Genomic DNA, 72,089 nt, shown 5'->3' with positions numbered 1-72,089 from the left:
TACACAATAAAGAAATAAGCCGTTAAATTTCAGCTATTTTGAATCTCAAACTAATTTGAATTAGTGTATAAAGATCTTCACATCGATGCACTTCTTAAAAAAGCTTCTTTCTCTATTTTTTACCTTCCTTTATCTTCAACTTCATATTTTCACTAGTAAAACTTTCTTAATCTTCTTTTGTCATAAATCTCCATTTTATAGGCTATTTTTTATGTATTAAAATCATATATATTTGGCATCATTTTGCCTTTTAAAAAATCATGGGTAGGTTTAACAACGAGACTAAGTTAACATGCAAGGAAAAGGTATAACATACCATGAATATGTTCAACATGCAATGGATAGGCCAAATATATCATTAATAAGTTCATCATACAGTGAAGAGTTGTCCTACTATGAAGAGTTGTCTCGTGGTTACTAATAGAGAGGACAAACTAATACAAAGCGGAGTCTCACGTGCTTGTAGTTGCGCGTGATTGTGACAACAACTGACCTGAGCGCTATCAATAGAAACACACTTCAAAAATGAGATTGAAGAAAAAGAAACTGAAAAATGATAGGAGACACTAACACAAGCTTTCAAGAATTACAGACTGATAATACTGATGGCTGAATACTGATAATTTGAGTTGCGTCGGGCGCAACGTCTCGACAGGCTGCAAAATTTGTGCTCTCTCCGTTGCTTTTTTAAAATTTGAAATAATTCTGAAAAGCAATGGGTAACAAGTCAAAAAAGAGGAAAAAGCAATCTTCTGAAACTAATAAAGAAGGGCAGATAGACGAACTGGACAGTCAGACTTCTGAAGAAGAAACAAGTAGAGTAATTAAATCCAATCAGCTACTGTACATCTTGTCCAGAATCAAATCTCTTCACAAGAAAATAGATCATGCCGAATGGACTAAATCTACCTACGACATTCTGGGTAAGCCTGAAAACCCACAGATAGTAATAAATTGTACTGCTGCCGGTTATGAGGTTTTCAAACGTAGTTTCGTGGTTCACCTTTCATCTAACTATAGAGTGGAATCGATCAAGGAGAATGTAGACCATTCTGGTCTAGTAGTGTACTCGAGTGTTTCAGCCTTGTATACTGTAAATTTTTACAACACTACGAGTAGAATACTTGTGAACAAGCTTACAAATCTTGACATCTTCTTTTCCCACTATGAACAGATATTAACCAGCTTCACAGAAGATCAAGAGAAAGCTCTTAATGTGCAAATAAAAACCAAGTGCGTTGATGAGCTTTCAGCGCTGTCTTCATCTAATTCTCCATCATATATTCAATCAGTACCTTTGTGTCTGTCTACAATCAATCATGAAGCCTCAACAAGTGCTTCATAAACTACTTCCGAAAAAGCTACAGTAACATGTAAAAACTGCTCAAAATTGAGTACTACAGTAGAATTCTTAATCACCAGAGTTGCAGATTTGGAAACAAAAATTGACAAGTTACTATCAACATCTATTTCTACAGAAAATCTTAAGGATGAATTCATCAGTTATTCATCATGGTCATCAAATCAGTTTGATAACAAACTTTTAGCTATGCAAAAATCATTATTTGATGAGCTCAAGGAACAACAAAGTTCTTATGCTGAGACAACAAAGCAAAATCTTTATTTTCAAGATCAACCACTAAGGAAACATTCAGCTAATGCAACAGTGTGTACAAACCCAGAAAGTAAATCGTGCAACAAACAAAATACGCCGTCAACTTCTAATCTTACCCTAATGGATGTTGATCAGCGTATTCCAGCAACAGCTGTCAAGCAACCAGCTCCATCTAAACAACAGAAGACTGCTTTTGTTGGAAACAACAACATTGTGGTTTCAATTTGACCAAACTCTTCTCTCCATAAATCATTTAATCAAGACACGGTACGGAAAGCTATAAACAGTCAGTACGGGCCAACCATCATTGAACTCGTTACTCGCTACAACTTCAAATCAAACAATCCTAGAATTATGATTCAATTCCGATCCCGGGACATCGCTAAAGGAGTTACAGATTGCTGGAAATCTGATATGTTTGATGGATCATCTTGCAGACTGTCCATTGATCCAGATTCTCTTAAAGAGAATATAGTTATTGTTAAAGGTGTCCCACTCGATGCAGATGACAATAAAATACATCAAGATATCAAAGATACTGACCCTGATGCCTTCATAGAAAGATTGTTCAAAGATGGTAAAAGATTGAGGTCCTTGAAGATTAAATTCTCCTCTTCCCTATTCTACCAAAATGCCATCTCACATGGAATAAGTATACCATCAACTCATTGTTTATGTCATGCTGAACCTCTTAAATGATGGATCTCTCTAAAGGATTTTCCATTGCTCATTTAAATATAAGAGGTTTATTTTCCAAAATGGATGAAGTTAAGTATTTGATTTTTAAGTATAAATTTAAAGTTATTTGTTTTTCTGAGACATTTCTTGGAGCTAGACATGGTGATGATTACTTTAAAATTTCTGGTTATAATATGATAAGAAATGATAGGAACTATAACCAGGGCGGTGGCTTATTATGCTATATTCACAACTCCATTAATTTCAAGTGTTTGGAATTTGCTATTAACGAAATTGCTGCTGATAGTCTTTCCATTAAAATCATTCCAGTTATTTCGAGACCTTACATAGTGTCTTTTGTTTACAGACCTCCAAATTCTACAGTAGATTGGATAACAAAATTTTCAGACTTCGTGAAAGAGTGTTACAGCAACACTGAAGAAATTTTGATACTAGGTGATTTCAATATCAATTTGTTGAGCACAAAAGAAAGTTCCAATTGGAAAAGGAAAATATGTAATCTGCTGTCTTTAAAACAGCTGATTGGCGAACCCACAAGAGTAACTGTAAACTCCTCGACATTAATTGATCATGTGTATACAAATTTCTCTCATCACGCCAAGTTTTCTGGAGTACTTAAATTGTCTATGAGTGATCATAATTTAGTATTTATTGTGAGAAAAATTGGTGTTGCACATAAATCTTTTCCTCGAAAAATCACTTATAGAGATTACTCCAGATTTGTTCCTAATAATATTTTAAATAAGTTTTCCTTCATCAGTTGGAATGATATTTTGATTAAAAAAGAACACTAATGACATGATTAACTTATTTAATCAAAAGTTTTCTACGGCTGTCAATGAGTTGGCACCTCTTAAAACTAGAAAAGTCAAGTCAGAATCTTTACCTATCTGGCTTGACAAAGAGGTACAGCAAAATATAAAGTTGAGAGAAAAACTGAAAAACTCCAAAGATTGGACTGCTTACAAAAAGCAGCGCAATTTTGTCACAAATCTCATTAAAAGAAAAAAAACAAAATGTATCGACGAACTTGTTAAACAGTCAAAGCTTGGTGATACGCGTAAGCTTTGGCAAGCTTTGAATGTGAAAAATAAAAAACCTCAAAGCTGTGACACTTGTTTGTCAGCTTCAGAACTTAACTCAAATTTTGTGTCTATTGCAAGTAAACTTTCAAATTCAATTTTACCGTCATCCAATCCTTATTTGTCTTGTCAAAACACCGAGTTGAAGACCACATTTAATGAGTTTCCCAAATTTACTCCTCATGATATTGTAAAATACATCAGTAACATTCCTAATTCCAAAGCCTCAGGCATAGACAATATTTCTGTAAAAATGATAAAAGCAACTCTTCCATTCATTGTACCTATTATCACTGATATGTTTAACAGAATTTTGATTAATGGCTATTTTCCTTCAGCATGGAAACATGCACGAGTTACTCCATTGTTTAAAGGAGGAGATAATAGCAACCCATCAAATTTCCGCCCTATTTCAGTACTCCCTATTTTATCTAAAGTTTTTGAAAAGCACTTAAATATTCACATCTACTCTCATTTGTCCAAAAATAATATTTTACATCCTTATCAGTGTGGTTTCAGAAAAAGTCATTCATGCACTGATGCTGTTCATAAACTAATCTCAGATTGTTTGGATTTGAAAACCAGAGGTGAGAAGATTTGCTTGATGTTTTTGGATTTCAGCAAAGCTTTTGACTGTGTCAATCACAAAATATTATATCATAAACTAGAACTTGCTGGTTTTAAAAATAAATCGTTGCAAATACTTCAATCCTATTTTCACAAAAGGTGCCAAAAGGTCGTCATAAATGACAAGGAATCATTGACACTAGATATAAATGTTGGTGTTCCACAGGGGTCACTTATTGCGCCAGTATTATTTTTAATATATATAAATGATCTTCTTAGACTTATTCCAAAAGGCTTTGCCTACGCCGATGATACTGTTTTTGTTAGTTATCACAAAGATGTGCAACTTCTTGAGACGAACTGCAATCTCATCATGAAAATTATCAGCAACTGGTGTACAGCAAATCATATGACAATCAATCTCCAAAAATCACACTTTCTTCTTTATAATACTGATGAAAACCTTCGAAACAGCTTTACTCTTAAGTTTAACAGTCAGTCCATCACTTGTAGACATGAAACAAAATTGTTAGGATTTGTTTTGACAGATCGACTCTCTTGGAATAATCATGTCGACACTGTTTGTAGTAAGGTCACGAAGTCATTGACTTTGCTCCAGTTTTGCAGGCCATACATGAACTCAAAATCTGCTATTGCATTTTATTATCAGTTTATATTTTGCCTTATTATTTATGGTATCCACATTTATTATAATCTAGCTCCAAGATATGTCACTAAGGATTTATTTTTGTTGCAAAAAAGAGCATTTCGACTTATTGCAAATTTACATCATATGCCTGCATATATTATTCCAACAAATGATCTTTCCAAATCTCTGCGTCTTCTTACTCTGCCTATGCTAAATATTTATTTTACTTCAATTCAATGTTTCAAGATTTTTCATGGTTTGTGTCCTCGTTTTTTACATGACAATTACAGGTTCTTAACTCATTTCAACTTACGTGATATGAACAAATTGCATACAATCACTAACAATCATTTTGAAAATGTCATTGCCAGCTGCTTTAACAATCTTCCACCAAATATCCGTTCTCTTAGCAGAGAAAGGCATTTTAAACACTATTTGTCAGACTATTTATTCAATTTTAATGGCTAACTGTTGCTTTTTTCCCTTTTTTTTGTTTTACTATTGTTGTATGGCCTAATTTGAAAAACATTTCTATTTGTGAAATGAAATTATTGCCAATAAAGTACTATATATATATATATATGGCTAACTACAATAATAATATATTACAATGATAATAACTACTACTACAGATATTGCTAGGGATGACTAACTTGTCAGGTTCATACCTTTACAGCACACTACATGGTGTCACGGGTAAAAACTACAAACGAACATAGTGAGAGGTAGGATTGTTTGACTCAAACAGTGTGATGACCTAAAAAATCACTTGAGTGAGTCTTGCAAATGTAAAAAAAAAGGTAGAAGTTACTGCAAAAGCAAAATCAGCGTACTCAAAATAGAAAGCCACAACTATTGGTAGAGAGCTAAAAAATTTTAAAACAAGGTTTGAAGTAGCAGCATTGAAAGGTGACAGAAAAGTAGAGATAAGCAAAAGAAAAGCGGTGAAATTAGTGAGCAATTTAAAAGAGGTTGGTTTGGCAATCTTTGAGAGGTTTAAAATGAAGGCAGATGACGTGAAATATAAAAGAGCACTTGATATATTTAAAGCAAAGGAGAACAAGACCATTTAGCAGCAGGTTCTTGAACTTGAAACAGGGATCAGAAGAAGATTCAGCACTTTCACTCAGACAATAGCATCATTGGTGACATTGTGTAGGCTAGAGAATTTGGAGGATAATTGGATCATACATGTCATAATCAATAGGCTCTGAGAGGAGAGTTTGCAGAGCGCGATTCCTTAAATGAATAAAACCAATTTAACCAGAGTTTGTGCAACATACACGCAATCTAAGACAGCTGCACAAACTATGACTGCTCAACAGAAGAAAGAGATTGAAGATAAGGGCTAAAAGGGGTTAAAAGAGCATCTCAGAGAAGAGGCCCGATGTGTCAACACTGCTGCAATGGATCTGCGGCATGGGTCTGAAAAGGCATGGAGGCTATCATCAATCCAGAAAAGAGAATATGAGTCCTGCTCTATGACCGCGATAAGCCGGCAATAATCAATGCAGAATTGCCATTTTCTATCCTTTTTTAGACCTTCTCAGCACAGGAAAACGCCAGGCTTCTTCAGCAGGTTGAATGAGACTCTTGATGAAAAGATCTTGCACCTGGCAGTCAGCACCATCCTTCTTTTACAACATTTTTACAATTATTGTCTTAAAATACTGTGCTCCGCTTGAGGAGGAAATGGGCATCTGAAATGAGACTGAGAAATTGAAAAAGCAAAAAGATAGATAAATTGCATTTTATGATCTTACATTATGGTTGTGGGAAAAAAGAACATCTGTCAGGCAATTGTCCACAGAGGCCAATTCCATCAGAGAAAAGCAAACTAGATAAATCAGTCATAGAGAACAGAACAGTGAAAGACTGGGAGGGAGGACCAGTGCAGTAAAAAAAAGATGGTAAAAAGCAGAAAAGAGAAGTGATTTGGCTGATTATATGACGGGCTTGTTAGAAAGTAACGGTGAATCTTTATGACTATATAAATTGGGCAACTTCAACAGGAGTAGTAGCTTCAATGTGTTGTTCAGGGCAAATGGCAAGATGATTTGGCTTAGAATCAACTCAAGGGCTGACGTTACAATCTTAACCATAGCCAAAATGCCGCAACTAAATAGGAAACCAATACACAAGACCAGAAACGCCTGACAGACACTGCAAGGTGGTCCATAGAGCAACTTAATGTAGTGAGGGTGAGAATACAATAGGAGAAAAAAAAAGTTAAAGCTGAGTTTCGAGTGATTGTGGATGCCTCATGGAACTTGCTGGGCAAGTCGGAACTCTATAGACTTAGATTCTCAAAGGTACAAATAAGTTGAGTGAAGTTGGATAAATGAAAAGAGATGTTAGAGTTGTTCAGAGGCCTAGGCCAGTTGATGGCTAAGTTTCAAATCAATTTGCAAAAGGAAGTACAACCATTTGCACTAATTGTACCAAGTTGATCACCCTTTGGGCTCAGGGAAACAGCACAAAGAGGGCTGAAATGAATGGAGAGTCTGGGTGGAATTAAAAAAATCAAGGGAGCAGCCGACTGGTGTGCTGAACTGTTAGTTGCTCCTTAAGATCCCCGGGGTCAGCCATTCTTCAACTGACCTTGTTTTCTCAACGTGCCACAATCAAATAATATAATTATAATAAAAGTTCTGCACAATTGAGTAGCCACTCTTTTGCTTACCGCATGGCTCAGGAAGTGCACTTGAGACTGGAAAAATTTGAACTTGGCAGGTTTGAGCTTGAGTTTGACTTCCTTCAGCTGCTGGAACACTGGTCAAAATCTGGTGCAATGACTACAACATCATTCAGGTAAAGTAGTAAATCTCGCCAATGAAGGCTGTGCAGCACCCACTTCATCAGCTCTTGGAAAGTGGCTGGTGCAGAAGTGAATTCAAACAGCAGTCCTTTTCAGTTTTATAAACTTTAGAGAGTTGCAAATGCTGATTTTCCTGTGTGTCGACATCTGAATGCACTTGCCAGTAGCCAGAAACTAGATCTAACTAAAGAACTTGTTGCTGGAGAAGGCATGGAAACTATCATCAATCCAGAAAAGAGAATATGAGTCCTGCTCTATGACCGCGATAAGCCGGCAATAATCAATGCAGAATTGCCATTTTCTATCCTTTTTTAGACCTTCTCAGCACAGGAAAACGCCAGGCACCTTCAGCAGGTTGAATGAGACTCTTGATGAGAAGATCTTGCACCTGGCATTCAGCACCATCCTTCTTCTTTGGTCAGAGCAGGTAAGGAGGTTGACTTATAGATTGAGTACTCTCTTCCATAGATGGAGTGTTCCACCTTGGAGGTCTGACCAAGAACTCGCTCTCCTGTGCTAAACATGGCTTGACAGTATGTTAGCGGTCTGGTTAATCATTCAGCTTGTTTCGACTTCTTGCAGTTTTTTGCTGCTGGAAACAGGTCTTTCAGGTGGATTAGCACCCTTACCTTTTGTGCTTTGGCATCTCAGGCCATGAAGCCCGAGTTCCTCATCCACTTGATGGTACTTTGCCTCCGTATACGTGCCAATCATAGCTTGAAGCCATCAGAAGCTAGTCAATGAGGTTCAGGCACTGCATGACTATGCTTCGATTCACCCAGGCTCATTCAAACAAGCGCAAATATCGCTTGTTTAAGCTGCCCTCTATCAATCCCAAAAGCCATTAGTTCCGAGTGGTGACTTGACATGGAATGGCTATCTCAGTCTAGGTCATTCCCACCATGTTTTTCATCACCTGAACTTTGCTAAATATCAGCCACACATGTTTATTTTTGTAGGAAACCCCGGGCTGCTGAAACTCCATAGCAAATTGGCGGACCACAAAAAATGGCATTTTTAAGATGGCATCCTTGCTAATATCATTCATCACAAAAACCTTGGTTTTCATATCCCAGAGTCGTATTGGAGCTGTTGTGTAGTGAGTCGTTTGCTCAAGCTAGAAGGAATGGTAGCCTTAGTGCACCCAGTAGTCGGCACTTCTGTTGTGGTCTTTGGCCATTTCTCCAATTCGGCTTGCAGTTCTTTATAGGAAAGTCTCTTCAGATATGCCCTTGCTCTCACAGCTCCAATGCTAAGAGTTTGGCCAGCAGGACCTCTTTAAAGTTGTTTCATCCTTTCTGCAACTGCTGGACCTGTTTTTCTGCTACTGCACTAAATGTTCAAGTTGACTAATGGTCTGGTCCTGCATTTCTGCTACCTGATCAACAGGCTTCTTCATTATGGACTGAACAGTGGTTTGCTTGCTTTCCCAGTCCATATCGGAAGGAACTTAGTGCCAGTCCATGTCACCTGGGTCAGTGTAAGGATCGGTACAGCCAGTAAATGCTATTGCAGGCCGCGGTTGTTCAGTGTGATGCAAAACATATCCTGGTAGAGATTCAGCAAGTCGCCATATTCCACTCAAACCAGCTACTTTACGGGCATGCTTCTGGAGGGTGGTTTGCGCAGCTCTCCTGCTCCTCTTTGTCTAGGAGAGACCAAACTAAGCCCTGAGTGTGTAAAAGATGGCTTCTACTTCAATTGGCCTGTTCACAGTTCTCGTCATTGTTTGGCTTCTCCTTTAAAGTCTCTTAAAGATGCAGCAGCCTGGCTGTCTCAGTTTAGCCATTAACCTTGGCTACCTTCTGGAAGAGGCTTATGAAGTACTCTATGCCATCTGAGCTGATGTGTTAACGCAGTTTGAACTGGTGAGCTAGAGCTGGGGCCCAAAGCACCATTATCAGTTTCTTTAACATGCCAGCCAGATAATCCTTTTACGTGTTTGTCTTTCTGGCACCTCTGGTAGCCATACTAATGCCTCCTTTTACGAGAGACCTTTTGGGAGGTTCGGAGGTGAGCTGCCACATTTAAGGCTGCTTGCCTCTTTTAGTTCACATGGTATCTTATCTGGAGATACTTTTGCTTCCTGGGTCTCCTTCCTTACTTTTACTAAACTAACTCCGAGAAGCTTATGTATGGATTATGTATGGATTTGCTGCTATTGTGAAGTCAGGGATCTAAGAGATCGCCACCACTCGTGTAAAGATTCCGCTGTGACCCTTTACTACTTCACAGAAACCCCAACCAATGGTAATGAGCACCAAATCACCAAACGGTCTGAAACTCTCTTGACTTGGTGGAGTCGAGTCGTCCTTTGAACCTCAACACAACAGGCCTGCTGTAATACCCCTCATTTACCTTGAGCTTAGTTATTCTTTTCTTTTACAATGCAATTTGTTTTTTTGGCATCAATGTCAAACAGTTATTGACAGAATAGAGAGTAGAGCAAAATATCAGCAGCCCGCACTATCCAGAAAGCAAAGAACTTGCTTAGAAATATGTTCATACACATTTCTACTTGTGAAGGTTTCAAAATCAATACCAGAAAAGTATGTGGTTCAAGATTGGCAGCTGAGAAATAGACAGAAACGTCATGCAGATTGACAAGAGAGATCCCAAGAGCTACCCAGGCCACAAGCTGGAGATGCCATTTTGTGCAAGCTGTCAAGCTAGGTCCCAGGCCTTCGAGGTGTGGTGAAAATTGCATGTGACCTCTCCGACTCATACTAATTACAAATGAAAAATGAGCTAGCGTGGAAGCGAAACTATGTATGAAAGCTGGAAACACCAGAGATGAACACAGAAAGTGAAAGCAAAGTTAAGGAGATGGAGACCGAAGCGACAGCTGAGAAAACAGAAAGTGACAGCAAGAAAGAGACACTGGACATCCAAATAATGGAGCCACAGAGGTCAACTAGGCCCCATACAGTGCACCATCTTTGCCCTGACTATGAATAACTAAGAAAGAGGAAGAAGCGGAAAGGAGGAGAGAGTGAGAGGAGAAAGTTGAACGCAAAAAAAAGATGTGAAGAATTGACTTGTGGTTATTAGTAGAGAGGGCATGTTAATACAATGTGTGGGTGCGCTTGTAGTAGCTTGCTGTTGTGATATTATTCGGTTTCAGAACTATAGAGTAGGTGCACATGTAGAGGATGAGATATAAGAAGAGACTGACAAATAATAGTACACACGACACAAACCGTGGAACCATTATAGGCCGATGCGATTGATAGCTAATATTACTACTACAAAACATATTGCTACATAAAACTAACTAGCTAAGTTCATATCTTTACGGCACATACAATAGAGCATTGCGTATAAATATGTAGGTATTGTGAATAACATGAATAAGCTCTGCATATCAATGATAGGTTTAACATATCATAGATAGGCGTGACATATCCATGATGCATTACATCGCTAATATCTTCCTTTCAGTAAATGATATTTTCTGAAAGGATAGAAGAGAACAGAGATGTGTTTAATGATAAGACTTCATATCCTTTATCCTTATATCTTATATAGCCCAGCGTTACCCGAGATATCTTTCATTTTTAATCAGATAGTCTACAGCATGGGTGTAGATTTTCAACATAAATTGCGACACTACTTTCACTTTCAATCGATTAACAAATTCATTGAGTGCGATTTTTCTTAGTACGTGCAAAGGCACATTTTTGAGCTTCTAACCCATGTTTAAGAGGCTGATTTTCAAGAACCAGATGAAGTTTTGAAACAAAATATTTTAACGACCAGGCTGAAAAGTTGACTCGTAACAAAATTCACATTACAGTTATTTGGTATCAAAAGATTCACCATGTCTTACTCTGCTGTATTGTAGGTGCAAAATATGTGGAAATGTGATTACGCGCTCTTAAAAGCTAAAAAGCGAACAGTTAATCCCAACCATCACAAAACTGCCGTAGATCTGTAATGTGAATTTTGTTAACCTATAAGACAGGGAGCGACATGTGTGTGATTTGAATAAAATCGAGCAAGAAATGTAGAAGCACTTAGCGTTTACTCAAACTAACAAAAGTACTACACACAGGCACACTACACACTCACACACGCAGGCACACTACACACTCACACACGCAGGCACATTACACACTCACCCACGCAGGCACACTACACACACACGCAGGCACACTACACACTCAAACGCAGGCACACTACACACGCAGGCACACTACACACTCACATGCAGGCACACTACACACTCACACACAGGCACACTACACACTCACACACAGGCACACTACACACTCACACACAGGCACACTACGCACTCACACACACAGGCACACTACACCCTCACCCATGCAGGCACACTACACACACACGCAGGCACACTACACACTCACACGCAGGCACACTACACATGCAGGCACACTACACACTCACACACAGGCACACTACACACTCACACATGCAGGCACACTACACACTCACACACGCAGGCACACTACGCACTCACACATGCAGGCATACTACACACTCACACATGCAGGCACACTACACACTCACACATGCAGGCACACTACACACTCACACACGCGGGCACACTACACACTCACACGAAGGCACACTACACACTCACACACAGGCATACTACACACTCACACATGCAGGCATACTACACACTCACACATGCAGGCACACTACACACTCACACGCGCAGGCACACTACACACTCACACATGCAGGCATACTACACACTCACACATGCAGGCACACTACACACTCACACATGCAGGCACACTACACACACATGCAGGCACACTACACACACACATGCAGGCATACTACACACTCACACATGCAGGCATACTACACACTCACACATGCAGGCACACTACACACTCACACGCGCAGGCACACTACACACTCACACGCGCAGGCACACTACACACTCACCCACACAGGCACACTACACACTCACACACATGCAGGCACACTACACACTCACACACAGGCACACTACACACTCACACGCAGGCACACTACACACTCACACACGCAGGCACACTACGCACTCACACATGCAGGCATACTACACACTCACACATGCAGGCACACTACACACTCACACATGCAGGCACACTACGCACTCACACATGCAGGCATACTACACACTCACATGCAGGCACACTACACACTCACACACGCAGGCACACTACGCACTCACACATGCAGGCATACTACACACTCACCCACACAGGCACACTACACACTCACATGCAGGCACACTACACACTCACACACGCAGGCACACTACACACTCACACACGCAGGCACACTACGCACTCACACATGCAGGCATACTACACACTCACACATGCAGGCACACTACACACTCACACACGCGGGCACACTACACACTCACACGAAGGCACACTACACACTCACACACAGGCATACTACACACTCACACATGCAGGCATACTACACACTCACACATGCAGGCACACTACACACTCACACACGCAGGCACACTACACACTCACACACGCAGGCACACTACGCACTCACACATGCAGGCATACTACACACTCACACATGCAGGCACACTACACACTACACACACGCAGGCACACTACACACAGGCACACTACACACTCACCCACACAGGCACACTACACACACACGCAGGCACACTACACACACACACGAAGGCACACTACACACTCACACGCGCAGGCACACTACACACTCACCCACACAGGCACACTACACACTCACACACATGCAGGCACACTACACACTCACACATGCAGGCATACTACACACTCACATGCAGGCATACTACACACTCACACACGCAGGCACACTACACACTCACACATGCAGGCACACTACACACTCACACACGCAGGCACACTACACACTCACACACGCAGGCACACTACGCACTCACACATGCAGGCATACTACACACTCACACATGCAGGCACACTACACACTACACACACGCAGGCACACTACACACAGGCACACTACACACTCACCCACACAGGCACACTACACACACACGCAGGCACACTACACACACACACGAAGGCACACTACACACTCACACGCGCAGGCACACTACACACTCACCCACACAGGCACACTACACACTCACACACATGCAGGCACACTACACACTCACACATGCAGGCATACTACACACTCACATGCAGGCATACTACACACTCACACACGCAGGCACACTACACACTCACCCACACAGGCACACTACACACTCACACATGCAGGCACACTACACACTCACCCACACAGGCACACTACACACTCACCCACACAGGCACACTACACACTCACACACATGCAGGCACACTACACACTCACACACAGGCACACTACACACTCACACGCAGGCATACTACACACTCACACATGCAGGCACACTACACACTCACACGCAGGCACACTACACACTCACACACGCACACACACTACACACTACACAGACGCTCGCAAACGCACAATGATAAAGTGGGATATAATAATATAAATGTAAGTGTGTATATACTACTTAGATCCTAGTTTTATTTCAGTACTTCCAAACTCCACTACGATGTCATTATCCCATTATTCTATCACATAGTGCAAATTGTGTTTTTCTTTGCTGCAGGCCCCAATGTGTTTAAAACAAGCTTTTTATAGTCTTAGCATTAGCAGTTTGGTGTTTGTGAACATTGCTTTGACTCTTGCTAGTTATGTGAGTAATGAGTTCACCTTTTGCATTTTGAAACAGGCACCAGAAATGAAAAGTTCATTGATGTAACAACACTTTCCACAAAAATAAGAAACGGACAATTGGAAATGACATAGTAAAACAATATATTAACAACAAGCTTTATGAAGTAAAAGTGTTTATGCCACTCAGTCTATGCAGCTGTTAACATGTTGGTATGATGTCCCAGCTTAAAGTATTGGATCCTGTAGCCAGTACTTAATATTTTACTCTAGCCATATGATTAGGAAAACTTACCTTACAATGTATGTGTACAGCACTGAGAAGACTTCACTTAACTAGTTATGCCTGTAGTCTATTCAAGGTTAGATGCCATTAGCTGTGATTGCCTCTCTTTGAAACTACATAACAATAGATTTATTATAACAGAGTCTTTAATCAATGATGAAAGCTGAACAATGTTCATCAGAGATAAATGCATTTACTAAAGCTCCTGCAATGATGTTTTTTTTATAAGCGCTTGAACGATTTAAAGGCATGCGCCAAAATAGCAGGAAGTAGTTAACAGGTCAAATATTATTTACATAGCCACTAGACATAAAGATGTTTTATAAGCGTCGATAAAACTCCACAATGCAATTGAAGTAGTCTAGGTGAAAAGGTAATTGCAATATACAATGTTTGGAAACAATGTTTGGAGTTGCAAGCTAAAATGGACCTTTGAAAATGGCAAACTGCACAATGATATAGGATATTGCATGAAATTATGCCTGTAGGAAATATTTATACCCCCCAAAGACTTATCAAGCATACTTCACTTGAGTTTCACTCCAGTCTACTACATAACCTGAGAATACTGTCAACAGAAAGGTTGCTAGCAGAATCTTTGTGAGGTGGAATTGTTGCCCACTCACCATGCTGACATTCTGGCCAGTACATGTATATTTTGTTCGAACACGAACATTGAATAATTTGACAGCAAGAGTGACATATTTTTATGACTTTTTTGACTTTAACTGACCAATACTGTAGCTTTATTACTATGGGCATAGCCAAGTATAGAATATCCTGTCATGAATTGATAATCTCTGCTATCACCTAAACAATACAAAATAGCATTTTTTTATTTGGTGAAGGTAGTTTCACTAAAATTATTATAGCTTTACTACTATTATATATGAGTTATTATATAACTAATCATATTATTATTATGTTATAATATAATTAATAACTCATCTTATTATTATTATGTTATAATATAATTAATAACTCATCTTATTATTATGTTATAATATAATTAATAACTCATCTTATTATTATTATGTTATAATATAATTAATATCTCGTCATATTATTATTATGACATTATTTTTATTAACTGATAACACTTGTTATCATCTCTGTTTTATTTTGGTTTGACTAGTTCACCTGCAGTTCCATGCAAGTTGGTAGTTATGTTGGTGTCATGACTATGTAATTTACACTGAGCACAATTATTATTAATAGATGCAGAAAGTTGGCTGATTAATGTGACTTAAACTGAACAAGGCCGCATGACTAGCATGCATTGAGTATCTTAGGGATTGAACCACTGACCTCTCGTTTAACAGTCCTGCATTTTATTCAATACACTACAATTGCTCTCTGGTCAAAGTGGTAGTCGATTAACTAAATATTGTAGACTAGCACCATGGTATGATTATATATTTATTAGGCCAGTCAATACACAGCAAACGCCTCGTGTGTAATAGCTATGTGCACAATTATTGTGGAATCTAAAAAGATGGCTGAGTGGTGAAGATGGTAGCGTCGCTGGGAAACTAAAGAACTGGGTCTCAACTTAATGCTCTTAAACTTAATTGATAATCTCTGTTTTCACAAGTTTTAAGTAGTACAAAATAGTACTTTATTATTGGTTATGAAAGCAGTTAATCTCATATGTTGATAGTGCAGTTAGTTTTACCATGCCAATCCTGTTTATCATCTTTTTCTACTTTAGCTAAGACACTGGCACTTCCATGCACAGCAAATGCTTCCTATTTCTATGTGCACAATTATAATGAAATCTAAAAACGTGGCTGAGTGGTGCGGATGGTAGCGTAGCTGGGAAACTAAAGAACTGGGTTTGATTCCCGTACACTGCAATCCTTTTGCTTAATGCTCTTAGTTTGGCTCTTTAGAGGCGGACAGCCTCTTATTATAGTAAAGTTGTTATGATGGTGTTTTCAGCTAGTCATCTTGTACTTCCATATAATTTATAATTTTCAACATTGTTACTTGCAATAAATCGGCTTTAAATGGTTCTCGGGAATCAAACAGAGTTTTAAAACCAAATATTTTGGCAACCTGGTGGAAGGCACGGAACATATGCCAGTGAAGTTTAGATGAAATCTGCTTAAAACTGTAAAAATGCCTCGTGTTCACCCAGATTAAAAGACACACACAATGACAAGCGAGGCAGGTTCTCAGGGCCAGATGGAGTTTTGAAACCAGCTATTTTCGATGACCTGGCAGAAGGAGCAGTTTGATTAAAGTTAGCCAACAACAATGTAAGCGGATAGTATTTACAGATTAACAGACACACACAATGACTACCCATGTAGGATTTATTAATAGAAGTTATTGTTTAGTATAATATAACCATTTAATAGAGGTTATTGTTTAATATAGTATTACCATTTAATAGAAGTTATTGTTTAGTATAATATAACCATTTAATAGAGGTTATTGTTTAATATAGTATTACCATTTAATAGAAGTTATTGTTTAGTATAATATAACCATTTAATAGAGGTTATTGTTTAATATAGTATTACCATTTAATAGAGGTTATTGTTTAATATAATATTATCATTTAATAGAGGTTATTGTTTAATATAATATTATAATTAAATAAACGCTAATGTAAGTGCTAAATCTAATGGCTGGTTATAGCAGTGATGTGTTCAGCAGTCAAACTTGAGTCTATTATATCAAAAATTTATTTAGGAATCAATTTGGAAACAAATATCTGACAGGAAATGAGAAATAAAGGAAGATAGATAACTTCCTTTTACGTCAGCCAATGAGCATGTATATAAACAGTTTACACATTGCAGAGGGCATCAGCCCTTGACAAAATGGAAACAACTAAAATTTTATTTTATCTTAAAAACTAAATTACCTTGCAGTTGTTTACCACTTCATTAATTAAAAAATAATTGGAGAACATACCACGTCACGGGTAGACTCGAAGTATTCCTGTGCGTGATGCAACAGTGCAATATTAGCTGGATACAAGTGAACTCATTGGTGAGGAAACCTCAGCTATTGGAGAAAATACACCCCATTGCCCAGTTTCATCAAACAGTTGGAGGTAGATGCTCTTTCTGTCATCACCAATAACACTTTTTGGGATATGAGCTCCCACTATCGGCTCACAGGTCTTGCCACTATAAGCCATGGTGCCTGATACAATGTAAGTATCGAAGGAGAGCATCTGCAGTAAGTTTCAATACTATAAATAAAATAAAATAATGTGCTTCATAAACTACAGAGATTACCGAAACATAAGAAAGATAAAAAAGAAGGATAGAAAGATAAATGATGTACTTGTGAACAAATGATTATTGACTGATTGAGACAGCATAGCTTTAGGTCGTCTTTTCTAGCAAACAACTTATAGCTGAAATAATTCTACAAGCTCCAATCTTTTTGAGCTTTTCTGGGTTTTTGTTTCCAATTTAGTTTTACGATAGTAGTTTTACCGACATACGATGTTCGTTTAAGCAAGAAAAATTTAGAGTTTATGACTAAATTTATGACTTTTCAAGTTTTACAAACTGCATCACACAGCATATATTACAGAGGTCTCTGATTTTACATGTTTAAAAATTAAAGGCACCAAATTATCTAAATGTCACACTTAAGTGTCTTATGTGTCACATAAGTGTCACACACGTTATTTTTTCTGATCGTCCGAGATGGTGTTGTTCAGCTCTGCGTTCCAACATAAAGGAGCATGTCATGTCAGCTGACAGACCGCATAGCTTATCGAACAGGATAAGTTTTCTTTCGGTGCAAACATATAAACATCCAAATATCTTGTTTTCCGTGATTACTTTGTTCATGTGAATGTCCTATCTACTGTCCTAATGACTAATCGAGTTGTACAGCCTGTCTAGTTTAAGTTGTACAGCTTCAAGTAGGATAAATGTCTGTCAGCAGAACTGGAGGTGGTGAGTTCAAATTCAGGTCACATCAGATTTCGCATTATTAAAACTTTATTACTATAAAGTTTTGTTGGAAACTTTTAACTTTATTTAACTCATAGAATTATAAGTAAAGTGATTTCACTGGTTATTATGCAGGTCCCAATCTTTATTGAGTACAGTGAAACCTAAAAGAACATGTCTACTATTTTCATACCAACTTGTTGAGCCCAATAATTATGAATGCAATAAAATATAAAAATTACATGTGAATTAAATGTGACCAGAAACAATATAACATGGTATAATAAAATAGTATAGACAACTGACCTGTAATCTCTAGTAAATAATCTCATAGTTAAGTAATTGGCAATAATAAATTGACAATTTGACAACTTAATAATTGGCAGGAGTAATTCAAATCTGGCTGCTTTCTAAAAAGCTAGTGAAATGTAACGCTATGAGTTAATCACAACTTTAGCTAATGACTCAACACTGCCGGCAACTATCATTGGCCAGCACGGATTAGGCCATCCTGACTCGGCATGAACTCCAGAACAATAAACCACAACCACACTGACTAATAAACTTCTTCTCCAATCACTATAACTAGACAGGCAGACAGACAGACTGACGAAAAACTTTGAGAAATATACTTGTATATATTAATAGATTTGTGCACCTCAAACGCTGCCATCCGAGTGAATCATGAAATGAGCAATTAACCATCTATTCTTTCACGTACTTATAGAACCAGTCTATAAATCTAAGATATCTGCTTGGTTTAAATCAGATGCTGCCACTGATTTTACAGAAATCATCATACATAAAAATGATCATGTACCAGTATCAAAGTTTAACGAATCAGAAAATAGTGTGTCGTGTTTCTGTCATGATTGAAATATTTGGATGGTTTCAGATATTTGAAGCAAACTGCCAAAACTAATTAAGCTGCCTTGGGTAGTTCTAGCACTGACCAATGATGTTTCTCATCCCGATGTCTCTTGAGTCAGAGAAAAGGCATTACAAATGTGCCTGAGGGGAATTCAAGTACAGCATATCGAAGTTGTCCTCTCGTTACTTATTCGTCACCTATGCTCTTCGCAAACCAATGACATCGCTGAGGAAACGAGGACATGTCAATAAACATCGCAGCTGTCAAAATCTTTTGATATTTCACCAATTACGATTGGCTGATGATTTTCCTTCATGGGTGCTGGGGGACTAACACTACATCGTTAATTAGTATTAATAATACTGTATACTGAGAACAGTGTTATCACAGATTAATCTGTCAATGTGAACATGCAGGTGTGTTTGTTAAAGTGTTAACAATGCTGTCACAAACGATCACCGATGTGTTGCGGAGTTGACACCAACATGCTGCAATATAGTTGTGTCGGCTTGTATAGGGCTCAAACTCCATGTTATAATGAGTCACAGGAGCAATTTAAGGTCAAATGCTATTCTTGACATCCTGTAACAGGGCTTGAACCTCTGACACACTGCCCGGCGGTACTGATTGCTTACCACCAATTGTAGACTGGCGAGCCAAAACCTAACAAATGCATATAGCCAAACTGTAGATCTCCACAACAGACTATCAAACTTCCTAGTTTAGACCTCAATATTTTACTAAAAAGGATTTTGTATAGTAATCGTTAGTTTTAGTAAGATATAAACGTTGTACCTGGTATATTAAGTATTGTTGCTTGTCATAGGTCATCGGTAACATAAACCTAGAGTGCTGGCCAGCCATAAAAAATACTAGAGTAAGTTCGTGAGCAATATGAGTCATCTAGTTCCTTTATTTATGTCCATGTGGGTACTATCTAGCAGTACTGTTGTTTAGGTACATTTCGTCTAAGATTCTGATTGGTGGATTACATCTATTTTTGTTGTAAGGAGATAGCGCCGTTACTTAGTGTTCACACGATATCCGGTTGTTGAATAATAATGTAACAGTAATAGTTGTAACGATACCTCAAAGCTCAAAGATAAATTTCAAAATGATACTTTTATTATCCTACTGCGAGCTTTAAAGTGTTAAGCAAGAATGTTAAAAAGAAAGAAAAAAGACTTGCGTATGAAAATATGATTAATGGATCCGGTGAAGATGTCAGAGACCTTTTATCACAGAAATAGCGTAGTGCTGCACGCAGCGTAATTGTTCAAAGAGGACAGTCCCATGCAATAATTTTATCAGCCATAGAAAGTATGATCTCTGAACTGAAAGCAGGTCATTGCTTTACCCCATAAGACAGGCCTCTCACTTATATTGTAAGCACGAAAATGGAGGGTAGGCCTATAGAATAATTGACCTTTGCCCTCGCAATAAAATTAGCTGTTGATAACAACTCAACACTGGTTACTATAGGTAAACAAATATACCATAAATAATATACTATAAATACTATAAGATACTATAAATACTGCAGATATTATCTCTGGCATTACTTTTCATGAGTAAACTTTGGAGTTTTCTTCCCATTTATTTTGAAATATTAGTCCACGAGATTCATTTTTTGCTGCAATATTCTCTGTAGCAAAGCATTAAGCAATTGATCATTCTTACAAAAATGTGAGTTCCTGATGAGCCAGACGTACTGCAAGTTTTTCAGGGGTATCTGGATATCTAAAAATCCAGATATACCTGAAAGATTGAAAAAAATACTTTCAGTGCATCTGGCTCATCAAACTAAAGATAATAGCACAAATAGTTGTAATAGAAACAGAGGTAAGTGAAGTAGCGATGATTGTAGCAGGACTAGTAATAGTAGGAGTAATGATAGCAGGAGTAATAGTAGCGTAACAGAGGTTGATGTAGTAGTGGTCTCAATGGTAGCATTGGAACCACAACTACATCAGCATTACATCAGTCCTACAGTAGCATTGATAGTAATGACTGTAGTAGTAATAGTAGTAGTAATCGAACTAGTAGAACTAACAGTAGGAGTAATGATAGAGGCAGTAATAGTAACGGTGGTAAAACAGTGTTAGGACGAGTAGTAGATATAGTAGTGGTCTCAGTACTAGCTGTAACAGTAGCATCGGTAGTGCTGATAATAGTAGCAGTAATAGTAGCTGTAGTAGTGGCAGCAGTAATAGTAGCAATATTGCACGGAATAACTGTCCACACATCAAATCCATTACCAAATGCAAATAAAACTACTACGAGAGACGGCTACATATTGATTATCTGATTGGATCACGAACAGCTTGAGATACAGTTTATTGACTGTTCTCTTCACTGGCTATTGTGATATCTCAAAGCATATTTAGTTACTAGTTTGTTTGGCTCAATGACCACATTCCAAACATAGTACTTTACAACAAACTGAGATAATCTATTTTCTGAGTCCCATAGTCTATTGAATGCTCATGGCCCCCCATAACTCCTTACTATTTTTTTGCACAATAGCTAATAGTCTTCATTACAATATCATATATTAGATTGGTTAAATTTGCCATATGATAAACTTGAGATGCCGAGCAATATTTTAATGGCCATATTGCTCATTCTCAATGCACTGATAGGGATGAGAAGAATTGAAGGTATTCCATCCCGTAACCAAATCTTATGTACATGTAGGTGCATATTTAATGGCTCATTGAGATGATTGTATCCTTTATTACAAATAATATATTACAAAGAAGATGAAGATAGAAAAATATACTTGAATGACTTCCAAGCCCATTAAATGGTAATATGCTTATATCAAATAAATATTGAAAAAAGGGATACCAATAGTAAGCTTTGTATGACAGCAGTTATTACGGATATACAGAAAAAAAATACTAGATTGCAGTCAATAAGAAATGCTTGTACCCTACCTATATATAGTTTTACTACTGAAAGGGCAGCTACAGATACAACTTTCATGTACTCAAACAAGACGGCACCCTTCAGTATTCAGTACAGACTTTGTAGCTATACTGGTCAGACTATATGCTATAAGAGAACACATTTTGGAGTTCTTTTTTGTTCTTTTCCGGGACAAACCACTGCTTTTATGGCCTCTTCAAACACCTGCAATGTGATAGACAATCATAAGTGAGACATACCAAAGCACTGACCAGATGTTTCAGACATCAATGTTTGGCAATCAGCATCATATGGTTAGTGAGGGCACAGACTGGACTTGTACAATAATCTCTCATTTGTCTGTCACAGGGACCAGCGCCCCGCCCCCCCCCCCCCAATAAGTGAAAATCCATGAAATAGAAACTAATGTTTATAGGCCAAGTAAACGTATGAGCTAAAATTTTATCATTCTAGGCTTTCTGAACAAATTGTTTTTATTTCCTGTATAATAAGTACGTGTAAGCAATTTGAAGTTATCTTGACTGTCTTTTAGTTTATATTTCAACTTGAGTCCCATTATTTTAAGTCAGCGAGCGCACTGACAGTAGTACCGGTGCAGTTTGTGCTTCATCTGGTCTGAGTATTCATACTTGTGATCAACTGGGTTCGTTGTAAGAAGTCACTGTTTTTAATTAATGAGATTCATGTATTTTTAATGAATTTTTTTTAAATTTTATTTTTCTAAATGTAAAATATTGAAACTGCAGAAGGCGAGCGACTGAGCGACTAAGTCGGGAGGGATTACTGCTACACTCCATCAAAGTCTGGCAGCTTATATAAACGCGCCAGGTTTGGACAATGAAGTCAACCACTCAGCCTATGCCCAACGGGGCTTTTCACTTGTATAAAAAATAATTATCCTGTTAATGGGTTTGTTTCCGAAAAATTGCCGACACACCAGACCTTGTAACCAGCAATTTAAGTGATGACTGTTCTATTAACCTTTGCAATCTGCAGCAGAGGTGAGACTGTCAACAAACTTTGGTAACTCATGACAGATGTGAAAGTACCAACAATTAACAAATCATGTCCAAAGGCAGCAAATAGAACACACAAATTTGCCAAAAGCTTTAACAGATCAGAGACAAGCTGCCAAAGCAAGCTTCGATTTAGACAACGATTTATGATAGCCATAAACAAATTCTTTTATGATATCATAGATAATGTAAACAGATAAATATCATATGAACTCGCTATCACCTCTCTTTGTTTGACAATATTGCCAATGATGCAAGAGATAAATTTTTTCCTAGATGAGGTCAACCCCCTTGCAACTGAGTAAGTTTAAACCATTTTGGTAATACACTTACTGTAACTGATGGGTATAATTTGTACATAATGAATTTAACTGCATCCAAAAGTGACCTTCAAGTCAATTTGAACCTGTGTCCACACATATAACCACCTTGACAGTTAAATGTTCAGCTGATCTATTACAATTCACAAAATTATTTTTTTTTTAGAAAAATTGGTTAGAAATATGTTAGTGTCTAAATGAACCCATATTGCCAGTCTTGAAAGTGGCCAGCAAGTAACAGTAAGCTAATGTCTAAACTCTTACCCCTATCAAAAAAAGCAAACAATATGACCATTATTTGGGTGAAATGGGAATTTTCAATGCGATATTTCAAATTATACTGAACAACAAATGCAATTTGTACTAAAAACAGCCATTTAAAACGACACGTTTAAGAATTTATTATAAGTTATTTGTAACGTAGCTGCAATTACAGCAGCCATATTTACTCTAACTACACCTGCAGATTCCCAAACTAACTGACAAGCTTCCATCAAAAGACATTACATTTTTCTCCTCTTTAAATACAATAATAACAGTTGATGAGAAGACGAGAACAAAAACTCACTAGGATTGGTTAATATTCACTCTCTGCCGAGATTTAACATTGTAAACATTCATCACTACCACAAAATTAAACACAACCATAAAAGAATTGGGCACATTGTTAAACTGCAAGATTCTAGAAATTATTTCTCCAAAGCCGAGTTAGAAAAACATTGCACGAGTAATTAGACAGCCAACTTCCAAACTTCTAAATACTATTTGACCAATTTGAGAGAACACATTTTAAAGCACTTTTGGATCATTGCTAAAACTATTCATATCTGTAAAACAGCACAGATAACCGATTGGGATGTGACAATTCGAATATTGTAACCTCACATAAAGACATCTGAAAACATCGCTGGCTACCGACATTGACAACTGTCACCAAATGAAGGTCTTTGTTGTGGCGACACACATCGACTCTACTAAATCATGTGCAGTGTTGACAGACAGATTGACCAATGAGAAATGGCGTCAACCATGTGAAGCCACATGATGTACTAACTGGATTTCCCCATTTTACTGAAATATCCTCGAGATATTTATATAGTAGGCCTAACATGTTTGATCATGGACTTGATAAGACTAGAGTTTGTGTAGCTGTTAACATTTCTGTATGTTGCTGAAAAAGTTGCGCATCTAGTAACCAGCCAATACAAACATCCTTCAAGTAGAGGTGGAACGAGACACGAGACGTCTGGAGTATCGACCTGTCTCGTATCGGTCTCGTCTCGACTTAACTATTGCCAAACTCGAGACAGGAAATAGAACTAAAGCGCCTGCGCACGGTTGTTAAAACATGGCTTCTTGCGGTAGCAACAAGCCATATATTGTGATGGATTGCAGGCAACTGCCTTTAAAGTTATACCTGGTCCGTTACTACCTGTTTATATTGATTATGTTGGCCACCGAGTCTAATCATGTAGTCCGGACAACGGCTCTGTTAATATATTGTAGTTCGGTTCTGTGTCCTTAAAACAGATACTGGGTGTATCCAATTACACTCCGAATAATCCAATTTAATAAATAAGACTATTGGGGGTAACATGTCTGTATTTTATCGTATCATATCTAAACGCCAACTGCCCTTCATAAAATTCGGACCTCTTTTATATACTACTAATTGCGGGTAAAACTTGCCCGCACACGGAGAAACGAACGAAAGGCTGTGTTGACCATAGTCCTTGTTCGGTTAATAATGACGTTATTGTTAGTTCAATATAAGAATATACATGTACATGTGTACAGTAATTCATATAATTTCATGAGTACATTTTAAATATAATTCACATACTACAGTTAATACACAAGCAAAACTTAACATTGTTGAAACGATAAGAATGAAAGTGTTATCATGTGTTCTTTTAGTTGCGGTATTTCTTTGTAGAGCGACGGCTATCGGTTTCATTACACATTACATTAAAAAGTAAGACCTATTCAATAGATGGTAAAAATATACAAGTACAAAGCAATATGTTGATAATAATTATTATCAATAAAGCTCAAAATTCTTAGAATATATAACTTCGGTATTTTAGAGCCGTTTGTGTCACTTTTGTTTACAAAAACTACATGCATATTACTATTAAAATGTTGTATTTAAATCGTTTACACCAGGTGAAAATTCAATTTAAAAAGAGGTTTATCAATTTTATATATTCTAAGAATGTACGCTAGTACTTGTGTAGTGAAATCATGACCAAATGCTCATTATTTTACTGTTTCGTGTCTCGAGTCTCGAATTTTTACAAGACACTGTCTCGAGTCTCGTCTCGAACTTAAAAAAACCTGTCTCGTTCCACCTCTACCTTCAAGTTCATAGCTTGAATTAAACTATAGAAAAGGGGATTGTAAGTATTTAATCATCAAATATTCATTAAAATAGTTGTAAGTGTGAAGCCGCGTTGTCATCTATGATCTAGCCAATGTTTGACACCACTAGCATGCATTAAAAGTGAATAAAATTAAATCGTTACCGTAATAATAATCTACGCATTTCAGCGACTCACAGATATTGGTTTTATGCCCGCCGATATAAAACGAAACGAGCATTTCGTCGATGTGTGCAGCCAGGCTTAGGGTTGAAAGGGGCAAAACATAAAATTGTTCGTAAAACTGCAAAGATACATTTTCTTCCAACAAATAATTGGTAAAAGGTGAAGAAACTGCTTGTTAGAATTCAACAAGCAGTAGTAAGTTGGAAATATTCATGAACTCAATTAGCTGTAGATTATGTTTGCAAATATCACGAGAAACGAATAACCTTTAATTCTGTTAATAGAGTGTTATATAAATTTCACAATAGAGATAACAAATTGCCTCTTTTAAAACAATTTTGCTGCGCTAAAGGGTGTCAAGGTTTCAGACAAGTTAGAGAGCAGAAACCAACCTTATTAAGGCCTTGCTGGGTGAGCGCCGAACACTCCATGTATCCATATACCTTGGCTTTGTTTGCCAGCTTTATTCCTTCCTCCTTTTTAACAGGAGCTTCTCGAGATTGCGCTAATTCTAACTTTGTGTCCTTGTCATCCCTCAAATCTATCTTTGTACCTGAACACATGATGGTTGCTCTATCAGTCTCAAAACACTGTAAATACGATGCACGTTGCTTCTATGGTACTGCAGCAAGAACTAATGGTTTTACAATAACACGCCTGTTGTCAACTCCTTTCTTACTTGTTAATTTTTACTTTGATAATTCTAATTCTATAGACATTTATATCTGTTTATATCTGTTTATTACAATAAACTATTACTGACGGAACAAATAGATGCAGTCAGTGATGAACTCCAGCGAATTCCAGAAGCACAAGTCTAATTTATGAGACTTTCGTTTTTGCACTTAATCAGACGTAATATGAGACAGTTTGCTAGCCAATACTTGCACCCGCCATTGCGACCAAATATACGACAAACACTAACTCAGTAGCAACTCCCATGATATTAGTTTCAAATAAGGATGTTTAAGATGGGATTGCCATGTGCTGAGTTTTCAAAGGAATGATAATACCGAAACCGTTGAGAACTACTTTTTTTCAGACCCATCAGACCCAGCCGATCAGTTTCCATGGTTAATCCACAAGTTTCGCCACCCGCCAGATGAAAATGGTCAAAAAATGCTAGTTATGTTCCTCTCAATTTCTTACTGAATGTTTCACCCTCCTGAAAGATGGAAACGCAAATTATGCACAAGAATACGCCGCACAAGCTATTCCACTTTAAACATTTTTCACATTTCAGTCATTCCTATTTTGAGTTGAGTAGTTCGGAGTGCGCCACAGTGACCTCTAGCAAACAACACCTTATCTTCTTAACAAATCGCCAGAGTTGATCCACGACATGCGAATGTCCATTGCAACACTTATTGCACAATAACTCAACGAGCACACAATTCCAAATCCGCACAATGGAAACATACTGAATGAGCGTGAGCTAAAAGCTGGATCACACTATATCACGTTTTCCTTTCGAAACTCATCGCCGATTATACGAACCGTAAACTGATTGCGTCGACAAAGAAACGCGGAGGTCGAGAAAGTTTGCAGCTGTCAAACATTCCCGATAATTCGCCAAGCATCGGCGACCTCCTGTACAATGTGAACCATTTTGACGATAGTAATTGGCGGTTGCGGATAGCGTGATTCATTTATTTACGTTTATGCTGCAGGCCTAGTATTTGATTCAAGCGAGCAATAATAAAGTTTTTCTTCACGAAAAATAAGAAAAAAGGAGAACACTACATCACGGAATATTTTCCTGATGCAAACGCAGATGGATTTGTGATAGTGTAATCACCAAAGTGATCACCAATGTGTGGCATCAACGCCTTTGGAGAATAACAATTCTGATCTTTTGATCCATAGCACATGAACTCCTTATCAAGTCAATGTTATTAATGATCCACGCTGTATGTCATCAGAGTTTGGACTGAGAAGTTCACTAAGAGATGCATCAAAATAATTAGTTGGTAACTTACCGACCAATAGTATCGCAGCGTCTGGACAATGATGTCTTACTTCTGGGATCCATTTTTCTTTAGCATTTTTAAGTGAAACTGGGGCAATAACGCTGAAGCACACTATGAACACATCCGTCTGAAAATAGATACAATAAGTTCAAACAAGTGTGCAAATGTATTGCCAGACAGCTGAATAGGCAGCAGTATGAACTGTTTGTTGACAGGTTGAGCAAGCGCTATATCTAGAACCATTGACTTGGGCTCGTTAGAATGGTGGAGATAAATTGGTTGTGGATTTACAGCCGCAAGGCTGCTAATTCACGACCTTTTCATGACCATTTTGGATGACAGTTGGCACTTGATGCATACACAGCTAATCAATCATATGCTATAAGTGTTAATTTATCACACATTCCGGAATAAACTATATAAATATAAATGCTCTCGACGTAACCACAAATTGACAGTTGCTCAGATAAACTAGAATAACAAACGTTATGTTGAAGTTGTGAGGTCCTCTACCTACCACCTACCCTGTTCATGTTCAGGTTAAAAATACACCCTACTAGGCATCCCAATACTACTACCTTCCCTAGTTACTCGAGAATTCAGTCTTTAATTTTTTGTGCCATCACTGAGTTGACTTTATGACTCTTTCATAAGATGAAATTATACTCCGGACGGCATTAAATTGGAGACATGAAACCAAATATGTTACAGAAAGATAGTCAGACCTTTACATATGATCTTAACATGGGCCTACGCAACCTTTGACCTACTATGTAAACTTTGAGCAGATCATGTAGTCGACTCAGCACATTTCAAATGTACAACGCCTGACTCTTATTGAAACATGATAACTTTGTGATCAGTAAACCAGGGAGGCAGTTTTTGGCATAGTTGTTTTTATAGTGCTGCAATAGCATTAAGCAGTACTTTAGAATGTTATTTTATTGCTATTAATTTAAAGTTCACCGAGTGCAACTTGGACTGGGCCTCTTTCCGTGCCTATATACTCGCTGTATGTCTTCTGTGTCCCCAAGGCTACACCTCTGGCTGCCTGTCTTTACATGTTAAGACCAAGTGACAATAAAACCTATTTCGACTTTCCCCCCAAGTTTGGTTTATGCTAAATGACTTAGAGAATCAACATAACATGATAATGTAATTGAGATCTGATTTGGTCGATCGCTAGTACTAATCAGTGATCCCTTCCGATATTGACCTATAGGATTATTCGCTATGAAACACAGTTAGTTTACAACGAATCACTGCTCGGTGAAGTGTCAAGTTCAATGATTTACAACCAACAAGCCTAAATACTCATAAATGCAAAGTCATTTAATAATAGATACCGATAAAAAAGTAGGAAAATTCAAACGATTAGATATTTAATGACTATTTTTTCTATACAACTTACTTCATTGTAGTGCAGTTTTTTATGAATGAAACTATGGTATAGATGTTGAGAGTTTGTAAACTTCGGTATAGATGTTGAGAGGTTGTAATACTCTAGTATAGATGTTGAGAGGTTGTAATACTATAGTATAGATGTTGAGATGTTGTAATACTCTAGTATAGATGTTGAGAGGTTGTAATACTATAGTATAGATGTTGAGAGGTTGTTATACTCTAGTATAGATGTTGAGAGGTTGTAATACTCTAGTATAGATGTTGAGAGGTTGTAATACTCTAGTATAGATGTTGAGAGGTTGTAATACTCCCCAAAAGAACCATTTATACATGAATTAAAGTATTTATATATGAAACACTGGCCGGGCACTGGCTAAGTTATAATACATGAATGTTTTGTCATGACTAAATGATAAACTCTCAGGACCTGTCTGATGACAACTAAATAATAAAATAAAAATAACTGTATAGCTGATGAATCATGACCTACAAATCAATAGCCAATGAACAAGCAGATTCAGCTAGAGACAGTAATAAACACTAAGGCATAACGAATAACATCCGTAAGCTGCCATCCAGATGAGAACGGACGAGGATTAAGATGAACCACCGAGTCTATTACGCTTTTGGATGTTAATGGACGAAACTGGTCTTCTGTCCCATAATAGCATGAGTAGGAATAGACCAGTCTTGAGCAGTATTGCTCTTTATAGGCAGTTTTATTAATTTATGACCTAATCCTGATAGAAACGACAATTTGTGGTAGAGATAAAGTGGTCTTTACTATAATAAGAGCCACCCGCCGAAGCCATGGTTGTTAGGGAAAAAATATTGCATCATACGGGTCTCGAACTCACACCATTCAGCTTAGTCGAGTTAAAATGGTTGCGAAACGCCTGCCTTCTAACATTTTTGATTAAGTGAGCGAGTATTTATTACACCTGATGATCTCTCACAACACACTGGACAGCCAGGGTACTAGTGTAAATAACCATAGTATGACGATAAAAGACCCACAATGCCAAGCATCTATAATACGATCACATAACTTCCTTATACAAGCAATAACAGGCCGTTATGTAAAATTTTCCAAAAAATAAGACAACCAGAGACTGCCTGCTTGTCACACGCAGAGAGCCATCCCTTGTAACAGCGGTATACGTTTCTATCTTTAGGTTCTATCAATTTTCATCGATGGATAAAAGTTTCAATAAAAGTTGTTTCTTGAAGGAATAACAACTCCTACTGAGTTATCATTAATGTATAGAATTATATTACCATTTGTCAGTTTAGATCAGTACGAGCAGTAACATTACAGTAATTGCACGCAAGTGCAATATAATATTTAATATAATACATAATTTAATACATATATATAATACATAATTCAATACACATATAATACACATATGATACATAATATAACACATATATATATATATAATACATTAGTCCCTCACTTTTTGCAGTTTATCTTAAAGCGCAACTGCAATAAGTAAACATCAGCAAACTAGAAAATCATTTTTAAAATCACTGTTTCACTGATCATAAACATTTTCTTCCTTTTTAAGACCAGACGATTTTGAGAGTCGAGGGCGTTTAACCCTTTGAACCTTAACGGTCAGTTTTGCAGCATTCATATGGCTTTGTTTACCAAAGCTGTTTTTAATTAACAGCAGAAACCAATCAAATTAATTCTTGTACATGATATTAGATCGGAATAATATCTTTACTCACTTTCTTTATTTTAATAACAAATTTTATTAGAACGATATCGGGAAAAGATTGATACGACTCGTTTGTTGAGAGGTTATAAATGATTGTGATGCAAATAAAGAAATTCATGATACTAACTATAAATTTCCAGTATATTTCAAGTCATAAAATGATGATATACAAGTGCACAATGAATATGATGCCAACGTAAATGTTTTTACGAGTTTCATAAAATCGTATGAACTTTTATAGTCTAGCCCGAATAATAATGAAGTACTGTTTTTTTCTGTTTGATGACATTTGCTGTGGATTGCCAGACTTTTTTATTAAATATCATTGTAATACGAGCACGTTTACAGACATTTAATAAAAGTTTAAAAACTTCGGATCGTTGGACAGATTGCCCAAGGTTACTGACACACATTGACAAAAACGGCCAGGGTTCAAAAGGTTAAGAAGAGGCATGATTAGAGTTGTCAACAAGCACTTTCATACTTCACAAAAAAGTAACAGGAAACTAGCAAACTGCAAAGGCTGCTAGTGCAATGATACTAATGGAAGTATCGCCGAGCCAGAGTAACCTACAAGGGAGATTTAACTTTTCTTTTTATTCTATGATCTTTTAATGAATATATTTATGTTTTAACCCGCGAAGCGCTGAAACTATGAAATATGAATTCCAAAGTAGCGAGGATTACTGTAGATGACAATGAAAACATGCCCGTGTGTAAGAAATATCAGTGAATCGCCTTGTCTCTACCCGCTACATATGTCCATAGATAAGATAAGGAGAGCCATGAAACTCACCTGTGGATAGGAAAGGGGTCGGAGTCTGTCATAATCTTCCTGTCCAGCCGTATCCCACAAATCTAGTTTCACCTTGTAGCCATCTACTTTAAGATTTGTTGTCCAGTTGTCAAACCTTATAAACAGTAAACCAGATAAACAAGATTAATAGCATACCTAATGAGTGGTTCTGGCTGGCCTGCTGATGACCAGACAAACAGTTCTTCCAGGTTTCCTTCCTGTTCGTACAGTTTCTGGATGAACGGTGCAGAGAACTACATGCATACAGTGTATTCAAAGTGGGTAGCGTAGAACTTTTCATCAGAAACCTGGCTTTCCCATGGCTCAGCATAACATTCAATTGTTGACCATTTTAAAGTAATTCGATGACTTGCAAAACACTAAAAAAGAGGCCTAATGTAAAATGTTATAACGCAAGAAATCGCCAAGAATGCATCCCTAACTTGACAAAGCCGCAGAATCGCTTGCAACTACAGGTCGATGAACAACCTTAATACTAAGGCATCTATCCACTCTCGCTTATCATCAATTACACCAGAGTTTTTATACACTTGCTATTAAAGAGCACAGTCACTATCTCAACAGCTGGGTGATTTACTAATAAAAAATTAATAGTGGTATTTTTACAATGTCAAGCTTGGACGATTCACTGTGACAAGCTTGTCACCTGAACACCAACACTTGGTGTTCAGTAGTTCAAGGCGGCAGTTAATGTTAGCATGAGGGTAAGGAGTGTTTTTAGATTCTGAATGCGAGGCGTGGAAGAGAGAGAAAATGGTAAAATATCTACAATTTAATAGGGTGCAACACAAAACACAACTAGTACCGAAACAACCACAAATTTGGAGTTATCCTCCTTCAGTGCTATGTTACCAATATGATAGTTACTCTATAGACTCATAAACAAATCCAATAGAAGCATTCGTAGCATACACTAAACGGCGTTCAAGATGTCAAATACATCGGCGTATATCCACCATCATTAGGCCCTGAGGTAACCTCAGCCTTTCACAATATCTTTCAATTTCCCAATGCCTTGATTGTGATAGGCACCCTGCCGAACACAAGACAAAACAACGAAAATTTTCTAAATTTGAGGGATGTGCGATTGAAATTGTAATTCCTCATTTGCACATCACCACTCTAGGAATCCACAAGTACCTCACTTTTATAGAAATATCCTATTAGATGCCTGCCTTCGACAACCAATCCTGCCTTCGACAACCAATCCTGCCTCCGACAACCAATCCTGCCTCCGATCACAAATGAATATCATGAATTCATAGAAATGAAGATTCATTTTGCTAGGACTGGCAGGCAGCAGGTATTTTATTACCTTTCAGAATATTTACTACAATCTTTACTATAGTATGAGCCTGTTCATTGAAAGCCAAAAATATTCCACTGCACAGAAATTGAACTCACATATTTGGATACACAGATTCAAAGGCAAGAGCACTACCAACTAACAGCCACCATGCCACAACAAGCCACTACCAACAGCCACCATGCCACAACAAGCCACAACCAACAGCGACCATGCCACAACAAGCCACTACCAACTAACAGCCACCATGCAACAACAAGCCACTACCAACTAACAGCCACTATGCAACAACAAGCCACTACCAACTAACAGCCACCATGCAACAACAAGCCACTACCAACTAACCGCCACCATGCAACAACAAGCCACTACCAACAGCCACCATGCCACAACAAGCCACTACCAACTAACAGCCACCATGCAACAACAAGCCACTACCAACAGCCACCATGCCACAACAAGCCACTACCAGCCACCATGCAACAACAAGCCACTACCAACTAACAGCCACCATGCCACAACAAGCCACTACCAACTAACAGCCACCATGCAACAACAAGCCACTACCAACTAACAGCCACCATGCAACAACAAGCCACTACCAACTAACAGCCACCATGCAACAACAAGCCACTACCAACTAACAGCCACCATGCCACAACAAGCCACTACCAACTAACAGCCACCATGCAACAACAAGCCCCTACCAACTAACAGCCACCATGCAACAACAAGCCACTAGCAACCAACAGCCACCATGCAACAACAAGCCACTAGCAACCAACAGCCACCATGCCACAACAAGCCACTACCAACTAACAGCCACCATGCAACAACAAGCCACTACCAACCAACAGCCACCATGCCACAACAAGCCACTACCAGCCACCATGCAACAACAAGCCACTACCAACTAACAGCCACCATGCCACAACAAGCCACTACCAGCCACCATGCAACAACAAGCCACTACCAACTAACAGCCACCATGCCACAACAAGCCACTACCAACTAACAGCCACCATGCAACAACAAGCCACTACCAACTAACAGCCACCATGCCACAACAAGCCACTACCAACTAACAGCCACCATGCAACAAGCCCCTACTAACAGCCACCATGCCACAACAAGCCACTACCAACTAACAGCCACCATGCCACAACAAGCCACTACCAACTAACAGCCACCATGCCACAACAAGTCACTACCAACCAACAGCCACCATGCCACAACAAGCCACTACCAACTAACAGCCACTATGCCACAACAAGGAATAATTGTGCACGTAATCATTACACAACATGATCTCTCGCGGCGCACGAGACAGCAAGCTCACAAGTCTATTATAAGATGACAAGCTGAAAGTGAAGCCACATGTTGGTTCAGCCAGGACTACTGGTGAGCCCAGCAGCTGTCTACACGACCCTCTAAACTGCTCGCTAAAACTATTGTAGAAATTTGAAACATCTATATAATGCTCCATAACAAGTGGCTCGCTGGTTAGATTCAATCATTGTTTCGCAATGAAGCTACAATAGCATCGAAGATTTCTCAAGGCAAGAGAATAATGGATAAAACACACTATTTTAAAGAATGTAATGAAAGACTACCAACAAGGCTTAAAATGTTAGTACTAGGATCATGCTGAACCTATGACGTCTATAGGACTGGACAAATCCCAAACACCTGTCTAAACCTGCCATTTTCCCTTGGTATATTTTGTGAGCAGTTACTAGCCAATTTCTAGTAGGCAAACAAATACACAGACTAACTACTCGTTGGCTACTGATGTGGCCGGTAAAGCTACAAATTAAAAAGTAGCCTTGTAAGTTAGAACAACGTTACAACTAGCCGAATGCAGAGTATAAATTATGATACTAATAATAGATGGCTGACAGTTATCATGACCAGCAAACAGTTGAAAAGCTGAGGGAATTGACTAATGCCCTCTATTGACTATTGAGCTCTAGCTCTGATTCACGTTTGATAAAACATAGCTTGCATTATTCATGGCCAGAGAGATTGTAAAATGATCAAATTGTGGTTGATTTGTTTGACCTGTTGGAAGAATCTTGTATATACATATAGAATGTCTCAGACGGGCCGAATAAACTTTCCTACAGTCATCAAACAATGACCAATTCATTGACGTAATTGAACAGAGAGAGCTTAGTGTTCTTTTGGGGCATGAAACACTTTCCTTCAGAAGGAAGAATAGCAACTTGATTGCTATATATTACCTTGAGTACTAACAAAAACATGCCAAACTAGGGAAATATATGTTTATTCCTTTCCTAATAACTTCTTCACTTGAGCTCTAGAAAAGACAAGAAGTCAAATAAAACCTAACTTTATAGGCTACCCTAATAAAGAGGAGTAAAACTTTTAAGAAGTCAAACTTGAAGCTCTTACCGTGATTTCATGATTATAGCTTGTGAATTCTAAATAAAACCATTCTTGCAACTTGCATTAGCAACTAATGGACTTTTACTTGATATCGATGATTATAACACTTCCCATAGGCCTACATACCTGCCAACTCTCACGCATTGGGCGTTTAGACTCACGCAATCACCCCAAAGAAAAAATGAAAATGCGTGAGATTTTTGCCCCAATTTCAACAATTTTATACATACTATCATTGATACATCAATTGCCCCAAAACCAAATCTCACGCATTGCCCCACTCTTGGGTTGGCAGGCCTGTTCCCATACACAACCTTTCCCTGAAGGACTAACATGTCTCGTTCAAGTTATAGATCTGATCAGTTTTCACAAAACAATATTCAAAGACTGTCTCATACAACATGTTGTGAAAAGCTAAAAAAAGGCGCAGAACCGTTAAAAATTGTATAAGAAAAAAACGTAATACTTACACAGTCGGCACGTAGTTTGGAGGAAACTTCTTGTAGGAATAAGAGATGAGCATGCAAGTCTTTCCAACAGCTCCATCACCAACAATCACAACTTTCACATTGAAAGGTCTATTAGACATTTTTCTAACTAGTAATAGTGGCACATGGATCCGAATTTTCACTAATGATTCACCGCACAACTCCACATGGTAGACTGAGCTCAGCCGTGTACGCTCTAGAACGTATAATGCCAACAACTAACTTTCAGCTATCTAATATAATGGATGCGTTGCTTCGCCGTACGGCTATAAATAACTAACCAATCAGCAACTAGCTATTGCCCATGAGCGTTTCAGACTACAGTACAGGGATATAAAAATTGGCCAACTCATGGGGTTACACGTCCTGATGAAAATCTTTCAAGGAAGTTATATAGGAAAAGACTAAGATATTGAGGGTGCACCCAAGCATACATCTTACTTATCTACCTTATGCTAATTCCCAAAGACTTGACAATATTTCTCTCAGTGTTAGCGCAAGTCATGAAAGGTTTTTGAGCGTGGAACTATAGATAAAATCTAGGTAGCTGCCGGTTGAAAGCCAGTATTTCTTACATATGTTGATTACATGTGCAAAATTCATTCATTTTTAAATATGGTACTCTTTAAACGTCTCTGACACTGTGTAGTGGCGTCAACAGCTGTGTGTTGTTACATTGAAGCAGATTGTTACACCTGTGTGAAGCATCAATTTCAAAATCTCTTTGCTGAAAGATTTAGTTTGGTATTTATTTTTTAACTTCTACTATGGTATAGCTCATGGAAGTAAAACTTGAACTATAATTCTATACATGGGTTCGGGCGAGTAGACTTTATCTTCTTATGGCTTCATTGGTACTGAGGCTAAATAAGCTCAAGATCTGTTCAGTTGGAAATGTAGTTTGAATGTATGTACTCAATTGCTCTGCTCTCTTTTTCCCATCTCAGGAGGCTGTTGTTCCTTTACTTCTATGTAATTGAGCAACCTTTAGAATCGCTAGAAATATGTACCGTAAAGGTAGCTAGGCATAGTTTAGCTAGGTGATGCCTAAGCATGGATGCTCAGCAGATGACCTTGGGCACCTAGTAAAATATGACCTTTAGTACCACTCTAATTAGGCCTACTACTACCACTACCATCGCCACCACCCTTCTTTCTTGTCTAAGTTCTCAAACACTGCACAGATTTTTAATTTAGTGTACATATGGCTAATACATGTATCTATTGCAGTCTGGTAGCATGCAACAAACCGATCCACATCCATAAACTCGGGATTATCTTCTACTGGCCAACTTATGCAATAAGCTAGTAATAAGGCAATGACTCTATTGATTAGAGAACAGCCCATGGATAAATCCAATAATTAAAATCTTTGTTATAAGACAGTCGATAGGTTAGCATAGCCTAGAAACATTAAATATTGATGGGCATCTCACCCCATGTCTTATTCCATACATCGTAGGATGAAATGTGTGTGCATTGTCAACAAGGCCTTTCACAACTGCAAGGATAGTATGATAGGAACCTGAAGGCTACACACTCCATATACCTAGCCCCACAATACTAGCCCCACACAACTTGGAAATCCACAACAACTCGTGTCTAAAAGTAGAAGCTAAGATCTTTAGTATAATAAAAGCGGTGTCCATTAACAGTTTGGAAATCCACAACAACTCGTGTCTAAAAGTAAAAGCTAAGATCTTTACTATAATAAGATCCGTGTCCATCCGTCTGCCGAAAGCCACACGATGTGCATTAGGAAGAAAGATTGCATCCCTCAGGAATCGAATGCAAATATTCACCACCCCTGCTAAGCGTGCTACCATCTGTGCCACACGATCACCTTTCCACAGTTCCTAGTTATATTAGGCCTACATGATGATCTCTCACGGTGTACAGGTCTGATTGGGTACTATTAATAATAGCTGTTGTCTCCATCTGTTTGAAGCCAGGATTACAAGTTGGTATCAAAGATTGCATGATGCAGGACTAGAACCTATGATCCATAGTGTAGTGGACTAGGATTCTAACACCTTCACCAACCAGTGACCATGTGCTGTGGTTATATGAATGCTCAGGTAGGGATTCTCTGTGCTTTATTGGCATATCTGATGATCTCTCACTGTAAGGGTACTAGTAATGTTGGTACTAGTAATGTTGGTACTAGTAATATTGATGAGCCATCAATAACGCTAAAAATAGCTGCTGGTTTGAATCCACAAAATTATAAATCATAACCAGAAATCTCATCCTCATGTGAACAAATTGAGGTGAACCACTGAACGCGCCATTTGGAAAAGAAACTTAGGGCGCAGCTGCAACTTGGAACAAACTAGACTGGCTGCACCACTAATGAGACTTCCAAAGGAGGGTGGGGTTGGGTGAGAGAAAAAAGTTAAGCACACCATTGCTCTTTATCTTGTGAAGTGGTTTTGTCAGTGGCCGTAATCTTAAATTGGAAATCTCGATGTAACGACAAGATGTTCTAGCTCAAAAAATAAAAAAACTATTGAAGCTATATTATTGTGAGGAAAATGAAGGCCTGAAATGCCTTGTGTGAAATGCCTTCAGTGTAATAATATATCTATGTGATTCTCAAGGTTTGTTTAAATATTATTTTAAAGGCTCTCCTTGTACAAGCAAAACCCCTGATTCTAGACTTTATAAACAACTTTCCAACTATTGTGGAAACACTTAGAATATCATAATTTCTTTTGAGCTGGATATCATTTTAAAGCTCCAAGATTGTAGAATTTATAAAAAATATCAAAATCAAATATTTAAACAGCTTTTTTCACTCTTTTTAAAGATCTGATGTTTTAGAAATAATTGAAGGAACATTATGGTTGACGTATACTGAGTCTCATATAGAGTGTGGATATTCTTTATGACCAGGAAAACAAACCGTTTCAGTGTAAAGCTGTTGTTGGTGAGAAGAAGCCTTCTAGTTTTGTCTAGTTTTGATTTTTCATCACTAAGAGCTTCAATCAGTCTGTCGTTAGAAACTGATGTTCTATCAGCAGCCATTTTTTCTTTCTTGGAGATGACATCTGTATTTTAGCGATATCTCAAAAACTAATACGCCTATTGACTTGAAACTTTAAAATTATATCGGAAATATTATACAGCAAAGAACGACCAAATTTCGTAATTTTACATATACTAGAAGTGTGAAAAAATGAAGCAAAACTGCAAATCTGCGTTTACTCAGGTATAGGAATCCGGTAGGAAAACATTTCCTTGAATTATCTCAGGACAAAGCTTGAAAATGTTAACTATGACTCAAGGCTCCTCAAATGTGACTCATAAAGTCTGACTCATAAAGCGTGACTCATAAAGTGTGACTCATAAAGTGTGACTCATAAAGTGTGACTCATAAAGTGTGACTCATAAAGTGTGACTCATAAAGTGTGACTCATAAAGTGTGACTCATAAAGTGTGACTCATAAAGTGTGACTCATAAAGTGTGACTCATAAAGTGTGACTCATAAAGTGTGACTCATAAAGTGTTACTCATAAAGTGTGACTCATAAAGTGTAACTCATAAAGTGTGACTCATAAAGTGTGACTCATGAAGTGTGACTCATAAAGTGTGACTCATAAAGTGTGACTCATAAAGTGTGACTCATAAAGTGTGACTCATAAAGTGTGACTGTGGAACTCATAAAGTCTGACTCATAAAGTCTGACTCATAAAGTCTGACTCATAAAGTGTGACTCAAAAAGTCTCACTCATAAAGTGTGGCTCATAAAGTGTGACTCATAAAGTGTGACTCATAAAGTGTGACTCATAAAGTGTGACTCATAAAGTGTTAATCATAAAGTGTAACTCATAAAGTGTGACTCATAAAGTGTGACTCATAAAGTGTGACTCATAAAGTGTGACTCATGCTAGAAAAGGTTTTTATAATTGCAGACCAAGCTAAGAGTTTTCTAGTTGAGCACACCACCACAAAGAACTTTGAGAAACAATACTAATGATACATATGATGGCTGAGAATCGAAAATTTCTTAGCCTGAGAATTATCTCAGCATTGATAATACCAAACCACATAAATTCATCCGTGGCCTGATAAAAGCCCCATTGCACTTACTTCCTTATCCAAAGGAATAATAATTTCAAGGAAATAAAGGTAAGCGAAGATATTGAAAAAATGTTTAGCATGTGTTTCAGTAGTTTATTGGAACTGAACTTGGCACAGCCCCAACTGCGTGTCATGGGAGTCATGAAAATATAGTGATTGAAATGCGTGAAAATGTTTAGAATGGAATAGCCAGCGATGTTTTAATGTGCATGCTTTGCAAGTGCCGTTAAAAGCATTTGCAAGCATGATGGATTCGATAAAGATTTTTGAATCACAAAACTCACTTAGCTTGCCGATTCATGTCGTTTCCATGACGCTGTTAACTTGCGGATTAGATAAAACTTGCAGATCATGCATATCATGGAAACACAGTGTATACTTTGATCCTAGAGGGTAAGAGAATTCCTGTCAATAGGTTCACTGCAAATGATAGAGAAGTTATGATCGTCAGATACAAGAAGGAAGGAATCAATTTTTGTGCTCTATAATGTCGACAGGAGATTCTAGAATAATAAATACAAGTACTATCAAATTGGTTCATCAAGTCAGGTCAGGCTGTGTGAGCCTCCTACTGGTAATACATGTAATCAGGTACCACCTGTGCATGTTTCGGGCCAACAGCGACTAAACCATCAACTAGCGTGCAAATGAGGAGGGTGAACTTGATGCCCTTACAGAACAAAAAAAAGTCTGTGAAAGCCCTGGCTATACCAGAGATGCACTGTGACAGAGCATAGAGAGCGGAAATAACCAAACCTATTTATCGGCTAGCCACTGCAGCAGGATTAAAATGCTATCATGTCTCGACCTGTTTTTGCCCTCTGGATACCATTTTCTTCCTGTTGAAAGTGTGACTCCGGTCCAGCAAAAGCAAAAAATCACATAAAAACATTCGCATTCAACTTTATGAAATAAACGGCAAATGTAAATTAAATTGGTCCAAAGATGGTGCTGAAATGATTGTACACTTCATTACAAACATATTATATAATATGGAATGTAAAACTGAGCAAGTTTATGCAATGCTGTCTCCAAACTCATGGATGTGAAAAATAGTGTAAATATTGAGTGAAATGGGGAAACTGATAACAAGCTCTGTATTGAGGTGATTAGTATCCATCTGTCTATAATTCATCCTCTCTGCTCCTCCCTACTATATGGTGGAGTCCTATAATTACATTAGACTTTCGTTTGATCAGACTAATACAGACTATGCCATGTTTGGAGACTGAAACTGAGTACTGCAAATTAAACAGCCTCTATTGTCTCACACGCATACTCCTCAGATACAGTATGGTACAATATGCATTTACAGTATACATGAGAGAGTAAATATGGTTATGAAGCAATGTAAGTCGGTGTAAAATTGTGTAAATTGGAGTAAGTTGGTTTAAATTGGTGTAAGCACAAATCATAAAACAATTCTTGTTTTCAACTATTTTAAGCATGTGAAAATACTTCCAATTTTTGTGTGTGTTGCTCAGTAGGCATATGCTGACCAGTTTGCAGGCTTAAGTGAAATGTGTAAGTACTTGTAAACAGACAAGATGCTATGCAAGGCAAATGAAGTTTTGTGTTTCATTTATAACAGGTGAATAACTTTTAGCTAAAAGGAAAAGAGCCGTCTTGTTGTATATGATAATCATTTTATAAGTTCACGCAACTTTGCAGTAGAAGCTGTTTTTCGAGGCTGCTTATATTTCCTTATGTAAAGCAGTTATAATATTATTATGCTTTATGTAATGCCTAATAACAGGTTTGCACTGTATCCCCATTAGTCAGCGTTTTCCTTTCGGCGTTCATCGTCGATTATGTGAACCATGAATTGATGGCATCGACAAGCATCGCCGACACGCCAGAAAAGTTTGCAGCTGTCAAACTTTCCTGATGCTTTGCTGAGCATCGACGACCGCCTTTCAAATGTGAACCATCTCGGCGATGGTAATTCGGGCTCGCGGATAGAGCGATTTATTCATATCCGTTTATGATAGTCGCTGCGAGACTAGTTTTTGATTCAAGTACGCAAAAACAAAGAGGTTTTTACGCAAAATTTTAAAAAGATAATTGAGAACACTCTGTCACGGAGTATTTGCTGATGCAACGGGCAAGAGTTTATGATAGTGTGAACATCGTTATCGTCGACGATCACTGCAGTATTGAGGCATCAACACCCAGATGTGGCGATATCGTGTGAACCAGCCTTAAGTCAACTAGATCTGTCTTAAGTATTACATCACTTCCGCTACACAGAAGCCTATAAACATCAACTACTTTGGTCCAGTGTATGTCACCTGCTGATTTCATAGCTACATTAATTTCTCAAAAAACTACAGCAAAAAATATTATTTTGGTTGATGCCGGTCACTGCCAGAGTGTCTGATGCTAAGCTTTGCTTCAAACTGCCCCTTCATCAGAGTTGCTGTAGCATAGAACAGCATCGCTGAGACCTTCTACATACCGCTGACACCTCCACACAATCTCACTTGTTTAGGTCATTAAAAATCTTAAGATAATAATACTCTCAATAATGACAAGTTCAATAGCTTGACCATCGAAGAAATTACTGCAATGTTTTAGTAGTTAGTATAAAAGGGGGAGTTAATATTCCTATATATGTTTACAAAGATCTAATTACTGCAGTCCATATGCAATGACTGTCTATTCTGTTTCATTTGATGCATTCTTTTGATGAATTGCATCAGGATTTGCAATGTCATGAGTTGCATTGTATTCCGCTAGCCTTTTGCTTATGAACAACATAACTAGTTCCTGATTGGCCCGTTATTTATAGTAACGTAAACAGAAGCTCATTGTATTAAAGCCGCTCTATCAATATTTGTATTTTTGACTCCTGAACGTATGTACGCAAAATTAAGAAGACGAAGCAAAGAAGTAAACTACAAGTACAGAGACTTATGCAAATTTTATTATGTACCAACTATTACAAAACATAATTGCTGCTACATGGTGAAGCTACATGTAGGTTGCTAATGACAGTTACTAATGCTAGTGACTGGCGTTAGTTACTAACGCCAGTCACTAACACCAGTCACTAACGCCAGTCACTAACGCCAGTCACTATCGCCAGTCACTAACGCCAGTCACTATCGCCAGTCACTAACGCCAGTCACTATCGCCAGTCACTAACGTCAGTTACTAACGCCAGTTACTAATACTAAGTACTAATTAGAGCTGTAGCAATGGCTCAACAACAGCTATATTGGCAATAATTCAAAAACGTTCAAAGACAATAAACTTTCGACTATAATAAGAACCACAGTAACTGTACAATAAAGAATAGTCATTATGTAATCGAAGTACATATTAAACAAAATATGGTTATTTACATGTCTGTAATAAGTAAGTTTGTGAGTTACAAAGTTGAACATTCTCTTTTATTTTGTTCATAGAAAAAGTTTGTTATAAATGTCTTTCTTCAAAGATATAGGAGGATTCACTATATACAGTGGGATATAATAGGAGGATTCATTATATACAGTGGGATATAATAGGAGGATTCACTATATACAGTGGGATATAATAGGAGGATTCACTATATACAATGGGATATAATATACCCCAACATTAGTTCTACAAAAACTAATTTACTAATTTACTGCTCAAGTGTAACACATTCTAAAGAATCATTATTATTGCTATGAAATGCTCTGAAGCATGCCATAGTGGTATTACATAGAAAAAATATATTTGGAAGCTCTCTTAGCGTACATCAGCCTTCTGGCTTAGTGCTGGGCACGGTTAATAAAACTTGTTGAACTCGCAGGTTTATCTTCTCTCGGGTTTCGGATGATAGAAATTTTGAGTATTTCAATCTTGCAGGTCCGCATTTTGGTACAGGAATCCGTCGAGTAGAATGGACAAAAACTTGGTTTATTGCGCCCTGGGTTCTAAGCACTGTTTGATAACCCGCCTGTAAACGCTGCGAGCACGAATACCGGTTGATAGAGAATCGTGAAAAATAATAAATAAATTGAATCGAATTATAATTGCGCTGTAAATTTTAAGATATGTCCGATGTTTGGAAATTTTAGACATGAACCCCGTATCAACAAACCCGATACCCGAAAAACCCATTGGTCAAAAAGTACTCGTGCCCAGCACTATTGTGGCTCATACCATAATTGACATACCAGTATTGAACAGCTAGATGTAAGAGTATATTAATATAATATAATGTCGGTTATTATTTAATTTACAAAACCTTCAGTCTATCAACCACTTTGAACAATGCTTTCACTTTAATAATCTATGACACTGCAATAAAGTTCTATTGGTCTTTCACGCCCATTGACCTACTTGAATTGTTACTATATTCGTAATGTTTGTATTCTTCACATGGAAATCGTCTTTTTTGCCATTTATTGGCACTTCTATATGTATATTTCTCAAAGTATGTTCGTATGTCGTATGTCTGTCTGCATTCCGCCTGTAGCTATTATTAGAATAACTGCAGCTAGACAACAATGCTGACGCAATGTCGTGGACTACCGTCATTAGAAGCTGGAAGCTTACTGCAATGTTCCATTGGCAATGTGCCAGGCTAATAGCTTGAAAGTTACAGTTTTAAAGTTTTAAAACCTTTAAAGTTGTTTTTATTTTTCTCTTAATTTATTTCAACTACACGAAACACTTCTCTCATGATATGTAGTTTGAAAGTTATAATGGCAAATGTTGTTATATGTTAAAGGTTGACTTGCAACAAAATTTTTTCTTCTAATTTATATCAAGGAAACACTTATTTCAAGTTATGAAATTTTAAATTTACAGTTTGAAAATCTTTTCAGTTGTTTTATTTATTTTAATTTAGTAGTCCTGCACAAAACCTTTTCCTCATGATATGAAATTTGAAAGTTACAGTTGTTTGACAAAGTTTTAAAACCTTTAGTTGTTTTTATTTTTCTCTTAATTTATTTAAACTACACAAAACACTGATGATATGTAGTTTGAAAGTTAGAATAGTAAATATTGTTATATGTTAAATACAAATCAATTTTCTGTTCAGACTTTTTTATTACCCGGGCAACGCTGGGTAGCACTTATCCAGCAGTGCTATCTAGCTATGTGGGTAGCACAGCTAGTATATATATTTCAATGTTGGTCAACTGTTTTCTGTAGTCTGTACAGCTATAAATATTACACAAAATACTTCTCTCATGATATGTAGTTTGAAAGTTAGTATGGCAAATGTTGTTATATGTTAAATACAAATCGATTTTCTGTTCAGACTTTTTTATTACCAGAGCAACACCGGGTGGCACAGCTAGTCAAACATAAAAGATGGTTAATGGAACATATTGAAAACACTAGCCTAGTGAGAAAACGAGAAGAGACTAAATATTTTTGCCTGAAGGCTGAACATTTTTCTCTCAACGTGAAGAGCGGATAGAATTTTATAGCAGATAAATGACATACCAACAGCCATACGGTATTTGCAAAAATGTTCCTACCTTGCGCTTAACCTATTGTATTGCGCAAAGTGACTTGTTAATGAACAACCTTGTACAAATAGAAGTTTAGTTTTTGGGCACAAAGCTGATGAAAGAGAAAATGAATTGAAACGATCATAAATAAAAACAACAACTTAATTAAAAACTAAAAATTGCCTTCCAAACTATTAAACAAGCAACAAGGTAAGTTTTGGTGACAGATTTGTAGTTTCATAAACCCAGGCAACATTATCTGAATAATGCTTACTTCCAATAGAGTTAGTAGGTCTCTGTGGGTCTCACTCTATGGATAACATTAGGACATAAAATGTGTTAAGTTGTTCCTTAGTAGCTAGCCCATTAGTATATGTAATAGAGCTACAACTGTGGTACTTCTATTGAGTAAGGTTAAAAACTTTGTTCTGTACAAACTTATACTCAAAACAGTGTTGCTGGCCTCAAAGAAATATAAGCTAGCTATAAAAACCATTTTAGAGTTGCGTGCTCAATCTTCACAATCACAACCACATAATTATAATACACAACAAGTGGGCTGCCACTGGTGTTTACGCATTGTTACACAATGTAACTTCGTTAAAAAAGTTTCCTCACATAATGCAATTGAATAAATTTACAAACAAGCAATTTTATAGTCTCTGTTAGCCAATCATCATAGCTTATACATCCAGAACATATAAACCCTCCCAACTTTATAGTAGTCTGTCAGCTTATGCGAGGCTACATGTGAAAAAAATTTATTTGAACGGTTGTTGGTTTCACGTTGCAACGGAGACTATCCAATCCACAAAAATATGCCAAACTATGAAGAACCCTTGAGAGGAGTTGAGCCGCTGAAGATCTGGCATTTCAGATTTTATTTTCTTTTTGTAGACACCTACTCTATAGCTATCTATAGAGTGTATTAAATATTATGTGTTATAATTTATTTTATTAATTAAATTAAATTAAATTATAATTAATTAATACTCATTTCTATTCATAGAGCTTTCTAATTCAATCAATCGCTTAAAATGACTTTGTTTTGCAACTAAAACTATAAAAAACTTAATGTTGGAATATTTTACTCATAAATAACCTCAACAAATTGATGAAATTATATTGTAATACTTAATATGAAAAATTTAATAAATTCTTAACGTTAAAAATAAAATAAGAGCTATGGCGAATGTGATTGGCCAGTTTACTAAGTTAGTTTTGTTATGGTTGTCAGCAAGTATGCCTGAGGTGTTCTTACCAATGGCCTTATCTCTGCTTTCACAGAACTTTTCGGAGCTAAATCTCTAATAAATGAGTAATATTTAAAAAAAAGGATGCAAGAAACTTTACAAACTTCACCTTACTGAAAACATTCAATTTGTTGTAGCAATGTATGAGACAATAGAAGCCTTACCGACATAAAGGTCACATAAAGGTCACATGCTCTATGGGTGAACTGCTGTTGGAATCTATTAGCTGTTTGTCTGCAGAAAATCCTGCTAGTTTATAGGCATTATTGAGTTTCATTGCATTTCCTCTTATTGATCTATTGATCTATTGATTATTGATCTTCATAGCATTTCCTCTGTGGCTTTATTATTACTAAACACCAAGTCAACATTCATCACACATCACTGTATTGTACATAATTTGTAAAGTCCGAGTTTGTAAGAAAAATCTCAAAATTGATACCATCAGCTTCACTATCCCTGGTGAGGAACCTTCCGATACACCTGGCTGCTTGAGAGTTTCAAGTTTGGGCATTTTCAGGAACAGTTCATGTTCCTGAACTGGAATGGACCTGCAAACAAAAAATTACTCTCACTAGATGCCTTTGTATTATTTTTTACAGTTATATAGCCTACTGTTATTTTTTACAGTTGACTGACAAAAGGTTTTTGGGTAATTAAAATGAATCACAGGCTAAACGAGACATAAAACAAAAATAATTGCATTAGGAACTCAAACAAAAATTATTATGAAGCATGCCTTTGAGATCTCAGACAAAAACAAAAAGTGTTCATAACATAAAAGTGCTAAAATGCAACATGTTACATGCTAAATACCCTTAGCTCTGAGGAACTAACTGCGTTTATAGATATTTGCTGTTTAAAGTACTCAAATCATATCTACAATCTGCCTGACCATCCGTTACATTCCTACTTCCCTAAAAAACTAAGTACTACACTTTATACCTGTATTAGTATATAATAGGCATTTCTATTACTGGTTTATTTTTATTTCACTTGTTACCAAGAATATAGCAATATTTTATAATCTTTTAGCTTTTGGGTGTTAGCCATAGCAAGCTTTGCGTTAATTACGGTATGGCAGTTGAATGTAATACATACAGCAAGCAAGTTGTGCTGCACAGCGTTATATTTTACTTTTAACCAGTATGACTGTCTTATAAACTTCAACTCTTTTAATATACTGGTGCGAGTGCAATTGGGAACTTTATTGTAAGTAAACACATACTGTAAAACAGTTTATTTTTTCTCCTGATTGTGGTGTAATCATGACAGTTTAGTTTCTTTTGATAATCAAGATGATAAGTTATTGCCAGTTTTAGCATGAATGTTTGTATGTTTTCATTTATAGATTGTTATAACTAACTTTTATTACTCTTCTTGCTTTATTGCTTACAGAGTACAGCGTCACAAATATAAAGACTTGCTAACCTAACCATATCAGCTCCAATCCAGTAAAATACCAAACACCAGCATCTTACAAATTTACATTATATAACAGGGTTAGGAAAATAGAGCCTTTTCTCTCAACACACATAATGTACTTTATTGTTTTTCATTTTTGTCTCATGGTCTAATTTTCTTTAAATGGCCTTGACCTGTGTAAATAAAGCTAATACCGATCTGTTAAGGCCTCTCACTTATAAAGAAGAATTGTTATGAACTTAAATAGAAATAACATCAAGGGAAACTAGACTCTGTGGGAGCCATGAACCATATTGCAGATTCCTGGAAGGAAGTTGAACAGACAAACATGAATCCTATTTAGAAAAAGTGCACTCAGTTTGTGTACCATTTTTATGGGTTTGAGAATAGTTAGTATTTTATCGAGACAATCTGGTTTAAAGTTAGTGACTTGAATTTGTTGATGAAGGTCGATGATATTACAGAGTTGCTCAAAGATAATTTATCTGCTGATAGTTTTATGCGACTGGAGAAGAGTGAGAAATCCCTCAAAGGTTGAGTTTGATGCCTGCTTAAGCCTGGTTCCTATATCGATTGTGAGACTACGGCGGTAACTTGCGTAGCAAAACGTTTGCAATGTTAGGCTCGGCGGCATATATTCACATATAAGCTGCATCGCTAAACAAATCGCGTAATCAAATAAAATGTTTGCTCGCCATGTCGTTTTTATAATGGATCTTCACCCGTACAGTGCATTTTGGGAAAATTTTGTCTGGGCCTTTTGCGAAATTTGAATAGCGCTAAATTATTGCGTTGCCGCCGGCAATTACCGGCAATCCTCGGCAGTACCTGGTGCATAGGTTCCCATTTCACCGCTAGTAGCCTGCGGTGCTGTCGCCGGTGCTTTGTGACATGTATGGGAACCAGGCTTTAGAATACTGCAAGCAGAGCACTGTGAAATTGTTTTTAAGAGCATTGTTGCATAAACAATGGCTGTGTGATCTTGGTTGGACATGTCTGAGTCCACTGGCAAGGAAACCTCAACGACTGGAGACATGCCCTAGTTGCATAGAGAAATTCAATAGTGAATGTCCTTCCTGCCACCACCACTGGCCTTTTATGGGAATTGAATCTCACCCTGTTGTTTGCAAGTCAGGCCCCTTCTTGCCACCGCCAGGCTAAATACCTTATGTGGTTTACTCAGGTTAGAAAAGAAGAACACCTGTGTGTAAGGCTTTTCCACAGCAGGTTTTAGCAAACGATTTTCCGATTCAACGAATGTTGGCAGTTTTGAGGCTCAGGATCCTAAATTGGAAAGGCTCATTATTGTTTCCAGGATTCAACATTTTTTGGACTCAAAGCAACGTTGCGAACAGGATCTTAGATGAGAAAAGGTTCCAGCTCTCTGGAACAGTAATTTCAAAGCGTAGGAAGGCCAGCGAGAGAGCCTGTACTTCTATCTCAGCTGCCTCTTAGTATGTGTGCTATTTCAAGCACACCTACTTCATGTTTTCCGGTCCCTAGTGTGGAAGCTAACCGGATTACCAAAGGTGGGGAATTGTTCTCTGTTTTCTTTTGATAATCCACACTAATTTTGTGGTGTAAAACATTTTCTCTTTTGTAGCAAACTTGCCATCATTAACTGTTATAATTTTATAGCCTTGCACATACCAAACAACAGTGTATCTTTGCTTTTCATGTTGTCACTCACCCTAATAATGCTATACTGTCACTACACAAGCCAAGACAAGTATGTATGTCCATAACTCATAACTCGTTGTTTCATTGAAACAATTCAACACATTTTACTATGCAGCATCCGGATGAACAGCTTTTAAAAGTTATATCATTTAAGCTTTGGTAAGTAATTAACTTTTTTAATAAAATATGATTAAGTTAAATATTCTAATGTGTAATTTATATTATGACTAGCTGTGATACTGTAATGGTTAAAGTGTTAGTCTAATAAGCTGAATTTCAAAAATTTGAGCCCCATATTGACCAACATTTTAGTCATCTTATTGATTGCATGTACAGAATTGTGTGATTGCATGAAAGTTGGTACATTTAAAACAACTGCTATTATAACACAAAAATAAAATTCTTTGACATCCATACTGTACTTTATCATTTCTGATAATTGAATATTGATTCAAAAGTCACCTTTTATCAACTACGAATCTGTGAGTCCTCTTAAATGATACTCAAATGAAGCTGTATTCAGATAAAAGGAATTACAGTAGAAATTGTAGTTTATCCAATGAGAACCACTCATTACAATGAATATCCATGAATTATTTATCATCCATGAATTATGAAGGGTTATGAACATAGAGATCAGTTGCTATCTCAGCTTGTTTAACATGAACTCTCATAAAACTTTAGTAAATTTTATCAAAAATTATTGATATTTTTATCGTTTAAAATTTAATTTGAAGTTTGAGAAAATCTTACTTCCAGAATGTTTCAAGATTAAAATTAGCAAAACTTGATTGCGGCTAAAAAGCTGAGATCAAGGAAAGGTTTGATTACGTACGGACAAACATACAGACAGGCGAACAGAATAGAGAATGCTGCAATGTGAACCCGATAGCTGATATCAACTTGAGGAAGGATAGTAACTAGTCATGTTATTGTGGCACATAATCTTCTTTTGAACATTTTAACAGCGATCAAGCTCTTTCGGTGTTTATCTTGAAACATTAGGCCAGTCAAATCACTCCAAACATAATAAACAATCGCAAATTATAGAAATATACCAATATCCTCTGATAAAGTCTACTAAACTTTGTGGAAGCTCATCTGTTAACATTAATATAGCTATCCATTTACCTAAAGATGCGCAGGTTTTAAATTATTTGTAAAAAATTGCATCTGTGATTTTGTCTTACCTGACATAAAAACTAATTAATATTCACCTTGATACTTGTAGTTAATAGCATATCTTGATTGATTATACACTGAGATCATTTGAGACATCTGCCTTTGACAGTTCTGTCGTACTACCGAGCCAGCCCAGTCATCCGTTGGTAACACTGTAAAATCTTACCTTTATATTACATATTTAAGGCTCGCTTTAAGCTGTTGAACCGTTTTTCTGCTTTATATTAAGGTTTGATGAAGTGGCTAGGTTTCTTAAGGGCTATTGAGATCATATATAACTAGTAAAATGAAATACCGTTCAAATGCACTCAAAGTTCTGACCGATGTTCATTCGCTTAGCTGTGACTCAGATAAAAATATTTCTTATTTAACGTCTGCCGTCAGAAGTTGCTGCAACAAGATACTTACTGAAAATCCTATAATATTTAATCTAATCAATTGAGCAGCTAAAATATTTATAAGCAAACATTTAGTAGGATACATAATACATGGTAATTGATGCTGAAGCAACAGTAATATAACAATCCAAAACATAATATACTATAATGTAACAAAGAATAAAAATGCAGGATATAAATTACCAAAGTATAATATATAACAATATATAAAAGTTTATTTTATAATAATATAATAAGTTGAAATATAATGTAATGTTATATAATACAATATGATGTAATACAAAAGAAAATAATATAATACAATGTAATACAGCATGACGGAATGCTACATCAAGTAATAATAATAATATATTATTGAAATATTTAAACATATGTCTCAGATATTTGGATTTTACCATTTGATTTTAGCGGGCTCACATGGCATTGCTAGGGTAATGAAACCTTTTTTGCACAGATTCATTATAATCAACGTATACAACATCTACTATTTTAACTTTAAAATTCAGGTGTTTGTTTCTGTGTACTGTGTTTTTGAGTAATACATACAAAATATATTTACGTTCACTGTTACCAAGTGAGCTACCAACAAGTCCTGGTTTATACAGAGACAGGATGACAGTAGTTGAAGGAAATCCACAATGAAGATAAAGGAACAGAAAAGTTATTCTGTAAAATCTTCAAAAAACACGAGCTAAAACTCGTAATTGAAACAAACAAACTGTTAATTTTCTGGATGTAAATCTCAAGTTAACAACTAGTATGTACAGTTCCTAACTACAGCCAGACTACAGCATACTGTATGTATGTACACAACAACCACCCATAACTATCATCAACAACATCCCTATAGACATCCCTATAAACATAAACAAGTGGCTAAGCACACTGTCATCAAGTAAACAATAGTTTGACAAAATGAAACAACCAGACTAAGACGCACTTAACCAAAGTGGGTATAACGATTAATTTCGAAAAACAACCGAAACAACCACAAAAACACAGTGGACAATACGAAAAAATTTGATACAACCTCCCCATATAACTAAAATGTTGCAAACAACATAGGAAAGAAATACATTCAAATTTTTACCAGATGTTTTCACTTTTGCACCAAATCTTTAACAAACACCCACTGAAAATCATTTATTCATGTAATATAAATATGAAGAGTGCTATAAATGCACAGAACCAAAACTCCCCCAAGCAAAAACACAATAAACAAAGCAAAAAATGTCGTGCAGACAAGAAAGCAAGCGCCCACTAGACAACAAGTGCATCACCAAAAACATTCTGTAGTTTCTGGTTTTATATAGACATAAAATTGTTATATAATTGAATTTGTTGGGACTCAGGCTACATTGATGTATGAGGCCGCGGCAGTTGCAGGTAATCACGATAAATAGAGAAAGCCAGGAAATTACACAGTATATAAGTAAGTGGAAAGAAAGGCGCAGCCTTTTTAGCTACAATACATGTGCGTAGCTCTCCTCATACAACAAGGTGAAAACTTTAGTTTTATTGCAATTGTTAGCAAAGGATGCAGTTACTGGTGGCGCATTGAGTGGAACATTTATCAGTAACTGTTAACTGGCGTGAAGCGTTAACCTAAAACTGTGAGGTATGAAGTGTCATTGTAAGAGAGATAATGGTGAGGTGTTTGTACTTATTATTTGTGAAAGAGTAAGTAAGAGAAGGTGAAAATTGGAAGAAGAAAGGAGAGATGTAGAGTAGATTAGTGTGGACAGCGCAAGTGATCCAAGTTCAGTTATCTAAAGCGGGTTTTTGGTGAGCACAGCTTTTTGGTTCTTAGGAGAGAGTTGTAGTGGAGATGAATTTGCGTGTCAACAATGCAGTTGAGAGGAGAGGTGAAGGTCGTAATAGACAACCAAGTATTAGTGGTAGAGCTAAGTTAGTGCTGATACTGCGAGTTATTGGACATTGAAGTGTTGAAAGGTGAAGGGTTTGATTTAGATGGTGTGAATCCCACCTATGAAGAGGCCGGGGAGATTTTACAAGAGTTTTACAGTAGAAAGGAAAACATATTTGTAAAATACATAAAGTTTTGACGGCTAGACAAGTGGTTGGTGAGTGATAGAGAGTTTTTGCAATGAGTTGAGAGTTTAAGGAGATGTGTGGAGGTCACTAATAATGATAGAGTAAGGCTTGCTTTTGATCATTTGATAATTTCAGAAATAGAGAAGTGAGTAGAGACTAGATGAAGAATGCTGATTTGGCTTGGAATCTGTTAAAGGTTGACTTGCAACAAAATTCACATTACAGTTATTTGGTATCAAAAAATTCACCATGTCTTACTCTGTTGGGTTGTATGTACAAAATATGTAGAAATGAGATTATAAGCTCTTAAAAGCTCAAAAATGAACAGTTAAAAAATGACCGTAGGTTCTAATCTTTTCATCTTGAAGACGTACTCAACTTGACACGGTTAAAATAAAAAAGTGAATGAAGTGTTAGGTGAAGGAGTGCAATAGAAGCCGCACGAGAAGGTCAGATTCATTGACATCCGAGTGGAAGAAGTCACGCTAATGTGATTGAGGGTGGTAAGAAAGTAGCAGGACATAATGGGGAAATCACGTTTTTTTAGCTGAAGTGTCCAATGATGGAATGTTGGACGAAGGTGGATATGAAGAAAAATAATATAAATTGAGAATGAGGACGAGGAAGAGGAGGTGACCTACAGAGGAAGAGGAGGGAGCCTACAGAGGAAGAGGAGGTGGCCTACAGAGGAAGAGGAGGTGACCTACAGAGGAAGAGGAGGTGGCCTACAGAGGAAGAGGAGGTGACCTACTGAGGAAGAGGAGGTGGCCTACAGAGGAAGAGGAGGTGGCCTACAGAGGAAGAGGAGGTGGCCTACAGAGGAAGAGGAGGTGGCCTACAGAGAAAGAGGAGGTGACCTACAGAGGAAGAGGAGGTGGCCTACAGAGGAAGAGGAGGTGACCTACAGAGGAAGAGGAGGTGGCCTACAGAGGAAGAGGAGGTGACCTACAGAGGAAGAGGAGGTGGCCTACAGAGGAAGAGGAGGTGGCCTACAGAGGAAGAGGAGGTGGCCTACAGAGACAGAGGAGGTGACCTACAGAGGAAGAGGAGGTGGCCTACAGAGGAAGAGGAGGTGACCTACCGAGGAAGAGGAGGTGGCCTACAGAGGAAGAGGAGGTGACCTACAGAGGAAGAGGAGGTGGCCTACAGAGGAAGAGGAGGTGGCCTACAGAGGAAGAGGAGGTGACCTACAGAGGAAGAGGAGGTGACCTACAGAGGAAGAGGAGGTGACCTACAGAGGAAGAGGAGGTGACCTACAGAGGAAGAAGAAGTGACCTACAGAGGAAGAGGAGGTGGCCTACAGAGGAAGAGGAAGTGGCCTACAGAAGACGTTTGGGCAGAAAATGGTAAGGCTGAAAGTCAAACATGAGGTAGGAGTCAAGGAGTTGGAGAATGAGGAGGCATTCAGGGTGGTCATAAAACAGTTGGCAGAGGTTTGGAGGAAGATCGTAGGAAGATGACCTGTACCTTCTGGCTGAGAGAAGTAGGTCTAGGTCTATACCAACACCCATCTCTGTGACGCCACCTTCTGTGCTGTCAAACATGGCCCAGAAAGAGCATTCTCACTTCCCACTTTCTGCCTGCTTCCCTTGGAATGCGGGAAGCTTCTTACTACATAGTGTATATACGCGGCTATATACCGCCATACACTGTATATTGCTATATATATTGCTATATACCGCATTATATATCGCTACATATATCGTTGTATCTACACTGTTTTCTAGGTACAACATGTAGCTATATCTATATCTACAGATATAGATGTATCTACATTCACAGATGTAGATATACATGTATCTACAATGTTGTGTAGATACATCGTTGTTTTTACACTGTACACATATATATCACAATGTATACATCATATACATGCATATATATCATACATATTTCACGTTATTAATATGTATAATATATATGTATACTTCTGGTGTACCTCCACTTCCTCAGTCTCAATATCTAATACTTGACTCCCTCTGTTCATCACTCCAATGGCTCTATAGATACATGTCACATTTTTAAATTTCCATGTCATTTATCTATGACCAATTTTAAATTGTTTTGTTCATCACATTTCACTACACGACTGTGTCTTTTACAATAGAAGATAAACAACAATTTACTGTTATAGTAAAAGAAAGACCAACTCACCTGGATGTGGGTTCTGTGGTAAAGTAAGAGCACTTACTGGACCTCTCAGTTTGTTGTCGGACACCGAACCGACTTCTGAAAATGATAATAAAGATGATAATAATAATGAAATGATAATAAAATTAATGTGACCAGCAGACATGAGTGACATGTGACATGTGACATGTGACATGTGACATGAGTGAGAGTGATTTCGTCAGTTGATGAACAATACTTGGCATGGGTTATACAACTATAACCTCACAGTTAACACTGTCTTTGTTGCTACATAAAGTTATAACATGTTATAACACAATATAACAATGGTCGCAATTTAATATCAATATCGAGGTACAAACCTTTCTTTTGTGTCCTCCTAGAAGTGACATCTACACTGACGGCTTCAACATAAAACATCATGATTGTTACTATCATCATTGATAGTATCATATTATAGATTATAAAACATATTACAATTTAAGAGTTAATTTAATTTACACTGACGGCTTCAACATAAAACTTATCATGATTGTTACTATTATTATTGATAGTAGCATAATATAGATTATAAAATGTATTACAATTTAATGAGCCCTCAGTCAGGATTGCTTTATTCTGCTGGTTTAGCATAGATAAGGTATAAAATAGACGAACTGGATATGATATAAAAAAAGGAACTCTAATTGTTACATGAAAGCTAAACTGTCTAATAATGGTCCAACAACGTCTGTCTGACAACACAAAATACTTAAAGGGAGCCTCTTTACTTACTTAAAGGGAGCCTCTTCCCATAACATAATGATTATAAGGATAACAAATGGTTTCTTTGCGATAACAGCTATAATCTTTATAGCAACTTTATCAGATCTACATGTATTTTCGGAAACAATAAAAAGAGAGAGATCGCTAAATTACCAAATTGCATTATGCTCTCAGATAGTTCTGATTGCATCATACATGTAGGTACAATCACATAAAACTTTCTTAGGCTTGGTGAGACTTGGTGAGTTGAACAGAAGATCCATAAAATGGGGTTGATGCAAAGTTGGGATGCAATAAACTTTTGGTGAACCGGAACCCTCAAGGTAAGGCGATAATCTTTACTTCAGTGAGAGATGTGTCTGTCCCTCTCTCCAAAATGAAAAAGGACTGCATCATACTGGATGCGAATCCATGACATTCTACATTCCCCAGCACTCTACTACCGACACAAATCTAACACCCACTGGCATTCCAGAATAATTGTTTGTATAGTTATTACACCTGATGATCTCCTACCAGTATAGGATGGTACCAGTGTATCATCATAACTTTGGTTGCATGTCAGTGGGAAGTTTCATCTTGCATAAATGTGTACAGCTTCTTGCTTGAAAATTATAGCAATGATAGTCGATATTAGCTATTGAATTCAAGGTGCAGCACTATGTATATCTATTCTGTCAAATCTTTGAAATTATAGACATCATAATCGCACTTTTACTTGTTTTGATCGTCTGTTTGACGGTCATAAATAAACCGAGATAAATGGTTTTTTCTTGAAACGCTTTAATCTTGAAATATCCTGGCAGTCAGATCATCTCAAACATCAAAAACAAAATTATATGATAAAAACATACCAATGCTTTCTAATAAAATCAACAAAACTTTTGTGAAAGTTCATCGTTAATATGCAAAATATTCCTAAAAAACTAGGTCAAAGGTAAAAGGATAGATTGGAGAAAAACAGTGTGAAAGGCACATGCTGGTTGCATAGTGCTACTGGCTTTCCCAGTAGCACTATGATCGTATTATAATCGTATTATAATTATAATAATTATAACCATACTATATCGTCATTGATAGCACTTGAGTATACAATCGTATGTAAATATTTCATAGCAAAAAGTAGGGCTGCTGATCACTCACAAAATACATACAATAATTATACAGATGTATTTATTCGCAGTATGCATAGATATGAGCATACACACCTATACATTTACCTACATACATATGCTGACGTACATGTACATCTAAATACTGTCTTTTTTTTATTAAAGTATTAAAATAATCATTTTTAACATCAAATACACAAGATACCTTGCTAGTAGGAGAGCCAGTTTAAGTTAAGCGTTACATTGTGATATGACGTTGAGTAAAACAGAATGACAAGCACTACTGTAAATACATTGTTAAAATCACAACACTTGGAGAGGATATTGCAGCAACTTAAAGATGCACTTAAACAAAATTTAATTTAAATTAAATTAAATTTAAATTTTAATAGAGTTTATCCGAAAGTATCAGTATTTATTACCGTTTATGAGTGTTGTTGATGTTTGAGGTGATTTGACTGTCAGGATGTTTGAAGATTAAAATTGACAAAACTGGATTACGGTTAAACGATCAGATGAAAAGGAATTGAAATTATAACATCTATAATTGGAGAGATACCTGAAGACCTTAGCAAATAATAACCAAAATTAATATTCAAATTTTTCATGACAAACACCACAGCGATAAACAACAGATTATTACAGCGGAGAAGCAGGGGAGGATCTAGGAAAAAACGTGTGTGGTGCAAAATTTTGTGTAATATATCTTGGGTGACAGGGGGTGCGCGGAGCCACCCCAAGCCATAACAAGCCCTGCCAGGCTTTTTTTGTTCATTTCCTCCCAAAGCAAGTTCTCAGTGAAATGAAATGTAATTCACTCAATTCATAATGGATTTTAAATCTTTTTTTGCCATATATAGGGTGGTGCATTTGCACCATATGCACCACAATAGATCCGTCCCTGGAGAAGAGTGGGGTTTTGATTATCTATTCATGTAAATCTCAAAGTTTGTCTTTTTTCTGTTTTTAGTTTTCTGTCGTACTTGTTTCAGTTCTAGCTTTTAAAATTTAGCAACGAGCAATTTGGTACTGGATTTAAACTGGAAAGGATTGCAAATGCATTTACATACACGCGGGCCTAACGACATGCCTAAACCGCTCTTAACATTGCAACTCTGTTATCTACGGTCTACTCATCAAGGTTGAGTAGGCCGTAATCACTTAATTGATTTGAGCTACACAAATAACACTTCTATCATGAAGTTTAAATGTTAGAATGGTAAATATGTTAAATAAACATATTTTCTGTGTGCTGAGTCTTCTTTTTTACCCGGGCAATGCCGAACATTAATCTAGCATATTTATAAAAATGATTGATGTTAGGAGAATAGTTACCGTTTGGGCTGTTTCTTATGTGGGCAAGTTAAGAGAATATAGTTACCGTTTGGGCTGTTTCTTATGTGGGCAAGTTAAGAGAATATAGTTACCGTTTGGGCTGTTTCTTATGTGGGCAAGACCGACGAATACAATGATGATGAGAGCAAGGCTGGCCACGAAAAGGCCGATGACGATTTCAAGACTGTTGTCATTCTCTGTAAAAGTACAAAAAGGTTGACAGAGAATTGGATCAAAAGAAATAATTCATACACATTATTTTCTATGACAGGGTTATCTACAAGTTTGCACAATCCGCCATATGGAAACAGGTGAAAAATGCTGCTTGTGGAGCGAGTTTTGTTTAACAAAATGGATGATTGCTGTCATCCTCAAGATGGAGATGAGATAAACCCATAAGTAATGCAAGTTTTGTTACTTGCAAACTTTTATCGAATGTTTTATGCACGTGAATGATAGAAACGGCACTTGTGAATTATGCATAAGCTATTCCATTTTAAACATTTTTACACTTCAGTTTTTGTTTCAATTTTAACAGTTTCAAATGTTTTAATGTTTTGAATACTGCCCAGCGTGACAAGACTGTGTCGCCAATTATTGACCTATGGCGTAGAAATCATTATTTTTCTTAACAAAGCACCATTGTTAATTTGCATCATGCGAGTGTCCATTGAACCACTTATCGCATGATAACTCAATGTGAGCACGACTCCAAATCTGTACCATCGGCGTCATGGAAACTGATATAGAACATGCTTAAAATGCTAAGTGAAGTTAACAGACAAATACTAACTCAAACTGCATGTACTGAGTGCTATCAGTGTTGGACCTCTTTTTTAAAAAATCAATTAATTTTTTATTGCTACTTTATTTAGGTTTTTAAAATTATTGCATGATTTTTTATACCAAAGTTAATTGCATAACTTATATAATTAATTGCTGGTTAAATTTATCTTCCCAAACATCTGACAAACTAATCGAGAAATATAGTGAAAAACCTCTAATGAACCGTCACTATAGGGTAAGAGTTGGAAAGTACAGCTCTATGGCATTCAAATAGGGGTTTTACAGTAAAGGAAGTAAAACTGTGAGATAAGAGTTGAATTTGTTATAATCATCTACTTGTATGCTTCATTGAACACGATTGTAATATAATTGAATGAAACTGTTCTAAACTTGTTTTATACGTATATCACCTCTTTACTAGAGCAATCTTACTACAACAACTTGGCAGTCAGCCATTAGCAGTGTCAGATGTTCCACTGCAAACATTTCTCATATCAAGATGGCCCTTATATGTGACATTTTGAAAAATCCTATTGCTGTCAGCAAAATTCTATCTTATTTTAGTACTTATCTTCTTACAAGTAACATTGTAGCAACTTTTTTTAGTATATGGATAAAGGTCAAGGTTGTATGCTAAAAATACCTGTGTTTGGGCGTATAACCCTGGTGGGAGATTGAAGGCGAGTGCCGTCCTGCAGCAGAGCATGACAGTACATGGTGATATATGCAGCTCTTGTACTCGTTCTACCCTTCAATGTCAGAAGTGTTGGTCTTTCCAAATTTATTTTTTGACAATATTCCTCGTTGACAAAGCTTAGGCCATATATCTCCGAAAAATTGTTGAAAACAACAATTGTTTTAGTTTCCAAATTGAAGCCACACCCGGTGGGCACTGGCCACTTCCCTTTGGTATCGACTATCTGAATTACTTGGAAAGGTTGCGCGGAGCCTGAGAGTCTGCAAGAGATTGTAAGAGGTTCTCCGGCTGGGCAGTAAGGTGGGTAGTTGGCGCATTTGATATCCAAGTGAATATCCACGCCTAAAATGGTTGTGTTGTTAGCTGGTTAACTCTATGTCTATGAGCTGCTAAGTTCTCTATGCCTATGAACTACCATAAACTTTATGTCTATTAGCTGCTATAAACTCTATGTCTATGAGCTGCAATGAACTCTATATCTATGAGCTGCTATGAACTATGTGCTTATGAGCTTTAATGGACTCTATGTCTATGAGATGCTATGATCTCTATGTCGATGAGCTTTAATGCACTCCATGTCTATGAGCTACCATGACCTTTATGTATATAAGCTGCTACCTTCTGTATGTCTATGAGATTCAATGAAGTCTATGACTATGAGCTGCCATGAACTCTATGTCTATGAGCTGCTATGAAATCCTATCTATTAGCTGCTATGAGCTATGCATCTATGAGCTCCCTTGGACTCCATGTCTATGAGATGCTGTGCAGTTGGTGCACCTACCTTAACCGACTTGCATGTACCTTAGGGTTATCTTCCCTATGTACAATTTCGGTAATATATGTTTTTTTATAAGCTATAACAAATTAAAACACAACTCAAATATTTCTAAGCCTTTTTGAAAACTTATTAAAAACATTTTCTAACCAAAAAATAATAACTTAAAAACGGTAATAGAAGCTTTTGAATCGAAATGATAAACTTGTTTGAATTTTTAAATAAAAAGTTATTGCTAAAAAAGAAGTATCCAAAATCGTCCATATTTTCTATCTTCTACTTATATTTTTTGCAGGGCTTTAGCATAGAACACAGCGTTTTGTTCAAGGGCACTGCTGAAAGTCAGGTTAGAGTGCAAAGGTCGACATATCTGTCCTCACTGGGTTGACCAATACCATCATGTATCTATATTTTAATAGCTCAACTAAGTCTCTACTGAGGACATCTCTTACAAGATTATATTACTCGTGTTATTATAAACAATAATAACATAAGTAGTAGCCAAATATATAGGGTAGTAAAATCAGCTACGAAACTTAGTGACGTTTTAGAGTTGCAGTCTGTCCAACAGCTATACGACTGCCGCCTAGCCATAAAAAGATTAAGGTTAATAACATCAGAAACCACATCAATCTTAGCTTTGACAAAGCTACCCTCGGAACGTCTGTCTGTGATAAAGTTTAAAGTGAACCTACACAATCACAGTTTTAGATCTAAGTGTATATCGTATTTTAATCACATTTTTACCAAGTAACATGATTTTCCTGGTTTCACATTTTTATTTTTATTTATGTGTTTTCAATCAGCATAAGTTTTTTATGAGCATATATACAAACATTTTATTTTTCTCACTGCGACAAAATACACTCACTTTACTTACTTAATAGATAAAACTTTTATCGGAAATGTAATTTGGAGCAAGTGTGTTTACAGATTGCACATTTTTCATTTCATTCTCTATTTCACTCATTTCGATTTCTTACTCAATGTGATGAAGCAACTGAGCGTCTGATGACTTGTACAAGAATTAAACTATTATACACATAATATAGTTCAAACTAATAGCTGTGAGATACGTGTGCTGCAAACATCTTGTCTTATAGGTTCACTTCTCACTAAACTTAATGGTCAATACAAACATAGATTCATTTTTACTAAACTCAATGTTCATTTCGTACAGAAATTCAATTTTACTGAACTCGATGTTCAATACATACAGAGATTCATTCAAACTCAACTCAATGTTCAATTCATACAGAGTTTCATTTTTACTAAACTCAATGTTCAATTCATACAGAGTTTTATTTTTACTGAACTCAATGTTCAATACATACAGAGATTCACTTTTACTAAACTCAATGTTCAATTCATACAGAGATTCATTTTTACTAAACTCAATGTTCAATTCATACAGAGATTCATTTTTACTGAACTCAATGTTCAATACATACAGAGATTAATTCAAACTCAACTCAATGTTCAATACATACAGAGATTCATTCAAACTCAACTCAATGTTCAATTCATACAGAGTTTCATTTTACTAAACTCAATGTTCATTTCATACAGAGTTTCATTTTTACTGAACTCAATGTTCAATACATACAGAGATTCACTTTTACTAAACTCAATGTTCAATTCATACAGAGATTCATTTTTACTAAACTCAATATTCAATTCATACAGAGTTTCATTTTTACTGAACTCGATGTTCAATTCATACAGATATTCATTCTTACTCAACTCAATGTTCAATACATACAGAGATTCATTCAAACTCAACTCAATGTTCAATTTATACAGAGTTTCATTTTTACTAAACTCAATGTTCAATTCATACAGAGTTTTATTTTTACTGAACTCAATGTTCAATACATACAGAGATTCACTTTTACTAAACTCAATGTTCAATTCATACAGAGATTCATTTTTACTAAACTCAATGTTCAATTCATACAGAGATTCATTTTTACTGAACTCAATGTTCAATACATACAGAGATTCATTTTTACTAAACTCAATGTTCAATTCATACAGAGTTTCATTTTTACTAAACTCAATGTTCATTTCATACAGAGTTTTATTTTTACTGAACTCAATGTTCAATACATACAGAGATTCACTTTTACTAAACTCAATGTTCAATTCATACAGAGATTCATTTTTACTGAACTCAATGTTCAATACATACAGAGATTCATTTTTCACTAAACTCAATGTTCAATTCATACAGAGATTCATTTTTCACTAAACTCAATGTTCAATTCATACAGATTTTTTTTTCTCACAACTTCTATCTTGTTGGTTGAATGGATCCTACTGCTTGCTACTCAAACAAAACTTTTTGCTTCATTACTTTTTTTCAAGTAGATAAATCTATATAATGAATCTCAAAGTTTGTCTGTATGTCCTTTAGTATGTTCGGCTGTAGCTATTGAAATATTGGAATTAAAAGTCTGCATTTTCATAGATTTGAACTCACTAGGATTGCAGCCACAAGTTCCAAGCCGTATATTTAGTCACCAAGCTACACTGTACTTGCGATTCTATCGCTCTTATCACACACCCATGTATCGTATGCACTCGCTAAATGTGCACTTTTAATTATTAACTAATATCACCTTTGGCATCTGTTATTTTTTGAAATTGTTCAAAAACTAACTTTTTGCTATCATCACCTATTTTTTAAATATGCAGTTTTTAAGTATGCCATTTCAATTTCAAATATGCTGTTACAATTCTATTTTCGGTTTTTCATAAGGCTCGATTGCTAAATGGGTAAATGCCATATACTTTTCACGTGAACAATTGTATTATTTTGAGTAGAAATAGCTTTTACATTCTTTCTCCATTCGGTCAGACAAAGACCGTCCGATATCTCAATTTTACATTTGTACCAGTATCGAGAGGTACAAGTAACGTCGTATTTAAAGTTTTGATAGATAGCTTCTGGTGGAACAGGAACCTTTTTATACACACACTTCTATACAAGAATTGTTATTATTAACTTAACATACTTAGAATTTTTATTTTGTTTTTTCAGTTCAAATTAATTGTATCATTTTCAAATCATCTTTTATTGTAATCGTAGCAAAACAGACTTAATTTAGCTATTACTTGCTAATCATTTCACATTTACATTTAAACACTTTTATAGTTGTTTTATGTTGTTTCTTAATTTATTTGACCTGCACAAAATATTTTCTTCATGATATAAAGTTTGAAAATTACAGTTGTTCGACAAAGTTCAAAACCTTCACAGTTGTTTTATTTTTTCTCATAATTTATTTAAACAGCACGAAAAACTTTTCTCATGGTATGATGTTGGAAAGTTGGAATGGTAACTGTAGTTATATGTTAAATAAAATATAATTTTATGTGCAAAGACTTTTATTCCCGGACATTATTCTTGGGTATTTACCTAGTTTACTTAATAAAAACCGAAAATTCTGTTTGAAAAATGTTTATAAATAAGAACAAACTCAAATGTAGAATATGTTTACAATATTCTATGAGTAGCGCATTTAATTTTTCTATTCCTTGGTTATAAAATGCTAACGTGCATGTAATTTATATGACAGATATACTAAATAAAAATCTGCTAAACAAATAAAATATTATATTGTATTTATCCTTTTTTATTCTGTTTCCAAAAGCACCATCTTTAATAAAATGAGAATCTTTTGTACATTATCAAAGGTTTTGTTTAAAGCACATGTGTCAAACTCATGGCACGCCGGCCACATCCGGCCCACCTTGTAATCAGATCTGGCCCACAAGATCATTTAACATTATTGTTATTCATGGCCCATAGATATAGAGCACTGATGACATAATACTGCGCAGAACTACAAATCTCGTAATGCAATGCTTCAGCTGCCTTGCCGCGTACTTCTCGCGTCAATTAAACCTGATGTTTGTTTCAGAATAATATTCCTGTTTGTTTTCATTCATACCTATGTTCATAAAACATTTAGTCTTAGTGTGTTCAATAAATGGTTATTCTGTTCAGTCCGTGACCTACATGTAGATTGTGTTTTGAATTTTGGCACCGTGTAGAATTGAGTTTGACATCCCTGGTTTAAAGCATCAAGTAATCACTTGAGGCAGTCAGTTGGTGTTTAATCTATGTACTTTTAAGTTATAATATTATATCTAATCATTTGATATTATTTCTTGTTATCATTATATATACTATATATAATATACATATTATGTATATTATATATATTATATATATATAATATATATATATTATATATATTATATATATAATATACTATAATTGCGAAAAAAATCAGTTTAAGCAATATAGGACCCATAATCAGATCAGACAAAGTGTTCAATCTATATGCACCCTTACCAAAAAGCTAAACAGCACAAAATATGCTCAATATTATAGCTTTTTCTATTATAATTTTTTTTATCTCCTAACTACGCACATAAGCTCTGGTACATTCACTAAATTAAGAGAAGAAAAAATACAAGAATTATTATGTACAGAGACACTGCGCTATTGTTTAGTTTCTACTATACACGTATATACCCTGTCAATGATGTTAAAAATGACTTATTACATGTATGAAAATATATGCAGAATAAAAGCAGCAATGCAAGAATACAATCATGCTTGTACAGTTTATTATAAAATGTGAAGGCTCACCTCTGCACACTGTAGTCATCAGCATTGCATAAACAATATAAGCTACCATATCATAGTTCCATGTTAACTACTAAGTTCATTAAACAATAACACGCTACAGAATGTTTGGCATTTCATGAATTTCTTCTTGCTTCAGACTATGTGGTAATATCTCAATATACAGCTAGGCTATTTATGCAAAAGAGTTAATCATATTTATGCGATGTTGGTCATAGTTATAATACTTGTGAAAGTAAGTATTTATTATTATAGTTTTTGCTGGTTGTTGTTATAGTTATTGTCAGTTGATATTATAGTTTTTGCTAGTTGATAGTATAGTTATTGTCAGTTGATATTATAGTTTTTGCTAGTTGATATTATAGTTATTGTCAGTTGATATTATAGTTTTTGCTAGTTGATATTATAGTTATTGTCAGTTGATATTATAGTTTTTGCTAGTTGATATTATAGTTTTTGCTAGATGATATTATAATTTTTGCTAGTTGATATTATAGTTTTTGCTAGTTGATATTATAGTTTTTGCTAGTTGATATTATAGTTTTTGCTAGTTGATATTATAGTTTTTGCTAGTTGATATTATAGTTATTGTCAGTTGATATTATAGTTTTTGCTAGTTGATATTATAGTTTTTGCTAGATGATATTATAATTTTTGCTAGTTGATATTATAGTTTTTGCTAGTTGATATTATAGTTTTTGCTAGTTGATATTATAGTTTTTGCTAGTTGATATTATAGTTTTTGCTAGTTGATATTATAGTTTTTGCTAATTGTTGTTATAGTTACTAGTACGCTTGCCAGTCTTGCGTAAGGTGAGAGATCGTCATGCATGCAGGCCCGTATTCCCTGAGGCGGCTGGCCGGCTGAGCCGCCCCAACTTTTTAGGAACTTTCCGCGGCTAAGTACAGTCTAACTCGGATAACTCACCCTCGGATAAAATGTAACATTTTATCTCAAACACAAGGTTAACTCGAACGAATTTGTTTGGTCCGTTCCCACGCAATGATAAATTGCTTCAGATAACTCGACCTCAACACCATTTATTCAAAAAGTTATTTGCCCAACGGCTATGGAGACGGTTTTTATCGCTGTAGAATATCACTTTATTCCAAGCCATAGAGACAAACATAAACTTTTAGTAGTTCTTAGGCGTCATTATTATCATCATCAGTGGCAAAATATTCTTGTTAACGACCTTTATAAAGGTTGCAAAATAGCAAGTTTTACCAAACATCCGCTTGGCCATGTCCCATCGAAAGCGTGGAAATCTCCGTATAAACTTAAAATAAAATCGGCAAAATTGATCTTTATTAAAACGCTCAAAAGAAAAAGATGTTTTTTTTCTGAGCATTTTAACTGCGGTCAAGTTTTGCCTATTTTAATTTAAAAACGTGTCGTTAGTCACATCATCTAAAACGAAACAAATCTCAAAAAATAGAAAAATGTTGATACTTTCTGATAAAAAATTTTAAAACTTCACATGAGAGGCTCGGCTGAGACCCTACATAAGAGAAACTTGTTGGGGGATTACACCACCCCCCTCAACACCCCCAGGTCTTCATAACTAGTCACCTAACATTAGCCGCCCCAACTTGCAACCAGTGAATACAGGCCTGCATGCATGTATCATCAGTATGTTCACAATTATATGGTGAGACTGCAAGGTGTTCCAGGGTTGAAGTGGTAGCGCGCTTGGTTTCGAATCTGACTATCTGGAGTCCAATCGTGAGTTGGGCCGCCTTTCTCTATCTAGTGCATGTAGCACAGCTCCAGATAAACAGTCAGACTAATGTGGCTCTTCTTATACAGTAGCAGTGATTGCTGAGTGTTAATATATATATAGATTGTCTACAGGTCAATATGTCAAGTGATCAGCGATGAACCTGCTCATCTCACTCCTAGAAGCTAACATAATTGTGTCTATGGCCACACTGGCCAGGATCATTTGATTAGCATTATAAAAAGAGCCGAAATTGAAACTTCTATTGACTGATCAGTCAAAGCAACAGAGGAGAGAACCAGTCTGCCTTCACCTAATTTGCCACTGACAACTTAATCTACTGTTAAGTATACGATACTAGTGATGCAAAGGCTAGAACAGTAGGTGCTCCTACAAGGTAAATACTCCATTCCAAAAACGCATGCGTTATAGGGATTTTCCGTTATAGCATCATCTTCTGTAGAACCTCGAGTATTTTGAGAGCCATGTTCACGATATTATCCAATAACGAGTAACACATGCCAGCTGTAATGTTACTCATAAATAATTGTAATTTCTGTTGTTTGACTGGATTATTATTAAATAGTGGGTTCAAATGATTGAATTTATGTACATTATTATGTATCAAACAATCCATATTGCATTGCTGTTATTTCATTGCTTTGTTTTTTATCCGTAAGATACAGAATAGACATTTCATCACTTTGAAAAACTTGATTGCTGTGTTGGGTTATGACAGTAATAAATAAAAGATAATAAAGTTCCTAGATATGCTCTCTTTAAAAGAGATCATCAATCTAAAGCATAGAATTTGACTAGGTTCTGCCAGCGAGAAAAATATATATAATATTATTATATGATATAGTATAATATGTTATTATACCATAGCATATAAAACCCTATATAACATATTTTATTTTATCATGTTGTATCATATTATACTAAATGAATACCTGGCGTTGCACAGGTAATGACAAGGTTTTTTGCACTGAAAATTTATTTTTAATCAACATATATACAACATTCACTATTATGATTCAAGGTAAAGTGTTTATTTCTGTTTGCGCTAAGTTATGTATGCTTATAGCATGTTGAGGAGATCGGGTATGAATTTTTCTTCTAGTAAAGGTTTTTTTGTAGTTCAAGCTTGCTAGGTGAAGAGTGAGTATTTAACTAGTTATTACTAGAAACTAACTGTTATAGAGATTGACAGTTGCACCATGTATGGGCACAAATATTCGGTAGTGGGCTGTGTGACGAGTGGGTTGTGTGACGAGTGGGTTGTGTGACGAGTGGGTTGTGTGACGAGTGGGTTGTGTGACGAGTGGGTTGTGTGACGAGTGGGTTGTGTGACGAGTGGGTTGTGTGACGAGTGGGTTGTGTGACGAGTGGGTTGTGTGACGAGTGGGTTGTGTGACGAGTGGGCTGTGTGACGAGTGGGTTGTGTGACGAGTGGGTTGTGTGACGAGTAGGTTGTGTGACGAGTGGGTTGTGTGACGAGTGGGTTGTGTGACGAGTGGGTTGTGTGACGAGTGGGTTGTGTGACGAGTGGGCTGTGTGACGAGTGGGTTGTGTGACGAGTGGGCTGTGTGACGAGTGGGTTGTGTGACGAGTGGGTTGTGTGACGAGTGGGCTGTGTGACGAGTGGGTTGTGTGACGAGTGGGCTGTGTGACGAGTGGGTTGTGTGACGAGTGGGCTGTGTGACGAGTGGGCTGTGTGACGAGTGGGTTGTGAGACGAGTGGGTTGTGTGACGAGTGGGTTGTGTGACGAGTGGGTTGTGTGACGAGTGGGCTGTGTGACGAGTGGGTTGTGTGACGAGTGGGTTGTGTGACGAGTGGGTTGTGTGACGAGTGGGCTGTGTGACGAGTGGGTTGTGTGACGAGTGGGTTGTGTGACGAGTGGGCTGTGTGACGAGTGGGTTGTGTGACGAGTGGGTTGTGTGACGAGTGGGTTGTGTGACGAGTGGGTTGTGTGACGAGTGGGTTGTGTGACGAGTGGGCTGTGTGACGAGTGGGTTGTGTGACGAGTGGGCTGTGTGACGAGTGGGTTGTGTGACGAGTGGGTTGTGTGACGTAGCGGATTTGTAGAACTGGAGTTTCTGAGTTGAATTCTAGTCCAAGGTGATATTTCAAATGAAGGCGCATTGTATCACCATATGTCGAGGTTGTCCTAATGAAGGTACACTGAAACACCGTATGTCAAGGTTGTACTAATGAAGGCACACTGTATCACCGTATGTCAAGGTTGTCCTAATGAAGGCGCGCTGTGTCACCGTATGCCGAGGTTATACTAATGAAGGCGCACTGTATCACCATATGTTGAGGTTGGCCTAATGATGACTAATTGTAAACTATGTGCACTGTAGACAAATGCATTTCTGAGAGAACACAGATATGTTCCGGGTGTCACAAAACATTAGATATTTCAAAGCCTTTTGATATTCTGCACACATGCACACACGCACACATGTGTGTGTGTGTGTGCATGTGTGTCTGTGTGTCTGTGCCTGTTGGTGCATGTGTTAATCTGCAATAACTTCACATGCATGTGCGCTTTGTGTCTGGTTCCTGAGAACCTACATTTTAAATACTCTGATTAGAAACTCAAGAATGTGTTTTCACGTGCAGTAAAGATAATGAATGCCTTTAATAAATAGTTTACTGAATTGGTGGCATAAATGCAGTGTAGCAATTTGCTATGAAAATTTATAGAGCAGCAGCAGAAATACTATGGAATAAATTAAACTCTGTACAGATGTCAACAACAACAAAGGAATGACACATGAGACGTAAATTGCATCAGACGAGAACTTACCAATAGTAGGGTTTAGACTAATTAACACGACTTAAAATGGCTTCCAGCCTCCATCAGAACAAATGAAGAAAAAGTTTTGATAATAGACCACAACTCTTTAAAGTTTCAACAGAGCTGCTCTCAAATCATGGTGATTTGAATATTTGAATATTTGAAGCAAATCATTTTGTACTGATTTGATACAAATGATGATTTGATTTGATTCGATTTGAAAGGTTTTGGAAGTAACTTGACTTGATTTGAAGTTTCGGGATGACTTGAAGACTTGATTTGAAAAATAATTCAAATCACATCGCTATTGATAGCCCTGTCTTCTGTAACCGATCGAAACATTTTTACAACATTTGCGAAGTTAGCCCAAACTTTGGCAAGAAATGGGCACCATCGATACCGAGGCTAAGCAACCACGTGTGTGTGTTCCTCTACAGAAAAAAGAAAAGGACCGCGTGTCGTGTGTGTAAAAGAAATCAACATGAGCAGCTCTGGTAAGTTGTAGAAAAGGCATGTTTGTAGTTGTGGTGATGGCATTGAATACTTTGATGTCAATTATTTGATTGCTAGTAATTGGTTGTGACTATCCCACTCTAACCTCACAATCACTAGCCAAAATAAAAATTACTTGTGCTGTGCCTACGGCATGAATGAATGAATATAGTATTATAATATATTATATTCTATACAATACTATTCCATGCCGCCGACACATTCAATATTCAAAGTAATGACAATGTTCATGAATATAAATATACATTATATTATAATTGGGTGGGGTTTAATTAATAAAATAAGTTAAAATTTTATTTGTTATATCAAATTTATTAGAATAATATTAAATAACATTTTGATTTAATTTATCATTTTAAATTATAAACGAATAGCATAACAATAATATTCTATCAGTAAGTATAATAAATGTAATATTTATATATCATACATAGTTTTAACATTACCATTTATCTATACATTATTATATAATTAATTATATTATATTTACAATAACATAATTAATAATATTTTATACGCAGTCACTTACTTACTAAGTAAAGTATAATACTTAAAACGGGATTTCGATAAAAAAAGGACGATGTACAGAAAGAGGAAGTCACATGCACTCAGCAAATACAAACATGTGTTAATGAAGATATGTTCGCTGATTTTTTGAATAGAGCACCTTTAGCTAGTACAAGTAACCTGGATTCAGTACATCAGGAGATTGAAAAGTATATGGCGAAAAGCAGATCTTCTTGTAACACTCTAAGCTATTGGCAAGGTGAGACACAGTTACTGAGGCTTAGCTAGCTGGCGCTGAAGGTCCTTTCAGTACCAGCTTCATCAGCTCTCATAGAACGGGTTTTTAGTAAAAGTGGCTTCATCATGAGGCCACACAAGAGCTCCTTAACATTTGAAAACTTGCGCAAGCTAGTTTTTCTAAAATGCAACAAGTGTATTTAAGTAAATGTGTTAATATTATGTAACTGTTAATTATAGGCTCAATGCTTAGTTTCATCTCTTTCAAGTTCAAGCCTCAGTAACTGTGTTTCACTTGCCAATATTTTCAGGTTTTATCTTAAGTTTGTATCTTATATTTTGTAACTTTAAACAAGTATCGAAAA

General features: G+C 36.6%; 2 protein-coding genes across 3 annotated transcripts; both read right to left on the bottom strand.

The window, feature by feature from the left end:
* Window positions 1-21,946: 21,946 nt before the first annotated feature.
* LOC137401813 (ras-related C3 botulinum toxin substrate 1-like) lies at window positions 21,947-36,359 on the bottom strand. Its single transcript, XM_068088289.1, has 5 exons — window positions 36,141-36,359; window positions 31,935-32,049; window positions 28,017-28,134; window positions 26,430-26,590; window positions 21,947-22,359 (listed from the first exon to the last, which is right to left on the bottom strand). Exons 1-5 carry the CDS (start codon window positions 36,257-36,259, stop codon window positions 22,282-22,284), a joined length of 591 nt encoding a protein of 196 aa, XP_067944390.1. The 5' UTR covers window positions 36,260-36,359; the 3' UTR covers window positions 21,947-22,281.
* Window positions 36,360-47,262: 10,903 nt separating this feature from the next.
* On the bottom strand, window positions 47,263-60,676 carry LOC137402048 (uncharacterized). Of its 2 annotated transcripts, XM_068088521.1 has the most exons (6): window positions 60,448-60,676; window positions 59,111-59,215; window positions 56,169-56,210; window positions 55,831-55,905; window positions 51,259-51,375; window positions 47,263-47,487 (listed from the first exon to the last, which is right to left on the bottom strand). In XM_068088521.1, the coding sequence occupies exons 1-6, from the start codon at window positions 60,518-60,520 to the stop codon at window positions 47,453-47,455; spliced, it is 447 nt and encodes a 148-aa protein (XP_067944622.1). In that variant the 5' UTR covers window positions 60,521-60,676; the 3' UTR covers window positions 47,263-47,452. The 2 variants fall into 2 exon arrangements, with proteins under 2 accessions (XP_067944622.1, XP_067944623.1); XM_068088522.1 differs by lacking the exon at window positions 51,259-51,375.
* Window positions 60,677-72,089: the final 11,413 nt, after the last annotated feature.

This window comes from Watersipora subatra, chromosome 8, assembly GCF_963576615.1.
Source record: "Watersipora subatra chromosome 8, tzWatSuba1.1, whole genome shotgun sequence".
Classification (NCBI taxonomy): domain Eukaryota; kingdom Metazoa; phylum Bryozoa; class Gymnolaemata; order Cheilostomatida; family Watersiporidae; genus Watersipora; species Watersipora subatra.
Note: the sequence above shows the minus strand (reverse complement) of the source record. Positions and strands in the feature narration are given on the sequence as shown.

Bases quoted from the DNA above. Each gene is read 5' to 3' on its own strand.
- LOC137401813 (XM_068088289.1), bottom strand. From the start codon at position 36,259: ATGTCTAATAGACCTTTCAATGTGAAAGTTGTGATTGTTGGTGATGGA. The intron at 26,591-28,016 runs GTAAGTTACCAA...TCATGTGTTCAG, and splicing joins CGCTGCGATACTATTGGTCG to GTACAAAGATAGATTTGAGG. The intron at 22,360-26,429 runs GTTGGTTTCTGC...ATCACATTGCAG, and splicing joins CCCAGCAAGGCCTTAATAAG to GTGTTTGAAGAGGCCATAAA.
- LOC137402048 (XM_068088521.1), bottom strand. From the start codon at position 60,520: ATGTACTGTCATGCTCTGCTGCAGGACGGCACTCGCCTTCAATCTCCC. The intron at 56,211-59,110 runs GTAACTATATTC...TTTATGTTGAAG, and splicing joins CATAAGAAACAGCCCAAACG to CCGTCAGTGTAGATGTCACT. The intron at 55,906-56,168 runs GTTTGTACCTCG...TATCATTTTCAG, and splicing joins TAGGAGGACACAAAAGAAAG to AAGTCGGTTCGGTGTCCGAC.